This window comes from Delphinus delphis, chromosome 9, assembly GCF_949987515.2.
Source record: "Delphinus delphis chromosome 9, mDelDel1.2, whole genome shotgun sequence".
Lineage (NCBI taxonomy): Eukaryota > Metazoa > Chordata > Mammalia > Artiodactyla > Delphinidae > Delphinus > Delphinus delphis.
The window spans coordinates 98050566-98122654 of NC_082691.1; positions in this window are offsets into that span (position 1 = coordinate 98050566).

Sequence of the window (72089 nt, forward strand, 5' to 3'; positions counted from 1 at the left end):
AAACATACTATTATGCTAATTTCATGTAGCATTATTATATGTTAATCTTGGTAGAATACATAATAAGTAGTATGGCCCTTGACATATACATACTACTATGTATAAAATTGATAACTAATAAGAACCTACTGTAGAGCACAAGGAACTCTACTCAGTACTCTGTAATGACCTATATGGGAAAAGGATCTAAAGAAGAGTGGATATATGTATATACTGATTCACTTTGCTGTACAGCAAAAACTAACACAACATTGTAAGTCAACTACACTCCAATAAAAATTAATTTAAACAAAGTAGTATAGCCCTAATTAAACTATTAAATATTCATTCACAGAATTGCTAAAATCCTAGCCATGAGCACCATCCCCTCTGCTCTCAGTGTGCTGCATCTTTGGGCTCTGAATCCTGGCTCTGCCCAGAAAGAGCCTGCAGCCTTCTCAAGTCATGATTTTTTGCTTTCCCTCAAATCACGTCCTGCTGGGCATGGGTGTATTCTCTCTAGTGTTGTCATGCTCACCAGGAGAAACCCCAGCTCACATTAATTCCAGTTCCTGCGTACTCTATTCCTTATCACAGGCAACTAAGCCAGGCTGAAGAAAAACACCCACCTTGCATGACTAGTTTCCTCTGAGTTTCATGACCACTATTATTATTTTATTTATTTTTGCCGTACGCGGGCCTCTCACTGCTGTGGCCTCTCACATTGCGGAGCACAGGCTCCAGACGCGCAGGCTCAGCGGCCATGGCTCACGGGCCCAGCCGCTCCGCGGCATGTGGGATCTTCCCGGACCAGGGCACGAACCCGTGTCCCCTGCATCGGCAGGCGGACTCTCAACCACTGCGCCACCAGGGAAGCCCATGACCACTATTTTTAAAACATTTTTATTGCGCTTCCCTGGTGGCACAGCCAATGCAGGGGACATGGGTTTGAGCCCTGGTCCAGGAAGATCCCACATGCCGTGGAGCAACTAAGCCCGTGTGCCACAACTACTGACTGAGCCTGTGCTCTAGAGCCTGCGAACCACAACTACTGAGCCTGCGTGCCACAACCACTGAAGCCCACGCACCTAGAGCCCATGCTCCACAACAAGAGAAGCCACCGCACTGAGAAGCCCATGCACCGCAACAAAGAGTAGCCCCTGTTCGCCTCAACTAGAGAAAGCCCGTGTGCAGCAACAAAGACCCAACGCAGCAAAAAATAAAATAAAAAAATTGAAAAAACAAAAAACATTTTTTATTGAAGTATATTTGATTTACAATACTGTGTTAGTTTCAGGTGTATAGCATAGTGATTCTTTTTTCTTTTTTCTTTTTTTTTTGCAGAGTATTTTCCATTATAGGTTATTACAAGATACTGGGTATAATTCCCTATGCTGTACAATAAATCCTTTTTGCTTGTCTATCTTATCTACAGTAATTTGGATCTGTTAATCCTATACTCCTAATTTGTCCCTCCACTCCTCCTTCTCCCCTTTGGTAACCATAAGTTTGTTTTCTCTGTCTAGGAGTCTGTTTTTATTTTGTATATAGATTTATTTGTATTAGTTTTTAGACTCCACATATAAGTGATATCCTTATAGTATTTGTCTTTCTCTGTCGGACTTATTTCACTAAGCACACTATTCTCTAGGTCCATCCATGTTGATGCAAATGGCAATATTTCTTTTTTTTATGGCTGAATAATTTCCACTGTGTGTGTGTATACATGTAAACAAACACTCCACATCTTCTTAAGCCAATCCTCTGTTGATGGGCACTTGGGTTACTTCCATATCTTGGTTATTGTAAATAATGCTTTTATGAACATCGGGTGCATGTTTCTTTCCGAATTAGAGTTTTCATTTTTCTGGTTATATACCCAGGAGATGGATTGCTGGATATTTGTAAACATTGTGAACAACAAAGAGTTAATATCCAAAATATGCAAACAGTTCATACAACTCACTATCAAAAAAACCAAACAACCCAAACGAAAAATGGGAAGAAGACCTAAGTAGACATTTTCCCAAAGAAGACATAGACATCACTAACAGGCGCATGAAAAGGTGTTCAACATCGCTAATTATTAGAAAAATGCAAATCAATACCACAATGAGGTATCACACCTCACACCATTCAGAATGGCTATCATCAGAAAGTCTACAAATAGAGGACCTTCAAGATGGCAGAGTAGTAAGACATGGAGATCACCTAACTCCCCCCAAATACATCAAAAATACATCTACAAGTGGAACAACTCCTACAGAACACCTACTGAATGCTGGCAGAAGACCTCAGACTTCCCAAAAGCCATGTGTGGCTGACAGGGTCTTTGTGCTCCAGCAGGGTGTCAAGCCTGAGCCTCTTGCAGGGAGAGCCGAGTTCAGGACATCAGACCACCAGAGACCTCCTAGCCCCACGTAATATCAAATGGCGAAAGCTCTCCCAGAGATCTCCATCTCAATGCTAAGACCCAGCTCCACTCAATGGCCAGCAAGCTATAGTGCTGGACACCACATACCAAACAACTAGCAACACAGGAACACAACCCTACCCATTAGCAGAGAGGCTGCCTAAAATCATAATAAGTTCACAGACACCCCAAAACACACCACTGGACGTGGTCCTGCCCACAATAACACCGTCACCAGTCTCAGCCATCAGGAAGCCTACACAACCCACTGTACCAACCTTACCCACTGGGGGCAGACACCAAAAACAGCAGGAACTACGAATCTGCAGCCTTCAAAAAGGAGACCACAAACACAGTAAGTTAAGAAAAATGAGAAGACAGAGAAATAAGCATCAGATGAAGGAGCAAGGTAAAAACTCACCAGACCAAAGAAATGAAGAGGAAATAGGCAGTCTACCTGAAAAAGAATTCAGAGTAATGATAGTAAAGATGATCCAAAATCTTGGAAATAGAATTGATAAAATAAAAGAAATGCTTAACAAGGACCCAGAAGAACTAAAGAGCAAACAAACAATGATGAACAACACAATAAATGAAATTAAAAATCTCTAGAAGGGATCAATAGCAGAATAACTGAGGCAAAAGAAAGGATAAGTGACCTGGAAGATAAAATAGTGGAAATAACTGCAGAGCAGAATAAAGAGAAAAGAATGAAAAGAATTGAGGACAGTCTCAGAGACATCTGGGACAACATTAACTGCACCAATATTTGAATTACAGGGGTCCCAGAAGAAGAAGAGAAAAAGAAAGGGACTGAGAAAATATTTGAAGAGATTATAGTTGAAAACTTCCCTAATATGGGAAAAGAAATAGTCATTCAAGTCCAGGAAGCTGAGAGAGTCCCATATAGCATAAATCCAAGGAGAAAAACGCCAAGACACATATTAATCAAACTATGAAAAATTAAATAGAAATAAAAAACATTAAAAGCAGCAAGGGAAAAGTAAGAAATAACATACAAGGGAATCCACATAAGGTTAACAGCTGATTTCTCAGCAGAAACTCTGCAAGCCAGAAGGGAGTGGCAGGACATATTTAAAGTGATGAAAGGGAAAAACCTACAACCAAGAATACTCTAGCCAACAAGGATCTCATTCAGATTTGATGGAGAAATTAAAACCTTTACAGACAAGCAGAAGCTAAGAGAATTCAGCACCACAAAACCAGCTCTACAACAAATGCTAAAGGAACTTCTTAAGTCAGGAAACACAAGAGAAGGAAAAGACCTCCAATAATAAACCCAAAACAATTAAGAAAATGGTAGTAGGAACATACATATCCATAATTACCTTAAACATGAATGGATTAAATGCTCCATGCAAAAGACATAGACTAGCTGAATGGATTCAAAAACAAGACACGTATATATGCTGTCTACAGGAGACCCACTTCAGACCTAGGGACACATACAGACTGAAAGTGAAGGGATTGAAAAAGATATTCCATGCAAATGGAAATCAAAAGAAAGCTGGAGTAGCCATTCTCATATCAGACAAAATAAACTTTAAAATAAAGACTATTACAAGAGACAAAGAAGGACACTACATAATGATCAAGGGATCAATCCAAGAAGAAGATATAACAATTTTAAATATTTATGCACCCAACATAGGAGCACCTCAATACCTAAGGCAAATGCTAACAGCCATAAAAGGGGAAATCGACAGTAGCACAATCATAGTAGTGGACTTTAACACCCCACCTTCACCAATGGGCAGATCATCAAAAATAAAAATAAATATGGAAACACAAGCTTTCAATGATACATTAAACACGATGGACTTAATTGATATTTATAGGACATTCCATCCAAAAGCAACAGAATACACTTTCTTCTCAAGTGCCGATGGAACATTCTCCAGGATAGACCATACCTTGGGTCACAAATCAAGCCTTGGTAAATTTAAGAAAATTGAAATCGTATCAAGTATCTTTTCTATTCATAACACTATGAGACTAGATATCAATTACAGGAAAAAGTCTGTAAAAAGTACAAACACATGGAGGCTACACAATACACTACTAAATAACCAAGAGGTCACTGAAGAAATCAAAGAGGAAGTCAAAAACTACCTAGAACAAATGACAATGCAAACACAATGACCCATAACCTAGGGGATGCACCAAAAGCAGTTCTAAGAGGGAAGTTTATAGCAATACAGTCCTACCTCAAGAAACAAGAAACATCTCAAATAAACAACCTAACCTTACACCTAAAGCAATTAGAGAAAATAGAACAAAAACCCCCCAGAGTTAGCAGAAGAAAAGAAATCATAAAGATCAGATCAGAAATAAATAAAAAGAAATGAAGGAGGTGATAGCAAAGATCAGTAAAACTAAAAGCGGATTCTTTAAGAAGATAAACAAAATTGATAAACCATTAGCCAGACTTATCAAGAAAAAATGAGAGAAGACTCGAAATCAACAGAATTAGAAATGAAAAAGGAGAATTAACAACTGACACTACAGATATACAAAGGATCATGAGAGATTAGTACATGCAACTATATGCCAATAAAATGGACAACCTGGAGGAAATGAACAAATTCTGAGAAAAGCACAACCTTCCGAGACTGAACCAGGAAGAAATAGAAAATATAAACAGACCAGTCACAAGCACTGAAATTGAAACTGTGATTAAAAATCTTCCAGCAAACAAAAGCCCAGGACCAGATGGCTTCACAGGCGAATTCTATCAAACATTTAGAATAGAACTAACACCTATTTTTCTCAAACTCTTCCAAAATATAGCCGAGGGAGGAACACTCCCAAACTCATTCTATGAGGCCACCATCACCCTGATACCAAAACCAGACAAAGATGTCACAAAGAAAGAAAACTACAGGCCAATATCACTGATGAACATAGATGCAAAAATCCTCAACAAAATACTAGCAAACAGAATCCTACAGCTCATTTAAAGGATTATAGACCACGATCAAGTGGGGTTTATCTCAGTAGATGCAGAAAATGCTTTCGACAAAATTCAACACCCATTTAGGATAAAAACCCTCAAGGAAGTAGGCATAGAGGGAACTTACTTCAACATAATAAAGGCCATATATGACAAACCGACTTCCAACATCGTTCTCAATGGTGAAAAGCTGAAACCATTTCCACTAACATCAGGAACAAGCCAAGGTTGCCAACTCTCACCACTATTATTCAACATAGTTTTGGAAGTTTTAGCCACAGCAATCAGAGAAGAAAAAGAAATAAAATGGATCCAAATTGGAAAAGAAGAAGTAAAACTGTCACTTTTTGCAGATAACAAGATACTGTACATAGAGAATCCTAAAGATGCCACCAGAAAACTACTAGAGCTAATCAATGAATTTGATAAAGTAGCAGGATACAGAATTAAAACATAAAAATCTCTTGCATTCCTATACACTAATAATGAGAAATCTGAAAGAGAAATTAAGGAAACACTCCCAGTTACCATTGCAACAATAAGAATAAAATACCTAGGAATAAACCTACCTAAGAAGACAAAAGACCTACATGCAGAAAACTATAAGACACTGATGAAAGAAATTAAAGATGATACAAACAGGTGGAGAGACATACCATGTTCTTGGATTGGAAGAATCAACATTTTGAAAATGACTCTACTACCCAAAGCAATCTACAGATTCAGTGCAATCCCTATCAAACTACTGATGACATTTTTCACAGAACTAGAACAAAAAATTTCACAATTTGTATGGAAACACGAAAGACCCCAAATAGCCAAAGCAATCTTGAGAAAGAAAAAGGAGCTAGAGCTGGAGCTGGAGGAATCAGGCTCCCTGACTTCAGACTATACTACAATGCTACAGTAATCAAGACAGTATGGTACTGCCACAAAAACAGAAATAGATTAATGGAACAGGATAGAAAGCCCAGAGATAAATCCATGCACATACGGTCACCTTATTTTTGATAAAGGAGGCAAGAATATACAAGGGAGAAAAGACAGCCTCTTCAATAAGTGGTTCTGGGAAAACTGGACAGCTACATGTAAAAGAATGAAATTAGAAAACTCCCTAACCCCATACACAAAAATAAACTCAAAATGGATTAAAGACCTAAATGTAAGGCCGGATACTATAAAACTCTTAGAGGAAAACGTAGTCAGAACACTCTATGACATAAATCACAGCAAGATCCTTTTTGACCCACCTCCTAGAGAAATGGAAATAAAAACAAAAATAAACAAATGGGAACTAATGAAAGTTAAAATCTTTTGCACAGCAAAGGAAACCATAAACAAGACGAAAAGACAACCCTCAGAATAGGAGAAAATATTTGCAAACAAAGCAACTGACAAAGGATTAATTTCCAAAATATACAAAGAGCTCATGCAGCTCTATATCAAAAAACAAACAACACGATCCAAAAATGGGCAGAAAACCTAAACAGACATTTCTCCAAAGAAGATATACAGATTGCAAACAAACACATGAGAGGATTCTCAACATCACTAATCATAAGAGAAATGCAAATCAAAGCTACAATGAGATATCATCTCACACCAGTCAGAATGGCCGTCATCAAAAAATCTACAAATAATAAATGCTGGAGAGGATGTGGAGAAAAGGGAACCCTCTTGCACTGTTGCTGGGAATGTACATTGATACAGCCACTATGGAGAACAGTATGGGGGTTCCTTAAAAAACTAAAAATAGAACTACCATACAACCCAGCCATCCCACTACTGGGCATATACACTGAGAAATCCATAACTCAAAAAGAGTCATGTAATACAATGTTCATTGCCGCCCTATTTACAATAGCCAGGACATGGAACCAACCTAAATGTCTATCGACAGATGAATGGATAAAGAAGATGTGGCACATATATACAATGGAATATTACTCAGTCATAAAAAGAAACGAAATTGAGTTATTTGTAGTGAGGTGGATGGACCTAGAGACTGTCATACAGAGTGAAGTAAGTCAGAAAGAGAAGAACAAATATCATATGCTAACACATATATATGGAATTAAAAAGAAAATAACTTGGTTTTGAAGAACCTAGGGGCAGGACAGGAATAAAGACATAAAGACATAGAGAATGGACTTGAGGACATGGGGAGGGGGAAGGGTAAGCTGGGACGAAGTGAGAGAGTGGCATGGACATATATACACTACCAAATGTGAAATAGATTGCTAATGGGAAGCAGCTGCATAACACAGGGAGATCAGCTTGGTGCTTTGTGTCCCCCTAGAGGGGCTGGATAGGGAAGGTCAGAGGGAGAGGCAAGAGGGAGGGGATATGGGGATATATGTACACATATAGCTGATTCACTTTTTTATATAGCAGAAACTAACACACCATTGTAAAACAATTATACTCCAAAAAGATGTTAAAAAAAAGTCTACAAATAATAAATGCTGGAAAGGATGTGGAGAAAACAGAACCCTAGTACACCAGTTTAGACTGAGATAGATAGGTAGATGGATGGATAGATAGATAGATAGATAGATAGATAGATAATTCGTTTGATTTATATTGGTGGGAATGTACATTGGTGTAGCCAATATGGAAAACAGTATTGAGGTTCCTTCAAAAACTAAAAATAGAATTATCATATGATCCAGCAATAGCACTCCTGAACACTAATTTTAAATGCGCCTATGGCACTGGGCACTATCCCCACTCATCCACTCAAGACATCAATACAGCAATTGCCTCTTTCCTGTTTCTCCAGTTATGCCTTTCTACTCTGTCACTTCCACTGACATGCTAACATGCTGTTCTTTTTGCTTTTAAATACTCAAGCAAACCTTGACCTGACAGATTGCTCAACTTCCTACCTATTTCTCTGCACCCCATCAGGGCACAACTCCTGGAGAAGAGTTAATTACACTCACTGTCCACACTTTCTCTCAGCCAATTATATTTTGAACACTCCAGTTTAGGTGTGGTCCCCACCAATCTATCAAAAATGGGTCTTGTCAAGGTTTCCAATGATTTTCGCATTGCTAACTTCAATAGTTCGTTCACATTCCTCATTTGTTAATCGTATCAGCAATATTTGACACAGTTGCCACTCTCTTTCCTGGAATACTTTCACTTGACTCCCGGAACCCTTTTCTTATCCATTTCCTCACCATCTCTGTGGTTGGAACTTCTGCAGAGTGCCCCAGAATCCCTTCCTCAGAGTTTTTTCCTCTATCTAAATCATCCTTTAGATGGTCATGCTGAGGACCATGGCTATAAATATCATCTATACTCTGAGGACTAAATGTATATCTTTACCCAGCACTCTTCCCTGAACTCCACTCTTTCAAATCCAAACTACGTCTTCTCCACTTCAGTGATTAAATTTTCAAATGGAATGTGCTGAAAATGGAAATTCTCCAATCCCCCCAAACTTCCTCCTTGGCAGTTCCCCATCTCAGTCAGTGACAACTCCAACCTTCTAACTTTGATCAGAAATATTGGGGCCAGGGAATTCCCTGGCGGTCCAGTGGTTAAGACTCCATACTTCCACTGCAGGGGGCATGGATTCAATCCCTGGTCAGGGCACTAAGATCCCACATGCCGCAAGGCATGGCCAAAATATAAATATGTGTGTATATATATATATATATATATATATGTGTGTATATACCCTATACACATACATGTATGTCAGAGTCATCCATGGTTCTTTACTTTCTCTAACAGGTCACATGTAACCTATCAGCAAATCCTGTCTTCTGTCCCTTCAAAGTGTATCCAGAGTCTAATTACTTTTTTTTAAATTTTTTTATTTTGTATTGGAGTAGAGTTTATTTATTTTTAATATTTATTTATTTACCTATTTCTGGCTGCGTTAGGTCTTCATTGCTGTGTGTGGGCTTTCTCTGGTTGCGGTGAGCGGGGGCTGCTCTTCGTTGCGGGGCACAGGCTCTAGGCACGCGGGCTTAGGTAGTTGCGGTACGCGGGCCTCTCATTGTGGTGGTTTTTCTTGTTGCGGAGCACGGGCTCTAGGCGCATGGGCTTCAGTCGTTGTGGCGCGTGGGCTCTAGAGCACAGGCTCAGTCGTTGTGGCTCGTTGGCTCTAGAGTGCAGGCTCAGTAGTTGTGGCGCACGGACTTAGTTGCTCTGCGGCATGTGAGATCTTCCCGGACCAGGGCTCGAACCCATTGTCTCCTGCATTGGCAGGCAGATTCTTAACCACTGCGCCACCAGGGAAGCCCCAGAGTCTAATTACTTTTTACCACTCTTGCACTACCACCCCTGGCCAGACAGCCACCGTCTTTCATTTAAATTATTGCAAGTTGCTAACTGTTCTCTCTGCTTCTGCTCTTGCCCCCATCTACTCATCTATGCTCAATGTATTAGCTAGAATGATTCTTCAATAATAAGTCATCCTGTGTGTCTCCTCTGCTCAAAATCATCCAGTTGTTTAGTATCTCACTCAGGATAAAACCCACGAGTCTTAGGGTGGGTCTGAGTGTCTCCCCTATTTCCACTCTGATCTCACGGTTAACTACTCTCCCTCTTGGGAAAGCATGTTCTACCTCAAACTTGCTCTTTCTTCTGCCTAGAACTATCCCACCTGCCTTCTTCCCTCTCTTCTTTCAAATCTCTGTTCAAATATTCCCTGAAATCAGGCCATTCCCCTGATCATCCTATAAATATAAAAATGTGGACTCCCCTTGTTTTGCTACCGTAAGAGCCTTATTCCCTTTATTTACATTATTTCAGTGTTTTCCTTAGAACTCACAACACTGGCTTATTATCAATTTATTGGTTCTATGTGAGCCCCCCCCACAAAAAACTTAAATTGCGATAGATAGATACTAGTTTTATTTACTGCTGAATCACTAGCGCTTTACAATAATGTGTGAAATCTGACACTAACTAATTTTGTGGATGAATTAATTAAGCAAGTCATTACTTACTGCTTTTGTACTCTATGCTATTGATGATATTCTGTAAAACTATGTGCAAAACGATGATTTATATAGACTTACATTTTTTCCATTAATTTCCATTATGCTTTCAGAAACATGTTTTCCTGGGGAGTAAAATGACCTTAAACACACTTAAGGGGTCTAACGTTTATCTCTCAGAGCATTTTCTCTTTGTAAGCCTGCAACCCAGCCACATTCATTTCTCCTACACAACTTCCATTAAGGAGGTATTAAAATATCCAGGTGACTCTCTAAGTATTTATTAACAACACTCCACATAGTCAATTTTGAGATGGAAGGAAATGCTTGCTAATTCTAGGGCACTCCTGAAGTCCTGGCCATGTGCAGTAACAGAAAGGTGGATATTTTCTTTTTATTAGAACGTAATGTACTGTATATTTGTGATTTGCATTTTGACATTATTGCCACTTAAAAATATGCTTAAATAATCGTATTACTTGTACATATTAGTACCCAAATTAGAAAAAAATTATATAACTGATTTCCAAGTATTTTTATTTCCAAGTTTTTTTTTCTTTCCACTTTTTGCCCGTGCAATCAGAATTTTAAAAGATGAGGTGACAAAAGTTACCAGTCCTAAAATATTTGCTTACAGTATCTTTTCATATTGTACTTTGTGTGTATGTATATAAATAAATGTATATGTGTGTATTATGCAGTTTTTCTTACTTCTATTGTTGCATTGCTACATTGCATCATAAATGATATGTATATTACATACCATATATATTTATATCTTTGCCACATACTGTGAGCCTCAAAATTAAGTATGGGACTTATTTTCTTATTCATTTCTGCATTTCCAAAACCTAGTTCTGTGTCTGACATGTAGTAGCTGGTCAATAAATGTTGCAATTGATCTTTAGTGCTATGTATTGCACTAAGCCAGCTTTTTACAAACTGTTAGCGGAATTATACTAATTCTGCAATATCTGAATGGTATTCTAGGGTTTCACATATGGAACACTCTGAATATTAAACCCTTCTTGAAGTGCTGTACTGATGATTAGCGTAATTAATCTCTCTAAGAAATTAAAATGACAAAAACGTGTAATTCTTTTTAACATTGTTTAAGATATTACCAAACTAATTTTCCCAGTGTTTTCTTTTTTATATCTCTCCCCTTGATTTCTCAAATACCCCAATTTTAGAATTAGACTGCCTTAAGGTAAATACAAAGTGACTATTGTACTATTTGTCTTAAGCCTAGGTTGAGAATGACATGAATCCACTTTACATGCCAAGTTCAACTCAGGATACAGATACAACTCTTTCCTGAGAGCTTGCAATATCACACGGCAGATAGATTGTATATATGAAAAAAATAGAGTTTTGCTTAAATGTATAAAGAACTTATATGATGCAAGCAATGTCAATGGTTATCTTGTCAGCTAAATACTCAAGGGGAACTTGAAAATGAAATGGTCCTTAAATTGCTATTTTAATAATAATCTCAGTGGAAAAATGTAATTATTAATCACTCTTTGTGATTAATCCTATGGTTGTAAATAGGACGACTCAATATTAGAAAGATGTCGGATCTTTCTGTATTAATTCATACTTAGGTTAATCTGAAATAAAGAAAAATAAATCAATAGTGTTTTTGAATTAGAGACTTATTTTAGAGTTTATATGAGAATCAAGTCTGCAAGAATAATTAGGGGAATTCTGTTAAAGAGAAGCAGTGAAGGAGGGCTAGCTTTATAAGCTATTAAAACATATGATAAAGTCTGAGTAATTAAAACAGTAGGGAATGGATACAAAGAAACAGGACAGCAATATACCCAAATACATGTGGAAAAATTGTGTACATAGAAAACGGTGTGAATGCAATTAGCAAAGTAGAAAAAATTAAGTTGTCTCTGTCTCACCCCTTACACAGACAAAATTCCAAAGAGATCAAAGGTTGAAATGTACTAACGTGGTAGTCAGTGGAGTAGTGACTGTAATTTTATAGACAGAGGGAAAATGGATTATGAAGTCATTCAAAGCAAAAATCAACAGAAACTTGTAGGTGAAGACAAATAAATGTTTTATTTGGAGGAGGATGGAGAACATGGTATCATAACTGGTTTGAGTTGGGATGAAATAATGCGTTTGAGGCAATAGAAACCTGGGGATGTCCCATGTACAACATGGAAATTGTGTTTGAGGCTAGGAAATGTTTATATTCATTTGCACAGAGAAGTCTTAGATATTATGTGGTTATTTAGAGAAAAGAGCTAAGATGCAAAGAATGAACTTTTGGTCATATCCACTGAAAAGACGTGAAAGAATGAAAGAGTAGTGAGATGCTAGCTCGGACATAACGGGAGATGAGGTCGTTTCAAGAATGTACAGGTGTCCAGCAGCACCAAATGTTGCAAAGAGGTCACCATATGTGCAGAGTGGGACAAGAGGTGCAAAGGTGGCAAAATAAGGAACGCAAGGAGATGGTGCTTCTATTTTTCACCCACAGTTTTTCTGTTTTTCACACTCTTTCAATCATCTGCAATTTCCTTTTCAAAAAAAATGTTTACCTGATATTTAAAAGGAGATTATAGGGATCTCTTATTGTATTTTGCTAAGTCACCATTTCCAAAATGCTTCTCTTATCAATGATAAATATTACATAATTATATCACCCTATACTCTAGCTAAAATAGAAATTTCACCGATGAGGAAATACATAGATAGAACAGTTTATTTCAGGAGGTGAAGAAATGTTATACAGGGATCTATTAAGGATCAGTTCTGGCAGGAGTATTATTCAGTATGATCTAAATAATATGAAAGAGAGAGTGTAGAGTGAAATTTTCAACTCTGAAATGCCAAAGATTGTACAATATTATGAAGGAGGTAAAGTAATATCAAAATTCACCCGGGTGATCCCACCTCGGTGGGCTTTTAGAACGCCATGCCCTAGTTCCTTAGTCTTTCCCAGATGACAAGATCATCTTGCTTCAATTTCCAAATGCATTAAAAGTATGAGAAAATATAACCAGATGGTATAACTTAGATCTTAATAAAACATGTCTATGAAAGCATGGGGCTCTGCACTTACAGAAATGTGCAAGGAAATTTAATTTAGTAAAATATGTAAATTAAAAAACGCTGCTATACCTTCCCTCCAATACATAGTCCTTCTTTATGTTATTACTTGTGATGGTTTTATCTCCTTTCTAATGTGAAAGCTTCATGGAGGCAGGGGCCGTGTCTTATTTCTATATTTGTATTCATCTTTCTATATTGTTAGGGGCTGTACTGTTTTATGTATTATTGTATTTATTGCATACTCCAGTGCCATCAACTGGGCTGGGTTTTATTATTATTACTATTTTTATTTTATTTACATTTTACCAGTGAGGAAGAGAACTAAGTAACTTGCTCTAGATCAGACATAACTCTTTGACTTCAAAGGGCAAATTTTTAGCCACCTTGTAGTGTTGCCCCAGTACCTGAGCTGTATTAGTGCCCTTTATATAGATATGGTTTATGCAGAAAAAAGGAGTTTAAGATGGTAAAGGGTCCCAGAGCCAAGTCATGGCAAAAATAAACCACAGATGTTCAATGTGGAGCCAAGAAGAACAGATATTGAGCAATATTTTGAAGGCTGTGATATCATAGGTGGATGATGGTAATTATGCTTAAATGTTATTTTTGCTATTTTTATTTGAATCCTAAAAGAGAACTTAAAACCAGGTATGGTAGACGTAACACATTTTAATTCAATAGAGAGCATTGTTGAATAACTGGCATAGTGAAACACCTGATGTGATCAGTCCTTACTGCTGGTGATCAGGCAGAGGGCAGGTGATTAGTTGTCCTGGATGCTGTTGAAAAAAGTCTTTAAGTGGTGAGCTGGATTCTTCCAAGGGTTATAAATACATAGAATTTGGTTTAATGCTCAACATATATCATATTGAACCTAAGGATTTACACTGACTTGAGAAAAGTCAAATATGTAGAACAGGAATGTCAACTCTTCTTATTCCCTAGGATCAATCTAGATGTAAACCTCTGATTTACTTAGAGCCTTGGTATTTATATATACATTTCTGGAGGCAGATTTGATTGCAGTTGTAAACTTGCTAAAATGCTAAATGCTTTTGATGGCATCCAACCATTTACTATTTTGGCATAATTATTATTAATATAATTAGTATTATTCTACCTATAAATATGAACGAGTGTGCTATTTAAAATAGCATTATACTACAAATCTTCTTCCTCTCCAACTTTATATCATATTTTATGTGTGCTTTCTTATTATAGATAATAGTTACGTAAAAGTTACATAATCTTGTGGAAAGTGAGAAGATGGTCATTTGACCCTAGATGTCATGAATAAACTGGGTCATGGAAACTATGTGTACGTAACTTTTAATGGAATTTTGCATAATACACGAAGATATTTTCATGTAAATTATTTTAGTAGTCATCAGACTTTACGATTTAGAAGGAATTAGGTGACACAAAGATAATTTTTGATAGGGAGCCAAGAGAGACTCTTAAGTTGTACAATATCAAATTCTATAAAGAGGCACACTTAAATATCTATTATTTGTTATTGAGAAGATTGAAAAATATTGGTCATATTACCATATTTTATTGATTCAGTCAATTAAGCCTAGATACTTATATCTAGATATATGTCTCTAGATACAATGAGATCAGATAGACAGATGGATAGATAGATATATGGATGTATAGATAGATAGATAAAACATTTACTTTCATGTTTTATCCCTATCGCGTGATTATCTGGAACCTAGTCTGCTTTGACCTCAGATGTTTAATTCAAGAAGCAGAAATAGAATCTTACTTTGCTTTAGGAATTGCAAAACAAAACCAGTAGGTGCCTGAGATTGAGTACTTGAAATCATCATCATTTTAAGGCAGTGTCTTGTCTGTCTTAGACCTCGTTCCTTCCATTTTCTGGCAGCTGACACTCATTTACTCTCAATGAGTGAATAAGTAGTCGGCGAGTGCCCGTGATGTCAAGGAGCTGTCATCATCTCCGTGGAGTTCGTCCAGTTAGGCAGGGCAGAAATTAAATGCGATCGTGCTGACAACCCTATCTGCTCTTTTGGGCACCATGAGCTATACAGCAAAGCAAGTTTGTACCAAGGCTAAGGTCAGCCTTCTTATACTCTTATGAAGAATTCACAGTTAAATGCATAGTACTATTCACGTTCTTCCTTTAAGAAAGGAGATGAAGGTATATTTTTTCCTACTAATTCAAAACGTTTCTAAGATTACTGTTAGTATTAGTTGGTCAGAAAGCCCTACAGGGAAAAAAAAAATAGTATAGAAACATGGATAATCTGTCATGTTTTGAGCTAATCTCAAATATACATTAGGTAAGATTTTAATTGCAGAAGTATTTCCCAAGGTTCAGTCTTCAATATGATTCTGGATTTATCTCAATCAAATATTAATTGTGTCCCATGAATCCGATGATTGCCTCTGTCCTTGAACTCCCAGCACCACCCGAGCTCCTTTTCTTAGTGTTACTTTCACCTGCGTTGATGGGCCCTTAGCAGGCATTACCCAAATTCAGCAAGTCTAAAAGCAGATGAATCCCGTCTTCTCCAATCACCTATTGCATTGGTATTTTGTCACGAGTTTCTTACCAAACATAATACTTTGCTTTTTATACGTCCAAAATCTTACCAGTTAACAGATTCTGTTCTTTTGTCCTTTATATATATACTTTGCCTTCAGTTCCATTATTTGCTTTAATAATATTTCTTATTTTCTTCATTTTATAACAGTGACACGTTCATTTAAAGAAAATAGAAAATGCAAAAACATTTAAAGAACATAGAAATCCCTTGAGATATCATCCAGATTTAAGCGTTATTAATATTTTGAGTTACGCTTCACGTTCTCCATCTTTTACTGTTAAACTAAAAAAAAAAAATCATCTGCATCATCCAGTATTTCTCAGTCATTTCAGCACTATTTGCTCCTTCCTGCCCCACACTGTCAGTACCACTTAAATGCCCCATACAGTTTGTTGGAGGTATTGAGGCAAATATATTGTTCCCTTTGCCAGACTTAAAACTCTTTAAGGCCAAAGCACATGCTTATATGTTTCTTTGTAGAAAATAGATCACGTACAGTATATAATGTTAATTCACTATTTGTGGAACGAACGCACTTAGTGATACAGATGCATTTGAGTTAACTGTGAATGAGCGAGTTTATTTCGCTTCTCTAGGAAAATATGTGCGAGGAAGCTGGTCAAGAGAAAATAAAATTTTTCATTGAGATAATAATGGCAATACAGATTACTGCTTCAGTGAAGCACACTCTTTTGTATAAAATAAAGCACGTTGTTGGGTACATAACTGCATAGAGTCGTGAGGTGATGTATTTATCCTCTTATCCCTCTCTCACAGAATATGCTATTCAAAATGATTGATGTAAGTATAACACATTGTCTTTTTGTGCCATGAAAATTTTCACCACTTACTTTCATTTGTCCCCCAAGGATTCCCACTAACCAATCAGGTCTTTTAAAGGCCTTCAGTGTAAATTATTGCTTTCTTCCATTTCATTTAAATGTGTTCCATTCCTACCTCTTCTTTTTCTTAAAAGTAAGTCTTCCATTGTTTTTTCTATTTATGATTTTGGATTTTAAATTTTTACTGTCGCAACAACCAGTAATATTTATACTTTAAAACTTTCTCCTAAAATGGTTAGATTGCATCCAGGTTTTTGCACAGATAATTAAAATTATTTCTTCTTCGGAGATTTTTTTAAAGTAAAAAAATTAAGAGATTGGAAAGGCCTGGAACATGGGCAGCACCCATGTAGTTTTGGAAGACTTGGCAGGGCAGAAAAAAAATGTAAGTGTAAGAGGTATGGTAACTTTGTGGGTACCTAAATACAAAAACTGCCTTTGTCTGCTTCCTTGTGTGTATTCATGTGTACAAGTTTGGAGTGAGGTGAGGTAATGCTAAAAGCGTAGCATGAATCAAAAGATTCGATTATAGGGCTTCCCTGGTGGCGCAGTGGTTGAGAGTCCGCCTGCCGATGCAGGGGACACGGGTTCGTGCCCCAGTCCGGGAAGATCCCACATGCCGCGGAGCGGCTGCGCCCATGAGCCATGGCCACTGAGCCTGCGCGTCCGGAGCCTGTGCTCCGCAACGGGAGAGGCCACAACAGTGAGAGGCCCGCGTACCGAAAAAAAAAAAAAAAAAAAAAGATTCGATTATAACATATTCTAGGTAGATATTGTCAGTTTCAGAAAAAAAGACAAACAATCCCAGGAAATTTAGTATTAGTAAAAGTAGTTAACCTGATTGTGATCTCCTGTTATTATCTCACAAGGCATCAATATTTTAAATCCCATTCTTGAGACCTGATTACCTTCCTCTTAATTAGTATCTCCTTCCAAAATAATCTTGATTTATACTTGGACAACTCTAGACCCTAAAAGGTTTTAGTTGTTTTCAATACATGGTTAGTTGTTTTCAACAGATAGCCTGGTCTCTGAACGTATTAAGTCAAGTAGTTCTTCTAGATTTAGAAATGGTGCTAGTCATTTGTGAGCACATTAGCACGTAAACCTATTTTGAATTAGAATATGTTCTGAAAATGTTCTATCCCCAGAGTAATTATATTCTTGTCTTGATCCTCGGGTGCCCCAGTGCTGTTTACACATTAGTCAGTCTCCTATATGTTTAAGAAGAAAGTATATTAATGAAAATAAGAAAGTCCCAACCTGTGGGATTTGAGTCAGGAATTTAAAACAAGCTAAAAAAGCATAAAAAATGGTAGCCACATTGCCCATAAATTTTTTAATGATTTTAAGGAGCATTCAGATGATACTTGTGAATCTATAAGCAAAGCCATTTATGTATTTTGCTTTAAAAGTTAGTAAACCACTAGAGTATTAATTGGAAAATATTTTATTTTATTCTGTCTGTAGAAATGTGGTGAAGGGAGAAAACTATCTAGTATTTCTTAAAATTTGCTGCCCATTCATAGGTAAAAATAATTGAGACCTAACAGCAGAAATACTTGAGGCGAAAAAAAGCAGATTCGTGGTTACTGAAATAGGAATCTTATGGTGCTACAATTTTACAGTCTTTCTATAATGGACATTTCTTTATATATTTAAGATAGACTCTTTAAAAGTAGAATGTTCTCTTTTGTTTTCTATATCTCCCTTCAATGAGAAGAACCATTGTTAAAACTGCAAAGGAAATACATAAATTGTACCTTTTGGTAAAAGTCTAGGAGAGTTTTACATAGAAGTAATGCTTCTCATATGCATTGTGCCTTCAGTACACCCCTGGAACATCAGGGCACCTGCATTGTCCTCAGGCCAAACAGAAAGGTTTTTTTTTTTTTTTTTTTTGCAAAATTACCTTTCAGACCTTTCAATCTGAGGAGGATTTGTTTAAACTTCCCTGTTCCCTGCTCATATGTACATAAAGTACAGAAAAGATTATTCTTATTCATAGGTGAGTCAATGGAACATGTATATATTTAACACATTCTTGAATAAAAATAAGAGGTTTTAACTGCTGTGTCAGAGAGCAGCCCCAAGCTGCAGAGGATCTTGAGCTCTGCAGAGGAGATGAGCTCTGCAGAGGAGATGCTTCAAACACAAATATCAGAATTGGGCCACCTCCTAAATAAGCAAGTTTATAGATGCATCTCTTGAGTATCCAGCCTTCTTATGTTATTTTCTAGGAGTCTTATTTTGAAATTTCTTGTTTGCAATGTGTTCTAGACTGTGGTACCTAATGTCTCTAATATTGAGCTGATGTATCTTTAAATTGACAATATATAGTTAATATATCTTTAAATGGACAATAATAGACTCATAGTGTTGTGAAGATTAAATTAAATTTTGAATTTTTTAAAAAAGAGTCTAGAACAGTCCTAGTAGATAGGATCATCATTTAATAAAAATAGCTATTACTATTATTAAATATGTGATTTATGTTCTTTATGTTATAAAATAACAGTCTCGCTCTCGTATGCAAACATGCACTTTCTCATTGCATACCGTGTTAACAGCAAAATTAGTTTTCAGGTCAGAAAGCCAATAAGAAATGAAAGGGAGATGATTTCAGATATTCTCTTCCTTTAGATAAATAACATTTCAAGAAACCTAAAAAAAAAAAGAAAAGGGAAATGCTCAACTTACCTTTGTATTAAAAAAATTTTTTTTAAAAGATACTACCAATGGTTTTAGAGTATAAAAGAACAAAAAAGAAATATTCTCAGGAAATCTGGCTACAGTTTATCTTGGATCCCATTCTTTTTGCCAGAGATTGTTTATTTTTTAAGGCAATAAGCAAAAGAGTCAGAACTCCAAGAAACAGAGAGTAATAAGAAGTTTTTAAGAAATATATATTTCAAACGATATTTTTGGGCTTCCCTGGTGGCGCAGTAGTTGAGAGTCCGCCTGCCGATGCAGGGGACATGGGTTCGTGCCCGGGTCCGGGAAGATCCCACATGCCGCAAAGCGGCTGGGCCCGTGAGCCGTGGCCGCTGAGCCTGCGCGTCCAGAGCCTGTGCTCCGCAACGGGAGATGCCACAACAGTGAGAGGCCCACATACCGAAAAAAAAAAAAAAAAAAAAGATATTTTTATTTTCTAAAAACCATTGTTATTTTCAACACGAGACTGATTGTTATGATGGGAACTGCTTGTGTTTGGCCTTTCCTTAATCTGAATGAAGAACTTATTGTCTCATAAAACTCATAGATTGTTTATTTTGTAATGTCCCTTCTTCAGTTCATTTCCAAAAATGCTAAATGATATTGTTCAATGTTGCTTAAAGTTAAACGAGATTAGCACCCATCACTTATATCTGGGGACAATTTTTCTTCTACTTACATACCTGGGTGTCTTTCTTTTTTTGCTACAAGCTCTTTTGCTCCTGCATCTATTTAGTAGTTATCCATGTTTTTTTTTTGCCTTTCCACTCACTACCAAGGAGAATCAATATGATAATTTATGAAGACACTTGTAGGCAGGATAATTGGCTTCAATATATTTTCCTCTCTATTTATTTCCTCAAAGAGCTCAATGAGAAGTGTCAGACCTTTGCAGACACATTATCTTGGTTGTATCTACAAGTTATTAAAGTTTCCACTGTCCCGATGAAACTCATTTGTCTGTAATTCCTATAGCTATCACTGGAAGCCTTTTCAGCAACAGATACTATCATGGTGGTCACACAAAGGCTCTGACACAAAAGGCCTCTGACAAACATTCCATAAGGATGATGCTTACATTTTGGTCAAGTAGTTCCCTAATTTCCTTCTTTCATTATTTCAGAACTTTAAGAAAATTGTTATCAGGTCTCCATGATATGCCCATGTTTGTTTTGTTCATTTGGTTTATGCTGTGACTTTTGCCTACTGTAAAATCCAACAGTCCAATAGAAATATAATGCAAGTCACATGTGTGATTTTAAATTTTCCAGTAGTCATATTTTAAAACAAGTTTAAAAAAAGAGAAAATTAATTTTAAGAATACATTTTATTTAATCCAGTAAATCCAAAATATTATAATTCCAACACGTAATCAATATAAAATTATTAATGGGATATTTGACTTTTTTTAATGAATTCTTCCAATTTTAGGGTATATTTTACACTTGCATCTCAGTTTGAACTAGCTGCATTTCAAGTGCTTGGTAGTAACGCTGGCTTGTGACTACCATACCGGTCGGTGCAGAGTTAATTCTACACTAAACAACATAGATTCGATGACCTTTATGACTCCTTTCAATTCACTTTTTACATTTTTCTATTGAATGACTTTTAGATCTCTAACCTCTGTGTTCCAAGAAACAAGTAGAAGGAAGATATCTTCCTAAAGGCATTGATAGTAAAGGAGAAGGTAATTCATTTTTTTCTCATCATCATCTCTCTGCTTTTGGGAAGTGTTCCCTATGTACACCCTTTGTCCTGTTATCATCAAGGAACACCACTTATTTCTCGGTTGTTATTCTCCCCTTGATACACTTAAATGCATTTTGAACTTTTATTTCAATATCCTGTAAATCCCATTTAATTTTAAAGTAATACATTAGTATAATTTGTTTTTACTACAGTTAACCTTTCATTTCCTGCTAATACTTGAGTTCCTCTTATAAATATATTTAAATGGTCATGATGTAATAAAGGTAAATTGACTAATAACTGTTAGGTTATGAACGATTGTCCATAGATAGACTTTATTTACATAAGCTATGTTTACATGCTCCCTAAGTAAGGAGTTAAGGAAATGCATATAAATGTCAGCAAAGTATGAATTTTACTGGTAACCTAAGCTCATAGACAAAAGTTGGTTAGAAAATTTCAGTAAAAAATTTTTCCATCACATAGGCTTAAATATAACCAGCAAAGCCAGAGACACTAAGAAAAAAGAGAAATCAGGGACTATGAATGGTTACTCAGGTGTGAAGAGGTGGTGCAGTGATGGAGAAAGGGCCACAGTCATGTCTACTGGGGATTTACCTTGTAACATTACAACCATCCAGCTGAATGCAAAACCCACAGGGAAACTGGTAAGGTAGACTTGTTGAACGTTGTGCCTACAGTGTTTTCTCTGCATGCCTTTAAAAAAGACGATAAAGTCAGTATGGCCCATAATAATGTGTAGTCTTCCTGAAGAAGAAAACTAGGCTCCATGGCAATTCACTGCAACAATTTTGCTTATAAAATACCACACATTTGGGTGACCTAGAAAAACTGAAGTTTTGGAAGAAAGCATTACAGAAACTAGTGAACTGTGGCCATTATCATACCAAAAAGAAAACAAAATGATTGCTTTTTAATTTTCTATCTACCACTCTATACATCCAACTATGGTGCTGCCTACATCCATGTTTCACAGATTATGAGAACACATAAAAACAAGATTAGACCTTTATTTCAGAAAAAGTACGGGATAATGTTACCGTTTTAATTCCTTGTGTTATAAAATCCTAATCATGCTGATTTGAGGTGAACATGGGGGATGGAAGTAGTCAACAACAGTTGAACACCTACTAAGTAACAAAACTGTGTTCTTCTGGCTGCCTTACTCAGTCTCTGTTAGTGTTCACCACAGCTGTGTGCTTTTAATTATCTTTTCCCAAAAGTGGAGGACACTGAGGGAGGTACGGCAGAAAGAGAAAAACATACCGTATGCTAACACATATATATGGAATCTAGGGGGAAAAAAAGGTTCTGAAGAAGCTAGGGGCAGGACAGGAATAAAGACGCAGACATAGAGAATGGACTTGAGGACACGGGGAGGGGAAGGGTAAGCTGGGACGAAGTGAGAGAGTGGCATGGACATTATACACTACCAAATGTAAAATGGATAGCTAGTGGGAAGCAGCCGCATAGCACAGGGAGATCAGCTCGGTGCTTTGTGACCACCTAGAGGGGTGGGATAGGGAAGGTGGGAGGCAGGGAGACACAAGAGGGAGGAGATATGGGGATGTATGTATACGTATAGCTGATCCACTTTGTTATACAGCAGAAACTAACACACCATTGTAAAGGAATTATACTCCAATAAAGATGTTAAAAAATAAATAAATAAAATAAGTTTTAAAAAAGAAATTAAATTGCACAGGACTCCACAATTATTACCAGGAAATCAACTGAAAAACTAGGTCCATACAACTGCAAAGCTCAATTCTTTGCACATTGCTTCCAGGCCAGGATAAAGCTAGAAATTTCACTTCTGGGTTTTGCCACTTACGCTCCTAAATAGGCCCGTGGCACATTGTACCTTCTTATGAATCACTAGATTCACCAGTGTACATATTAGAGCCAGACGGAGGGGCTAAGGGATTGCCCCAATGAAACAGTAAATATATAATAGAAACCAGATATTGAAGTCTACTTTGTATCAGAATGAAAGTCCTATTTAAATATTAAACAAGTATACAAAAATATAGCCGGGAAGTAATTTTTGCAGGTGTTGTTGGTGCCGCCCTCCTATCTCATCAGCGCACACCATTCTCGGACGTTCCAACTGGAAACACCTGGGACTCTTTCTGAAGGCTTTTCTGCCCAAGGCATCCGGCTCAACAGAAGGGTGCACAGAAGTGCCAGGGGTTAATATCACCAGGGAGCAGTCCTGATGGATGACTGACAGCATTGGTGGATTAATATCCTAGTTCCTTTGTTCCTTGGTTGGGGTAAAGAGCCATAGACTGCGCCATCTCCCAGAGTCGTCCAGTGGGATCGGGCTGCAAAGTTCTCCAGGTGCCCACAGAGAACATGCTTTACTGACTTCCTCTATCCTGTGCCTCATTCCCCCTCTCATACTGGTGCTTCTCGGGATCACTTCCCCATCAAAAATATTGGCATTCCCATATTTGTTCAAGATCTTCTTACGAAAAGAAAGAGGGAATCAAACCTAGGAAACATAATTGAGAAAATAAAGTTGCGAGGAAGGCAGAAAGTAAGATTATTTTGAAAAGGTTTGGTGAAAATGTGGACAATGAACAACAGAGTGATTTCAAATATGAAAGAGAGAGAGAGAGGGAGAATAAAGGGAATTATTTTGTTTGTTTGTTTTTGCGGTACGCGGGCCTCTCACTGTTGTGGCCTCTCCCGTTGCGGACGCGCAGGCTCAGCGGCCGTGGCTCACGGGCCCAGCCGCTCCGCGGCATGTGGGATCTTCCCAGACCGGGGCACGAACCCGTGTCCCCTGCATCGGCAGGCGGACTCCCAACCAGTGCGCCACCAGGGAAGCCCGAAAGGGAATTATTTTTATGTGTATTGGTCTGGGTGGAAGAATTTCAACAAATAAGTGAAGCTTCCAGTGAAGATGATGGTTGTTCAGTATAAGGATGGACTTGCTAATCAAGATCACTTACCAGGGTAAAGCCACCTGTCCATGACTTAACCCCTGCATTGCTGAAGTTGTTCAGATTGTATGGCATTTCTCAGAGAGTGTGTGACATGAGTTTGGATTATGTTATTCTATAGTCCCCCCCAATTCCATGAATGTACATATCAAAGAAGAAAAATTAAGCTGATGGAGGGAGGCATTTCTTGACAATCAGCTAACATCTTCAGACCTACTTAATACTTTGTAATATGATTTAATTTTGAAACATCTAGTTTTTCAGGGAGTTTAGCATCTCTTATAGTATGCTTGTGCCAGTTTTCCAACAGTCCTTTTCCAATGTCCAAAGAAGGTCGGCTTATTTGAAATTCAAGAGACATTACAGAGTACCTACTCTATATCAGGGACTATTCCACCTCACTGAGAAATGAGGGTCTCTACAGAGTTATCACTTGTACTGAAACAGGCAATGATGAAATAAGGTGTAGTTTATTCTATGGACTAAAACCTAAAATTGTGTAATGGGCTTAGTTATTGTGAATACTTCTTTCTAGTTGACTATCATTAACATATTGGGTGTAACAGAAAAAGGGCTGGGTCCAGGAAACCTCTTCTTGTTCCACATTTAGCTGGAACTAGCTGTCTAGCCTTAGAAAGTCATTTAACTTTGATGAACTATGTTCCTTTGTCTATAAAATAGGGAGGTTGAATGATACCCCAGCATTCTACACCCTGGAGTCCACGAACAGACTTTCAAGTTGTGCTTCAGTTGTATTGAAACTGAATGCAAAAATTGGTGGACCTGCACATTTTTTTCTGAAACAAAGAACACAGTTATTAGTCAGATTCTCAAAGGATGCTGTCATTCAGAACATTTTAAGGATTGCTGGATTGTAATGGCTTGAAGATCTTACTTTTGTCTGATATTCTTTGCTTCATTATTCTTTGAGTCATTACCTCTCTGTAGAGATTTTGTATAGCCATTTTTATGAAACCAACTTGTCCCTTAAATAAATATAAAAGTTACATATAAACTTGAAATAATGGTTTATCAGCCATGAAGTTTTTCACATATAAAGGGATAGTTTAGGTTCTTGGACAATTAAAAATTGATCTGTTGTCCAATGTTAGGACAAACTAAAACTGTGATGTATAGTTGGACAGAAATACAGCAAGAAACAGGGCATTTAAAAAATCCTAGTAGTAGTGACTAAAGTAAAACAAAAAGTATTTTTCTTTTAGGAGGCTCGTGAAAGTCAAGTATAAAAAATAAAATCTGAGGTCCTTCAGAATGTAAAGAGGTTAATAAATGCACCACATACAAAAATGACTAAAAGAAAATGAGTTTCTTAAAGAAATAAGGCAATGTTTTTCTGAGTTGACTATTACCTTAATTCGTACTATCAGTATGTCTTAATAATATTTATTTGATTTTTGTTGTGGGGTTGTTATTTGGTTTGCTTTTATTTCTTGCTCTCTTTTCTGCCAGATTAAGAAAAAGAAATAAAAATATAGGAAACAAGTAAAAAAAAAAAAACCCTTGAGAAAGTAGTTTGTTGAATTGGATGGTCATCACTCCTTGAACCTTCAGATTCACTGCTCAGCATGCAGCAGATATGCTGCCTCATTGAAAGAAGGTTCAATTATTATTATTATTATTTTTTAGGTTCAATTATTTTATGGGCTATAGTTCAGAAGAAAAATCACCTGTTTCATAGGCACGTGTTGAGAAAAGCTTGAAAGAGAGTAATATAGTATGGAGGTTCAATATCTTTAACCCTTGTAATTTTTACACAGTTATTTTTGATTTACAAATCATGTTATTTCTCTCAAAATAGTCATCCATTAAGATAAAGCTTGTGATTTTTACATTTTAGGATTTTCTTTCCAAAGATTAGCTAAATTAACCAGAGATCACAATATGTATTATTTTAGGATAATGCTTTCAAATTATTTAAAACCTATCTGTACCACACAAAGATGATGTCTAAGAAAAGAACATGACCATAATTTTTAGGAAGGATGTTCCCATGAGTATGAATAAATATATTTTCCAAAATCCAAAGCATAATTAACCCATATCTATAATTCAGTCCTGAGGCAGCAAAGCAACTCTGAGCATGTAAGCATAGGCATACTTGTTTTACCTGATAAGAGCAGAATGCTAGTTTTTCTTATTTTTGTTAAACGCTTGACTTGAATCTCAACTCATCTTGTTGAAAAAAATGTATATATGTTTATACAAAATAATTGAAGCCAAGTGAAAGTAAGGATAACTGTGTCAAACATGATATAGACAGAAAAATACAAATGAAGTTCCTAAAATTAAAAAAAAAATTATATTATAAAAGTCCTTTTTAAAACTCATAAAAGTGTAAAGAAAGCATCATGAAAGTTATTGAAATGTAGCTAATTTTAACATTAAGTAGTCAGAGATTAGTGTGTAATATTTAAATTATCTTTGCCTAATTTCTTACTATCTTCAACGCCATTTGTTAAATATAAGGTATACCAAATCCTAATGATGGATTAAACCCAAATTCAAAATATTGTATGAAGAAAAATATTCTCTCTTTATTATCTCTATACATTTTGTGCAGCACTTCAAGAAGTAGGGGAAAACTTATTTTACTTAACAAGAGTTAAGAAGATGCAGTTATAGTTTTGTTAACGTTAACTCCCTATATGAATGTGGCCAATCTCTATAGCCTAGTTGACCTTCATTATTCCTATAAAGGAAGTCTGTTCATTCATTCATAGTATGGAATCCGATCATATATCATCTCTGAAAATAGCGAAATTAAGTTAGCATAATATAAGTTGATAAGGATTTGTGACTATGATTTGACTATACATGACTGCATTTTTCCTGCATCCGACATAGCGTGTTAATGACACCTGTTGGATCTTGTCATACCTACAGCCTCATTGTGACTGTGGGGGCTCATGGTTGACAGTGCTGTGTGGTACTTGATCCAAAAAGGTTCTTGCCAGAGATGTAGAGCAGTGCGGTGCGTTGATAATTACTAGCTAACTCCTTCACCTTTCTTCCCATAAATGTTAATCATAGCCTTGAAATTGCAAGGCATTTCTTGAGCATTTCTGTTTTTCTTGTGAGAAATAGAGACTGAAGAAGGTAAATCAATATTACCAAGGGGACTACGGGTCGAGAATTCTACCCCACGACTCCAGTCCTGAAATGCAGAGGCTGGGTGATGTTTGTAAATATCCTATGCTAACTCTTATAGCCTTTTCTAACTCCTTAAAGTTGAGTCCCATAGATTCCACGTGTATTATGCCACACTTATCTTGAAATACACTGGAAATATTATACTTACCCTAGCAGAGAAGAATTTTGTGATGATTGAATCAGATTCCGTATGAGAGAGCATTTTGAAAAGGACAGCACTGTATATTGTTATTAACATCACCTATGTATACTCACCTCTCTCCAGGTTCTTTCTTGTCTTTAGGAGCTCATTTCATGCCTGGGATTTAATTGACTACTTTTTAAAAAATTTGAAAACCAAGTAATTTTAAATATCAAGTGGTGAGAGGGGAGGAAATAAAGTGACCTTTTACATTATTCTGGAATTGTTAAGATCTGTGATATTTTATCATCTCCATTAACTTTGTCATCTCGTACTCTGCATACTTTAGAGATTTCCTCACTTAGTCACAGTGTACTGGAACAGATCCTGACCTTGACTCAGTTTCCTACCAGTGGCAAATGCCAAGCTAGAGTGAAATTTAAGAAGGCACAATGATGCCTTCTTAAAGGCAAAGGCCTTCTTAAAGGCAAAGAACCCCCCTTTGTTATGTGTCAGTGTAAAGTTTTGCAACCCCCCTTTTTAAAATTAAACTTCTTATTTTAGAATAGATTTAGATTTACAGAAAAGTTGTGAAGAAAGTAGAGTCCCCATTTCCCATATAACCAATGGCCAGTTTCCTCTAAACATCTTACCTCAGTGTGTTAACACTTGCCACAATTAAACAACCAATATTCATATATTATTAAGTTCAATCTTTATTCCAGTCTCCTTAGGTATTACCTAATTCATTCTCTGTTACAGGATCCCATCCAGTTTACCAATTACATTTAGTCATTATGTCTCCTGGGGATTCTCTTGTCTATGACGGTTTCTCAGAGTTAACTTGCTTTTGATGACCTTGACAGTTTTGAGGAGTTCTGGTTGGGAAATTTATAGAATGTCCATCAGATGGTCTGATGTTCTCCTGATTAGACTGGTATTATTGATTTTGGAGAGGAAGATCGTACAAGTAAAGTGCTCTTCTCATCGCATGATATCTAGGGTATGTACTATCAAGATGCTTCATTACTGTCAAGGTTAATCTTGATTACCTAGCTTAGGTCAGGTTGTTTGGTTTCTCTACTGTAAAGTAAACCCTTTGTGGAAGGAAGTCACTGTGTACAGCCCACATTTAAGGATTGGGGATTTATGTCCTACCTCTTTGAAGGCACATTATCAACATAAATTACTTGGAATTATTCTTCATGGGGAATGTATCTATTCTCCCTATTTATGTAATTAATCCTTGATTTATATCTGTTTGGACACATGAATATTGATTTTATACTTTGGTTATAATCTAATTCTGCTTTATATATTTGTTGCTAAAATTGTTCCAGCTTTGGCCACTGGAGGGCACTTTCAGTTGTCCTGTGTCCCTTTGACATACCCTCATCATTGAAGTTTTGTTTTTTTGTTTGTTTTTTTTTTTTGCGGTACGCGGGCCTCTCACTGCTGTGGCCTCTCCTGTTGCGGAGCACAGGCTCCGGACGCGCAGGCTCAGCGGGCATGGCTCATAGAATTAGGCAGGATTGTAGCTTACATTTTTCATGTATGCTGGACTCCATTAAGTTTTTATTATTTGTTTTTATTATTTATACACACCCCTAAACTAATCCTTTCAGAAAAGAATAAGAGATATAGATATAATGAGTTGACTTGCAAACCAATGCTTTCTATTTTTTTTAATTTGACACCATTAATTAAGATTTTGGATATCCTACAACAAAAGTATTTCCTTATAAACAGACTGCAATATAATTTTGCTTTAATATGAAAGTGGGCATGTTTAGAAAATTGCCCACTTACATATTACTGTTAACGTGTTTCTTGTTAATAGCTATCACCTTTCGATATGGCAGTTCATTTGTTTTGCGCTTTGTGTTCGTGTACAGGTGTGCATGCTACTGCTTCAGTTAAAGTGTCACAAATTTGAAGATCTGAAATTGGAATTTGAACAAAAATACAATGCATATCTTTCAGAGGAAATGAGAAATGATTCATCCATTTCCTATCTAGGGTTTGGAAGATAAATAACTTCTCATCATTTAATATGTAGCTCTTAAGGTACATATTGTGAGTATGGCATTGTACCTAATAAGAAACAGTTCTTTTTCAGCTTGAAGTTCCCAGTAGCATTCCAGCTTTTGTGGGTACACTGAGAATAAATTATTCCTTTGTAGGAGAATTCATTACCAGTAGCTGATAGCTCATGGCTGAATTGCTTACGGGAATTACTGAAACCATGTTTTTCTGATATAAAAGAAAAACAAAAACAAAAATGATTTTTTAAAAACCAAATCTTTTGCTGGCATGTTAACAACTAAATCATTGTTTGGAATATTTACTTCCTCGTATGTCTTTGCCGGTCTTCCCTTTCTATTGCATTTTGAAATTAAAAAAAAAAAAAAAAGTCTTTCGGGCTTTGTCAAGTATGTTGGCTTAGAGTTACTAATTTTAAAAAAAATTGAAATATAGTTGATTTTCAATGTTGTGTTAGTTTCAGGTGTACAGCAAAGTGATTCAGACATACACATACACACACACACACACACACACACACACACACACACACACACACACATATTCTTTTTTAGATTCTTTTCCATTACAGGTTAGTACAAGATTTTGAGTATAGTTCTCTGCCCTATACAGTTGGTCCTTGTTGGCTCTCTATTTTATATATCGTAGAGTGTGTATGTTAATCCCAAACTCCTAATTTATCCCTCCCCTTTTTCCCCTTTGGTAACCATGTTTGTTTTCTATGTCTGTGAGTCTATATCTGTTTTATAAATAAATTCATTTGTATCATTTTTTTAGATTCCGCATATAAGCAACAGCGTATGATGTTTGTTTTTCTCTGTCCGACTTACGTCACTTAGTATGATAATCTCTAGGTCCATCCATGTTGCTGCAAATGACATTATTTCATTCTTTTTTATGGCTGATATTCCATTGTATATATATATACCACATCTTCTTTATCCATTCATCTGTTGATGGACACCTAGGTTGCTTCCATGTCTTGGCTATTGTAAATAGTGCTGCTATGAATATTGGGGTACATGTATCTTTTTGAATTACAGTTTTCTCTGGATATATGGCAGGATCATATGGTAACTCTATTTTTAGTTTTTTAAGGAACCTTCATACTGTTCTCCACAGTGGCCGCACCAATTTATATTCCCACCAACAGTATAGGAGGGTTCCTTTTTCTCCACACCCTCTCCAGCATTTATTATTTGCAGACTTTTGATGATGGCCATTCTGACTGGTGAGATGGTACCTCAATGTAGTTTTGATTTGCATTTCTCTAATATTTAGCGGTGTTGAGCAGCTTTTCATGTGTCTGTTGGGCATCTGTATGTCTTCTTGGAGAAATGTCTGTTTAGGTCTTCTGACCATTTTTGGATTGGGTTGTTTGTTTTTTTAATATTGAGCTGCATGAGCTGTTTATATATTTTGGAGATTAATCCTTTATCTGTTGATTCGTTTGCAAATATTTTCTCCCATTCTGAGGGGTGTCTTTTCGTCTTGTTTATCATTTCCTTTGCTGTGCAAAACTTTTAAGTTTCATTAGGTCCCATTTGCTTATTTTTATTCCCATTACTCTAGGAGGGTATCAAAAAAGATCTTGCTGTGATTTATGTCAAAGAGTGTTCTTCCTATGTATTCCTCTAAGAGTTTTATAGTGTCCGGTCTTACATTTAGATCTCTAATCCATTTTGAGTTTATTTTTGTGTATGGTGTTTGGGAGTGTTCTAATTTCATTCTTTTACATGTAGCTTTCCAGTTTTCCCAGCACCACTTAATGAAGAGACTGTCTTTTCTCCATTATATGTTCTTGCCTCATTTGTCATAGATTAGTTGACCATAGGTGCATGGGTTTATCTCTGGGCTTTCTATCCTGTTCCATTGATCTATATTTCTGTTTTTGTGCCAGTACCATATTGTCTTGATTACTGTAGCTTTGTAGTATCGTCTGAAGTCAGGGAGTCTGATTCCTCCAGCTCCGCTTTTTTCCCTCAAGACTGCTTTGGCTATTCGGGGTCTTTTGTGTCTCCATACAAAATTTAAGATTTTTTGTTCTAGTTCTGTAAAAAATGCCATTGGTAATTTGATAGGGATTGCATTGAATTTGTCGATTGCTTTGGGTAGCGTAGTCATTTTCACAATATTGATTCTTCCAATCCAATAAATGGTCTACCTCTCCATCTGTTGGTGTGAGCTTTAATTTCTTACATCAGTGTCTTATAGTTTTCTGCATACAGGTCTTTTATCTCCATAGGTAGGTTTATTCCTAGGTATTTTATTCCTTTTGTTGCAGTGGTAAATGGGAATGTTTCCTTAATTTCTCTATCAGATTTTTCATCATTAGTGTATAGGAATGCAAGAGATTTCTGCGCATTAATTTTGTATCCTGCAACATTACCAAATTTATTGATTAGCTCTAATAGTTTTCTGGTGGCATCTTTAGGATTTTCTGTGTATAGTATCATGTCATCTGCAAACAGTGACAGTTTTACTTCTTCTTTTCCAGTTTGTATTACTTTTATTTTTTTCTTCTCTGATTGCCATTGCTAAGACTTCCAAAAGTTTGTTGAATAATAGTGGTGAGAGTGGACATCCTTGTCTTTTTCCTGATCTTAGAGGAAATGCTTTCAGTTTTTCACCATCTAGATGATGTTTGCTGTGGGTTTGTTGTATATGGCCTTTATTATGTTGAGGTACGTTCCCTCTGTGCCCATTTTCTGTAGAGTTTTTAATCATAAATGGGTATTGAATTTTGTCAAAATCTTTTTCTACATCAATTGACATGATCGTATGGTTTTTCTTCTTCAATTTGTTAATATGGTGTATCACATTGATTGATTTGCATATATTGAAGAATCCTTGCATCCCTGGGATAAATCCCACTTGATCATGGTGTATGATCCTTTTAATGTGTTGTTGGATTCTGTTTGCTAGTATTTTGATGAGGATTTTTGCATCTATATTCATCAATGATATTGGTCTGTAATTTTCTTTCTTTGTGGTATCTTTGTCTGGTTTTGGTATCAGGGTGATGGTGGCCTCATAGAATGAGTTTGGGAGTGTTCCTTCCTCTGCAAGTTTTTGGAAGAGTTTGAGAAGGATGGGTGTTAGCTCTTCTCTAAATGTTTGATAGAATTCACCTGTGAAGCCTTCTGGTCCTGGACTTTTGTTTGTTGGAAGATTTTGAATCACAGTTTCAATTTCATTACTTGTGATTGGTCTGTTCATATTTTCTATTCCTTCCTGGTTCAGTCTTGGAAGGTTATACCTTTCTAAGCATTTGTCCATTTCTTCTAGGTTGTCCATTTTATTGACATACAGTTACTTGTAGTAGGCTCTTAGGATGCTTTGTATTTCTGCGGTGTCCATTGTAACTTCTCCTTTTTCTTTTCTAATTTTATTAATTTGAGTCCTCTCCCTCTTTTTCTTGCTGAGTCTGGCTAATGGTTTATCAATTTTGTTTATCTTTTCAAAGAACCAGCTTTTAGTTTTATTGATCTTTGCTATTGTTTTCTTTGTTTCTATTTCATTTATTTCTGCTCTGATCTTTATGATTTCTTTCCTTCTGCTAACTTTGGGTTTTGTTTGTTCTTCTTTCTCTAGTTCCTTTAGGTGTAAGGTTAAATTGTTTATTTGAGATTTTTCCTGTTTCTTGAGGTAGGCTTGTATAGCTATAAACTTCCCTCTTACAACTGCTTTTCCTGCATCCCATAGGTTTTGGATCGTTGTGTTTTCATTATCATTTGTCTCTAGGTTTTTTTGATTTCTTCAATGATCTCTTGGTTATTTAGTAACATATTGTTTATCCTCCATGTGTTTGTGTTTTTTACGTTTTTTTCCCTGTAAGTGATTTCTAATCTCATAGCATTGTGGTCAGAAAAGTTGCTTGATATGATTTTAAATTTACTGAGGCTTGATTTGTGACCCAAGATGTGATCTGTCTTGGAGAATGTTCCTTGCACACTTGAGAAGAAAGTGTAATCTGCTATTTTTGGATGCAACGTCCTATAAATATCAATTAAATCTATCTGGTCTGTTGTGTCATTTAAAGCTTGTGTTTCCTTATTAATTTTCTGTTTGGATGATCTGTCCATTGGTGTAAGTGAGGTGTTAAAGTTCCCCACTATTATTGGGTTACTGTCGATTTTCTGTTTTATAGCTGTTAGCGGTTGCCTTATGTACTGAGGTGCTCCTATGTTGGGTGCATATATATTTATAATTGTTATATCTTCTTCTTGGATTGATCTCTTGATCATAATGTAGTGTCCTTCCTTGTCTCTTGTAACATTCTTTATTTTAAAGTCTATTTTATCTGATGTGAGTATTGCTACTCCAGCTTTCTTTTGATTTCCATTTGCATGGAATATCTTTTTCCATCCCCTAACTTTCAGTCTGTATGTGTCCCTATGTCTGAAATGGCTCTCTTGTAGACAGCATATATATGGCTCTTGTTTTTGTATCCATTCAGCAAGCCTGCGTCTTTTGGTTGGAGCGTTTAATCCTTCCATGTTTAAGGTAATTATCAATATGTATGTTCCTATGACTATTTTCTTAATTATTTTGGGTTTGTTTTTGTAGATCCTTTTCTTCTCTTGTGTTTCCCACTTAGAGAAGTTCCTTTAGCATTTGTTGTAGAGCTGATTTGGTGGTGCTGAATTCTCTTAGCTTTTGCATGTCTGTAAAGCTTTTGATTTCTCCATCGAATCTGAATGAGATCCTTGCCGGGTAGAGTAATCTTGGTTGTAGGTTCTTCCCTTTCATCACTTTAATTATATCATGCCACTCCCTTCTGGCTTGTAGAGTTTCTGCTGAGAAATCAGCTGTTAACCTTATGGGAGTTCCCTTGTATGTTATTTGTCGTTTTTCCCTTGCTGCTTTCAATAACTTTTCTTTGTCTTTAATTTTTGCCAATTTGATTACTATGTGTCTTGGCGTGTTTCTCCTTGGGTTTATCCTGTATGGGACTCTGCACTTCCTGGACTTGGGTGGGTATTTCCTTTCCCATGTTAGGGAAGTTTTCAACTATAATCTCTTCAGATATTTTCTCGGGTCCTTTCTCTCTCTCTTCTTGTGCGACCCCTATAATGCGAATGTTGTTGCGTTTAATGTTGTCCCAGAGGTCTCTTAGGCTGTCTTCATTTCTTTTCATTCTTTTTTCTTTATTCTGTTCTGCAGCAGTGAATTCCGCCATCCTGTCTTCCATGCCACTTATCCGTTCTTCTGCCTCAGTCATTCTGCTATTGATTCCTTCTAGTTTATTTTTCATTTCACTTATTGTACTGTTTATCTCTGTTTGTTTTTTCTTTAATTCTTCTAGGTCTTTGTTAAATATTTCTTGCATCTTCTCGGTCTTTGCCTACATTCTTTTTCTGAGGCCCTGGATCATCTTCACTATCATTATTCTGAATTCTTTTTCTGGAAGGTTGCCTATCTCCACTTTATTTAGTTGTTTTTCTGGGGTTTTATCTTGTTCCTTCATCTGGTACATAGCCTTCTGCCTTTTCGTCTTGTCTATCTTTCTGTGCATGTGGATTTTGTTCCACAGGCTGCAGGATTCTAGTTTTTCTTTCTTCTGCTGTCTGCCCTCTGGTGGATTGCAGACCCATTCTTTGAGGTCATCTCTAACTCCACAAGTCCATGCTTCTTTTGCAATTCCCCACTCATTTTCATTCATTTCCTAAGTTGACAGTTTGATATTTTTATGCATTATGTATGAAAATGCATATCCCTTCGTGTTAACTTAGGAGTTGATCAAACAAGAGATGATTTATTATGCTAAAGAAAGCAATTTTGTACCATAACTAGGGAAAAATACTTCATTGGTCTGGATTAAAAGAATGAGTAAAGACTCAAAACCAAAGTTGAGAGAAATACTGATTATAATGATTACCTCTTCATATCATTCTCCTATCATGTCTGATTCTTTAAAACTTCAAAGAGAACTGACTTCACTAATATTGGGAGGAAATTTTGAATTTTAAGTCAAGGAACTTAAACACTATATATAGTGACCCTTAATAGTGTGTATTTTTTGACCTGTTATTTTTGGACATCGTTAATGTCTCAGATCATGGTTTCACTTACAGTTATTATAGTCTTCTCACCAATTTCATTCTGTACGTCCAAAAGGTTTAACAAATCTAGAATATAAGGACTTCCCTGGAGGTCTGGTTGTTAGGAAGGCCTCCAGGCTTCCAATGCTGGGGGCACGTGTTCAATCCCTGGTTGGGGAGCTGAGATCCTGCATGTCATGTGGCGTGGTGAAAAAGAAAAATATAATAAAAATTTAAAAAATTAGAAATCTAGAATATAAGTGCATTTTAAAATTTAGAAGACTGTTTTCAGCTCTGTGGAAGCACCAGAAGGAGCAAAAGTTTACTATTTCCTTTTATGCAACTTAATTGGTTTTAAATTTCAGCTTTAATTCTTCAGTTTTGTTGTTCTGTTTGGTTTTGGAAAGCACTGCATTAAGTATAAATTAATTTATATGTGTTTGTGAGTGAGAGTTGGTTACATATATATGTGTGATTGATTATGCAATAATATTTGTGTCCAGTTTTTTCCAAAGAGATATTTGATAGTGCTGTGTAGATGTTCTGCGGCACCCATGCTTGCACACAGGGGATGCCTTTTTCTATTTCTTTTAAGGAAGAAGTAATTCTTTAGACTGAAATGGGCTTCCAGTCACTCCCGTGATCACAGCATGCAGACAGTATTTGTCCCTGAAGGGAAGATTAGTTGCTTATAGGCCTAAAGTATAGCGTCAGAGAACTCTACAGCCAGAGTACCCATTGTCTCATTCAAACCTTGGAGCACGCTGGAAGGAGAAAAACTTTCCCATCAAATTAATGTCAGTGTTTAGACACTTTACTTGAAGCAAGAACATGAGTAGAAAGGGAACTAGTAATAAGAGCTCTGAAGCAAAAACAGTGATCCTGCATAGACCAGAGCAAAGTGATCAGACCTAGGGCACTAATAAGCAACTCCAGAATGGTCTTTTGGCCACAGTGTTTGAGGGCTTTCTTTTATGAATGGAACTGGAGACTCATAACAACCTACTCTATTCTATATAATTATAATTCTATACAGTATACTATAGAGAAATAAGCATGTACACTGAGCCTCAAACTTTTACATACCTATGAGATAACCTACAATTCCAGTCTACCAAAGTAATCCTTATTTTGTTTTAATGATTTTGATATCTTTAATGTCATGATTCATGCTCCTGGCTGACAGCTATCTTCATACTCACATGATTCAAAAATGTACTTACTGAAAAGTAATATGATGCATGTCACACACTGCAAGCTGCATGCAGTTTCTTCTGGTTGACAATAGCTACTTTCCCAAGTCTCCTCCCTTGAATTACCCCATCTCTCCTGGTTAGTCCAAACTGGGAAATTCACACAATCTAGAAATCTAGGGGTAAGGCAGGCATGCTAGATTTAGTGTCTTTGCCGTACTATTTGTCAAATAGTCTTAGTACCACTCCTGCTAAAACTCATAGAAAGTTAACATGTATGTCTTCTTTAAATGTGATTTCTTAAAATGCATTTATCAAAAATAGTTATATTTTAAAATGTGTATTTTAAAATGTATAATAGAGCAGTTGAACGGTTTCCCTAGGCTTATCATTTTGATACTATTTGTGTGTGCTAGTATTTAAAATATTTTAAATAATGGAATATTTTACACCAAAGAATGTATCATGTCATATGATTTCCTGCAAGGGAATATTTCCCCCTTGATTATCTAAAATTTCTGTTGACCCTGGATGACCTTTGATCATCATCAAAGATGTTTTTGGAGGTTCCTACTAGTTATTGGAACTGTAAAATAGGCAGTATAAAAATAATTTTTGGAAAACTACTTATTACTAGAAAAATACCAAAGGTTTACTATACACTGCTCATAAGTAGTAGTGGCCAAAGCAAATCAAAGAGTATTTCATGCAAAAACTGACATCAGTAGTTAACATAAGAAATGCTGTGATAATGAATTCATTAGGGAGAAGTAAACTTTGTATTGTATTAAGTTTCTTCATATTTTATGAAGATTTAGATATTGGATAGCTAAGAAATTTTATTTAATAAAATAACTTCATCCATGTAATGCATAGAATATTATGTTCCCTAATATGAAGATTTAGACTGCATTGAAAAGAAAGCAAGGATTTGAAATGGTCAATGCAAGTCAATCACACTGGAAGAGTTTGAAGAAGGTTAATTAATTTCTAATAATTAATATTATCAGAATAATTAATATTATCAGAATATTAATTTCTAATAATTAATATTATCAGAAAGTGATTCCATCAGAATGATAGCTCTTTGGGACCCATTTCTATCGTGGACACTTATTTTGGAAATGCCTTTGCACTGAGCTGAAATCTACCTCTTTGCTCTTCCGCTAAGTGCTTTCAGTTCTGCTCCAAGGTAAGTCTGCACCCTCTCCTACCTGGGAGCCTTTTGAGGACTTGATGGATACTGAATGCTTTCTTTAAGATGCATTTACCAGCCACGTTAAATGATGCCATTTTTTTTTCAGTTGTTCTTCATAAGAGAAAGCTTCTAGTCATCTCAAAATTCTTGTTATCCATCTCTAGTTTACAATCTCTTTTTTAAAGCGACAATTCTAAAAGGAACAAATTTTATATTTAGTCATGTGGCACACTATCGAATTGTCTTGAGACTGTGGTTTATTAAGATCCAGGCAATACATAAATTATTTCATGGTGAACTGCATACTGGCTGGTAGCTGTCTTTCATTCACATACGTAACTCACTTGACTAATTTACAGGTGTGAATAAGTCAGTGAATACTCTCTTGTTCCACCAACTACGAAGTTTCAATATTTTACAATTAGTCTATTGTTTAAAGTCTGTCCAGAAGATTTCAGAAAATACTTTAAAAATCTCATTTTAAAATTATTTGTTTATAAATACACTATTATCTATCCAAACAATCGGTATGATATGCTTATTCAGTGTCAGGGACACTTCTAGGAGAAGCAGTGCTCTGCCAATAAGACAGACGTGGCTTTGGTTTTCACAGAGGTGACCATGGACGTGTTACTGCATCTCCGTGTGCTTCATTTTCTTCAAATGAAGAATGAGGACGTTTGATTATTTGAATAGAAAAGAATGACTAAATCAGGAAACCTAAGTGGATTCTTAGAGGTCATGTTTTTCTTTCATAAATTCTCATACCTATTCCCAAAACTATTCCAGAGATTTTAAGGTTTGAAATTTAAAAACTAAACTGCAATTTTCATTTTGTGTGAGTACAGTTTTTTTTATTTTACATTTAAGAAAATATGATGTTAAAAATATATGAGCAACATAGTACAGCAAATGCAATTTTCAAAACCAAATATAAAACGTCTCAAGTATATTTACACCCAATGATAGCAAGCTTGGGAAAAATGAGAATTTAAAGTTCTATATAGACTTAAGAAACCTTCATCCCATATTCTGCGAAATCTGATTTTAATATAAAAATTATTGAGATATGATGTACTGTGAATATCCAATGATTGTTTTTGAGTTAATTATTTGAAAATCAACAACAAATTCTGGACAAAAATGAAAAAAAATAAGACCTTAAATAATGTAGAATAATATTTATAATTCAGATATTCTTTAAAAATCTTTGCCTAGTTATCTGAAATTTACAAAGACTGTCAGTAGCTGTTGGCCTATTTTTAGATAGGATATATTATCTTTTAGTGTAATTAAGAATGTAAATTACAATCACATAGTCATGAAGAATTTAAGATTATAATCTATGACATAGATATTGAAAGACGTATTAGAATTTAACAAGACTCTGGATTTATAGTGGATGGTTTATTATTAACATGACTTAGCAACTTGGGTTAGCTGATTTGTAAATGATATGGTCACTTAAGTGGCTATACACGTAAGAAAATACCAGGGGCAAAAAAAAATGTTTTTAAATATTGGAAGAAGTCATTGAATTAAGAAAATGAAAGCTCTCCCCCTGGCAACATCGTGGAAAAGATACTCTGAAACAAAAGGGAACTGTCTTTTCTTCCATTGTCTCCTTTTCAATAAACTGTTTGCCTCCGGTTTTACCATATGAACACTTTTCTCTTCTCAGTGGGAGACACCCAATCCCGGGAATATTTGTGTATGTACACCCTGTAGGTTAAACTTTTCAGACTAGATAAATTTCTAAACTCAAGGTCTACCAAATGTATCCACAACTCTAACTAAAGTGAGAAATTTTGAGGGCAAATACCTTTGGCCCTAGAGCCATTGCATATTGGATGGAACGAGGGTAAAAAATAACAAGGTTAATGCATTTCTATTTGCTACAATTTCTCTATCTGAGAAGGGATAGTGTTCTTCTGTAGCATTTCTGCCAAATCATACATTAATCTACAGTAAATGATGTTAAGGAGATAGCTTTGTTCAGTGAATGGGTAAGATATCATATGACTTTGATGTTAATATGAAGTTAATCACAAGCTCCATTATAGGTTGTCATATAATTCCATAATAAATTATGTATATAAATGCTGTTATTATCTGAACAGCATGAATATTTTGGTTTCAGTAACCTTGGTTAAAAATAGATACGCGGGTGTTGTATTAGAAAGTCATATTTAACATGTACAGCATTAGTAGGTGTCATTTTTTTAAATTGAAGTGTAGTTGGTTTACAATTTTGTGTTAGTTTCAGGTGTACAGCACAGTGATTCAGCTATATATATATAGATAGATAGATATGTTCTGAAAAAGAATATATTCTTTTTAAGAATCTTTTCCCTTATAGATTATTACAAGACATTGCATATAGTTCCCTCTGCTATATAGTAGGTCCTTGTTGGTTATCTATTTTATATATAGTAGTTTGTGTATATTAATCCCAACCTCCTAATTTATCCCTTCCCCCGTCCTCTTTGGTAACCATAAGTTTGTTTTCTCTGTCTGTGAGTCTATTTCTGTTCAGTATATAAGTTCATTTGTGTCATTTTGTTTTTAGATTCCACATATAAGTGATATCATATGATATTTGTCTTTCTCTATCTGACTTACTTCACTTTTAGTATGATAAACTGTAGGTCCATCCATATTGCCACAAATGGCATTATTTCATTCTTTTTTATGGCTGAGTAATATTCCATTGTGTATATATACCACATCTTCTTTATCCATTCATCCATCAGTGGACACTTAGGTTGCTTCCATGTCTTGGCTATTGTACATTGGGGTACATGTATCTTTTTGAATTAGATTTTTTTGTCCTTTCCGGATATATGCCAAGGAGTGGGATTGCTGGATCATGTGGCAACTCTAATTTTCGTTTTTTAAGGAACCTTCATACTGTTTTCCATAGTGGCTGCACCAGTTTACATCCCCACCAACAGCATAGGAGGGTTCCTTTTTCTCCATACCCTCTCCTGCATTTATTATTTGTAGACTTTTTGATGATGGCCATTCTGACCGTTGTGAGGTGGTAAGCAGGTATCATTTTTGAGTCCCCTCTAAAAGAAATGACAGCCTTTTCGCCCTTTGCCTTCTGGCAGGGTGGCTACAGTGTGACTGGGCCAGTATTGAGAGCTCCTGTGGGCCAGTGTTGGGGCACTTTTAGTTCTCCTTGAAGGAGGGTAAGATGCCTTTCTTCAAGGCACCAACTCCAGCTTTCTACCACCTAACTCTACCCTTTTTACTTCAGTTCTGTAGCTCACGTTGGTACGTAATTGCCAAATTAAGCACAAAGACTTTCAGTGAGGTCACCTGCTCACTACAAGATTATGGTATTGCAGTTCTTTTGTAACCAAAACATTTGATTGTCAGTGCGTCTTATTCTCACATCGTTCTGGAAATCAGAGTTCCTTTAATCCTTAGTTAGAAAAGTTATAACAATCAATACAGAAGTAGTGTACTGGTGGAAAAAAAATTATTAGAGCGTTATTGAAAATAGGTCCCTCCCATCCATTTTTCTTAAAAACGGAGGAAATAGTATTTTCTGATTTTTCTCTGCTGTTCCAAGTGGGAGGCAACGCATAATTTATATGTAATTCACATACCAATAGAGAGGTTTTTCATACTGATTGCTTTTACTTTAATAGTGCTCTATAAACAAAGAAATTAACTGATGTTACCACTTACCAGATGATCTTTCTTTAGAGATGTGACATTTAATCTGATTATTCATGAATATTTTAATGAGAGATTTATCACATGCCAGTCATTAGACTCTGAATATTAAAATGCACCCAGTCGTGTAATGTGATGACAAGCTTCCATTCCTAAGTTGTGAGGAAAGAAGAGCAAGTGAGATGGGTGTTATTGTTGGATTGTATTTCTTTTTGTTAAATCTCATGTAACATATCTGCAGTAAGGGAAAGGAGAATTTCTTAAATCCAAAACACAGGGATAGCAATCAGCTTTTTCCTCCCTCACTCCAATTAAATCAGTGGTACTTGAATTTGATGAAATAAGGCATGTTATTGATTAGTAGAGAACTAGTTCATTTCTAATATGCAGGCAACTCCAAGTTGATAAATGGTTTTGGGATTACCAAAGCTTATTTATAAATCTACCGTTTGGAACTTGAGTCACGTATTTTCCTTAAGAAATGATTTAACAAAGCATGATCAGATCTTAGGCCAGCTTATAGAAGCTGATTTAACCTCACTTAATTTGGGCTGTCTGAGGGCAAAGTATGTCTCCAGTGATGAGCACAATGCCTCAGACATAGCAGGCACTCAGTACGTGGATGAATGAAAGAAGAAACAAATAAACAAAAAATATTTGAATGTGTTATACCATTAGAGTAGAAAAATCTATGATTTAAACTCTGTTTCAATATGAAAACTTAATTCAATTTTCCATGCTGGTTCTAAGACACAGGGGCACTCTTCCCACTCCTCTGTTTCTTAGCAACTAGCAGCCGAGGCACTTGTTTCCCATACATCTGGTCAACTCCCCAGGGTACCATGGGAGTTAGGGGAGAGGATGAGAGTCCTAAAGTGTCAGGGGGACCTCGACGGCTAGTTGAGCTCCGTAGGTGAGGTGTAGAGCTAATACATTGTAGAGAAAGAACAAAAGATCAGATTGGCGACAGTTCGGGACGCTCTGCAATAAAACGTCCCTGAAAGTGTAAATCAAAGAAGAAAATTGTATTTTTCAGAATTCTTCCTAAAGAGACTACTAGATTTATTAAAAAGGATTCTTGGTTAAACTGCCTGGGAGAGACAGTAAGAAGATCTTGCTTCTGCTCATAACAAAGCTTTATGTCCAAGAGTTGTTGATTAATTGTGTGTTTGTTTAGCCAAGTGGATTAGGCAAGAAGCAAGGATGCTATCTTTCAAAATCCTCCTTTTCTGCCTTTGCACTCAGCCAGGTTCTGGGCTTCTCTAAAAAGTGTTTAAATATTTGCAGTGTCAGTTTGAGGGGATATCAAATTAATCTACCAAGAAGACTCAGATGCCCAGTCGCCAAGCCTGGGTCTGGAAGTACAGGAGCGACAAGGAGCTTTGATTCCAGTAGCAAATAAATGGAGCCATCCTACGTATCGCTTGTTCACGTTTAGGAAACCACCTTATAACGTATAAGCAGAATTTTATAATACTGTTTCCTTCAACCATCTTGAAAAAATAGACGGGTGCATTTTCTCTGCTATTAAAATGTGGGCTCTGTGGCACAGCTATAGAAATAGAAAGCAGACCAGTGTTTTTCAGGACCTGGAGGTTGGGTTGACCGCAAAGATGCCCAGAGGAGTTTTGGGGAATGTTGGGACTGTTCTATATATTGAATGTGCTGGGGATTGCCCAACTTTTGCATTTGTCAAAACTTGTAGAACTTTATACTAAAGAGGGTGAATTTTATGAAATGTAAATTATACTTTCATTTTAAAAATGAATTTTAAGAAAGATTTTGTATTACGATTCTAAAGATTCCCACATATATATGAATATACTAGAATATTACTGGAAACAAGCCTGAGTTTCTGCTAAAACATTGCCACAATTGGCTATTATTTCCAATATCTTTTCCAGTTTTTGCCTCTTATGGGTCTATGTTTAAACAACTAAATAAATCTGAAATCACTTGGCAACGTCATACTAGGAAGGGTCATTATTCCACAATGTATGCTCAGATAATAATTATTATTTTCTCATAATTGTCTAGTATTCAACTGAAGTCAAACACTAAAAATCATACTCATTTCCTTTCAGTCTCCCTGATTATTTGTAGAGAGCATTTTGTTTCTAGGTCAGGTTGTCTCAGCACACACAGCTAACTCTAGTTGAGCCAAACCAGATTTCTTTCAAAAGCTCTGGCATTGAGAGTCTGCTCTGGCATTTCATTTGTTTGTATAGAAAATGTTAGGACTCTTTTTGCCAAGTCTAAGCCGTGATTTCAAAATCCTCTCATAACCTTACTTTTCAACTGTATTCCAAACTTAAAACTGAAATTGACCCTACAGTCATAGCCAGAGGCATAGACAGAGAGAAGTACACTCTCATAGTGTTATTGGACACACATATAAATTGCACATCTCTGAAAATTTTAATATGGAATTCACAATTTGGGCAGTAATGTAGCAACAAATTTAATTACATAAAAACCTAAGAAGAAATTGTGGTTTATTCCTGAAAACCTAATATTGAAATTTTGCTGAGTAGCTCACTTTAAATGATCAAAGGAATGCTTCATAAAGTCAAGTAGCAGCGTCGTAAGTCATATGACCAGAAGATTCCCTGATACATTAATCAGGACACCTTGTTATATAGTGAAATTACAGAAACATAAAAACGTTCTGTTTTTTGTTTTGTTTTGCGGTACGCGGGCCTCTCACTGTTGTGGCCTCTCCCATGTCCCCTGCATCGGCAGGCGGACTCTCAACCACTGCGCCACCAGGGAAGCCCAAACGTTCTGTTTTTTTATTTCACATTTTTTCAAGTCGTATTACACTTGAAAGCTGCTTGGAAATCTTACATTAAACAAAGGGAGTTTTGAGTTTGCGCTTTACCCATTGATTGACAATTTATTTCCTAAAATATTCTTTGTAGCCACAGTTTGAACCTCATTGGGTCACGTGCTTTGCCTTTCTTTCTTCTTGTAATTTCACTAGCATTTTTTTCTTTTCTTTTTTAATAGGAAGCTCGATGCCCAATTAATTTACCCCAACAAATAACGGCTTTATATTACGTCTTACCAGTAGTCTCTCAGAGGTAGCTCAGGTGTATTTATTACTCTTGCCCAATATTCTTTGAATTATATAATCACAATTAGAAAATGCTCGTAGACTTGATCCTTCTTAATCTCTATTTGCTCAGAGCCCGGACAGTTTTTGAAGTAGAACAGACACTTGTACGTAATGTCTGAGTGCAAACTTTTGAAAAGCAGGGGATACCTGCTTTTCAAACCTACGTAGAGGTTTGAAAACCTCTACCCCAACCTACGTAGAGAAAGAAGTGATTCCTGCATCCCACAGGTGTGTCACTCAGACTGGTTTAGAAAAGCAATTGAATGTGAAATTGCAAAATACTAAGATATCCGAAAGTATCGCTCTAGTAGTTTAATTATTCAAGTCAGTATTAAACATGTTTATCCTATTCCTGATTTTTTTTAAAAGAGCAAAACCCAATATCAATATTTAAATTATTTGAGTTGTAGAAGTTTGCATTCTTCTATAGAATCATCAGTATCTATAGTCCATAATTATTGTCCATAACCCATGTGGTCACACAGGGAGCCTATAATGACCTTACATTAAGTCATATGCACACCTGTCCTAGTAGCTCATGCTGTGTAGACAGGTTATGTGGCAGTCCACATCAGTCTAGTGATAAGGCCAACCTTTTTTTTTTTTTTTTGGCTTGCATCGAACATTCTTATATTCTTGTCTCTGAGCTCATGTCAAGGTTAAAAGAAGCTGAACTAAAGGGGAGTTTATGACTATTCCCAAATGGTAGCATATCCAAAAGGATGAACTGACAAGGGCTTAAATTATTAAGCATTGCAAGCGATCCCTGTCTCGCTGCAGCACTAAGTTCCTTGAGGCTCTGACAAATGACCTCTAGCTTGTTGGACACGGTAGGTGAGGATGTGCAGGTAGCCCTGATATACATATTCTATTTGGGCTGTGGCAACTATCACTGGAAATCTCACTTGGCAGTCCATCAAAAAAATATGCAGATCTTCGTGGATCTGACAATGACATTTCTTAAGTGCTGTATCTCAGTGCTGTAGTTCTGATTCCATCTGGTAGTTGAGACATTGCTATGAATATTACATAATTGAAGCTAAAGGGTCAGTATTCCAATGTTTTATTTTATATATGTATATATATTTAAAAATCGTGTCATTTTAGTGCTCAAATTATGTTCCTTCTCACTTTGTCGTGTAACCCTTTCCAGTGAAGAAATTAGGAGTACAGATAAACTTTTAATATAAGTGTATTAATCACTTATCTAATATCTTTAATGAAGAGCTTGAGGTCCAGGGATGTACAACAGTTGACAATGTCCTCCATCTGGTTAGTGGCAGAGTAAGCATTGTAGTCAAGGTCTCCCTAAATTCGGTATTCTCTGTACTGTCGTTTAAAATTTTGAACGTAATCTGGGTTTGATTGCAGTTAAAGTGGAAATAGCCACAGTTTACAGAAACATATAGAAACTATGCTCAAACATGTGAGTTAAAAGTGGCTTGTAGAAACATTAGGGCATGGAAGTTTGAGTTTGTATCTTTACGTGGCCTCAACATCAACAGGGACCACCCAGCCCTTCAGGTCTAGAGTTGCCTGAGACCCCAGATCCATGCTCTAGGGAAGCTCTAAGCCTCCCCAAGCTCTGTTCATATTCCCCAGGTCTTCCCTTCACTATGGTTAACCTCTGCTTTCCTGCTCCTGGGTCCTCTCCCTTTGTCTGTGCTTTGCAATCTTGACTCACTTGTGAACCTTGGTTGTCTCAAGTTCCTTGCTTTCTTCCTTGGTTCCCAAACATCACATTATATTTCCTCTTGTATGTAAAGCTTTTTCTCAGTTTGGAGATACAGACTCATCCAGGATCTGGGTAGTAAAACATTATTTACTCTTCCTAGATAATTCTAAGGTGAGAGATGGAGAAGTGAGCATGTTTTTTTCTATCGGAAATAAACTAGTGCTGTTCTCATCGCCAATATTTAAAGAGAAAAAACTGTATTACTGTAAAAAGCAGAAAACGACATCATTCTCAACAATAAAAATACCTGATAACCACTCACCTTCAATGAGCACTTACTATGTGCCTCATTCTGTGTGTTCCAGCAGCTTTATAAGCATTATCTTATTTCAGGTAAACCCCACAAGAATCACCTAAGAGAGATCCTGATACTATCCCCATTTGGGGGGTGAAGGAAACTGAACTTCAGAAGTTAAAATAAAATTGCCTTGGGGGTAAAATGGCTTTTCATTACCCCTCACCACCCTTTATCCTGATGCATTTATGAGCACTTCGTCAATGTTATGATCTCCACATTAGCCCTGTGATCTCCCATTTCCCAATCCCCCCCTCAGGGGAGAAGAGTTAATCTGAGTAATCACTAGTAATAAAGACAGTAGTTAGTGATCTCTGAGCACTATGTGCCAGGCGTCATGGTCAATACTTACAGGCATTATATCATGTAGTACTCAGAACATACCAAAGATGGGGATCATACTATCATCAAAATTTTAGTCAAAGGGGAAACTGAAGCTTATAAAATTTAAGTCTTTGCCCATGGCTACACCATAGCTAAAAAGTGATGGAGTCAGGAGAGGAAGGAAGGGAATCTGACTCCAGAATTTGTTCTAGTAACTACTTGGAGGTAGCCAGCATCACCCTAGTCTTAGTAGTTTATGAAGTTTCACCATTGAGGATGTGTTTTTTTCTCTTTTTCTTTTTGGTCGTTGTTGTTGTTTTAATGTGAGTTCAGAGTACAGGTATCCCCTGCTTTTCAAAAGTTTGCCTTACACTTTGCTTTTCTGAAAGATCTACCTAAGTACCTGTTTTTGCTAACTGAAAGAAATCGATAGGATTGCCGCTTTTATGAAAAAAGGCGAAAAGCAAAAGTTGTGTGCATTTGTTTTGCATCAAGCCATTACAGAGGCGGTGCACACACCAGGTAGCAAGAGTGACGGCACCAGGCTCCTTCCGGGTATCCACATTCAGCATCTCAGTATCAGCCGCCACAGCTTTGAACTGTGTCCGTGAGCATCTGTTCTTCACCTCCGTTTATTTTGTGCAGCCATTAGCAAGATGTATCCTCAGGTAATCGCATCTTCCTTTCATTTTGGCTTACGAAAGGTGTCATAGGAATCTTCTACTTTCAGATAGTGGGGGAAACCTAAATAAGAGAGTCTTGCCGGGGCTTCTGAACTCACCTGGCAGGATACCTGCCTGGTCACTCCTCCCACCTGTTCTGTCCAGATGAAAACAAGATAACTGTAAAAGTCCCTGCTTTTTACGAAGCATCTTAGCAAAACCTAAACCCCTTGTCATAGTTATGGCTTTGTTTTGTTATTTCCTTCTTTGGACTGTTTCTATCTGGAGTTCAAGGAAATTAGACCAAACACTGACGTGAATCCCAAAGGAAAGATATACTTCTTCTCTAAAGCTCTGCAATGTCAGGAAATCATTTAGAGAGTGAGTGTCATTGGGGGATGATTATAATTTGCACTGTCGTTGGATATTGTGAATATTATAGATCAGTTACGAATGAACTCCTTAGGGCCAGAAAGACATCTTTGGTGAATAAATCTGATACCTTAGTGAAGATGTGCCAATTCTTCTCTTCCTCCTCTCCCCCCTCTTTCTCCTTTTCTTTCCTTCTTTCTTGTTTTTTTTGCATTGCGTAGAGTATGTTCTCTAAGTGGAGTGATAAACTGTGCATGAGGGGATAAACTTAGCAAATTAGTCTAATAGCACTATAGTATCTATTTGAGGACTTCTATTTGACTAAAGGAGGATTTTGCCATGCAACTTCTTTTTCAGCTGAGGTTATCCAGACTGTCCACAGTAATCGCTTCCTGTAAAGGGGCCAATAGCCCTGTGGTTGCACAGATCTGCTCTTCTTTGGTAGATTTTTCTCTTCCTTGATATAAAGCATCTTAGCTGGGTGAATTTTAAACTCCAGTGTCTGAAGGATAAAGTGATGTTGATTCTCTGCAAAGGAAAATAATAGATAGGCTTAGAGAAAGAAAAAGGGAAATAAATCTCTCTGCTAGAGGTCATGTGGAAAGAATCATAAGCAAGTGTAAGGAAGACAGCTTCTAGTGAATAGGGCTTATCTATTAATGCTTGAGTTAGAAGGAAAAATTGCCTAAAATGTATAAAAGCCTAACTGGGAATAAAGTGAAGACAGCCCTCCCATAGTTTGGAATTTGAGAGGAAGGAAAACAAGCCTCTCCCAGAACAAGTTCAAGTGCCTGGGTGATTCTATACTGATGATTTATAAGAGAACACATTTTATCTTAGTTATTATGCAAGTTCTTTTCAATAAGGAATAGGAGCGCAATTAATTTTGTTTCGGTCTTGCTTCCTCTTGGATTCCTTGCTTTTCATTTATTCTCTGTTTCTACAACTATTTCTTTCAGTGTTGATCTATTTCCGCCCTTCAGGTTGTGGTTCTGAAAGGCAGGTGCTAGTGTGACAGTGGCCCATTGCCACTGACAGTCTAATAGCTAATATTCTCTTTGATCTGTACTCGAGTTCTGTGAAGGTGTTTGGGAGGAGAGAGCAAAAAGCAATGTTTTTCCTAACAATTTTAACATCTCAAAAAGAAACAATTTCAATTGTTCGTGAAATTTGTCTTTTACAAAGACACTGCAGATTCAGAACAGTTAAATATATGCCTAACCAAGAGTAAGCACACTAAAATCTAGTTTTTTGTGGTTTTAGTTTTATTGTTTGTAAACTTGGTATAGCCACTGTGATGATAAAATTATTCTTAAAGCTCCAAGAGAGACTTGATTTTTTAAAAATCACCCCTAGTTTGTAAATGAAAACTTTCAAGAAAAGGGACCATGGAACAAAATAGGAATATGGTGGATATGAAATATGTATAAAAATATGAAGAGAACTTTTAGGTCAGTGCAACTATATTGACTGGTTTTTAAAGAGAAAAAGGAAAGCAAGCCTTTAAATTATTTCTTCCTAAATAAATTATTTAGGAAGTAGAAATAAAAAAATTCAATTAGTAACATTGGCAAGGACTTCTGAAAACAGTGCTTAGAGTACCCAGGAATTGTATACTCTGATATAAGCTCCCAAGAGCAAGAATGCCATCTGTCTTTTTCACTGCTCTATCTCCACGTTCACCCTGACGCACAGTTCATTGAATGAGTGAGTGAATGAGTATAACACAATGAGTATAACACAAGAGAAGATCATAGACATGGTTGCCATTCAGAGATTCACCATTAATGTTAAGCAGGATAGGGATCTAACATAGGATCGTTGGGGCGGGAATGGGGGGACCTAAAATCAAAGCAATAGTAGAGAGCACACAACGACCTTGATGACCATCCCTTATCCGATGCCAAGCTTAGGGGGTCTGCATTCCCCACGGCCAAAGTTCCTGTAGAGGAGTGTCTTCACTCTGATGATGCTGTACGTATTTACAGGAAATGAGGGCAGAGAATATGAGACAGTGAAACAGTGAAAGCTCCTCGACTGAGGAGATGAGGGGTGAGGGGATGGAAGTGGGGGGTATTCAGGAACACAGTAACTGCATCGCTTTTTTCAATAGCTTGACTGAGATATACTTATTCACATATCATACATTTGACCCATTTAAAGTCTATAATTCAAGGGCTTTTAGTATTTTACAGAGTTATGCACCCTTGAGCTAAGTCAGACCTCTGGAGTCAGCTCGCAGATGCTCTACCCTATGTGTGTGTGTGTGTGTGTGTGTGTGTGTGTGTTTGTGTGTGTGTGTGTATGATCATCTGTGCATGTGTACACATACATGTGAGTATGTGTGTACATGGTAGGAGAGCAGGGGGAGGGGCACCAAGTCCCCAGGCCATCCTGATCTGTCTCTCTTCAGAAGTGTTGGTCATTGCCTTATCAAATCGGCAAGTTTTCCCTGTGAATTCTCTGAACTGTATTTTATCTGAAGATACTGCCTGAAATTTTATAGGCTACATGGAAAAGTCACATATGTCGCTGTTTCAGGTGACAAATGAATTACAGTATTAAAACCATCAGGGAAAAGGCTTCCAACGCTAAGTTCACATTAATGATGTACAGTCTCTTATTCATAACTTATACACACCTTGCCAAGGTTAGCTAAGCCTCAGCCGTTCTTATAAAAGTGAAAACATAACTATTTAAAAGCCTGGCAAAATAAGGTGTAGAGAAATCCTCATTTCAGAAAATAACATAAGTAGTTTGCTTCTACGTTCCAGAAGGGAGCTCAAACATGTTGATCATTTGCTTTTGTGTTTATACACTAGAGAAGTGTGCAACATATGTGTGTGTGTGGGCACACACACACATGCATATTTATCTATATATATTTACAGTAGAAAATTTACTCAGTTTAATTATATATAGCAAATTCTTTACAGGCTTCAGAAATAAATAACATAACTAGTATAAACATATTTAGTAGGGACTTCCCTGGTGGCACAGTGGTTAAGAATCTGCCTGCCAATCCACGGGACACGGGTTTGAGCCCTGGTCCAGAGCAACAAAGCCCATGCGCCACAACTGCTGAGCCCGCATGCCACAACTACTGAAGCCCACGCACCTAGAGCCCGAGCTCCGCAACAAGAGAAGCCACCGCAATGAGAAGCCCATGCACCACAACGAAGAGTAGCCCCTGCTCACTGCAACTAGAGAAAGCCCGCGTGCAGCAACGAACACCCAATGCAAACAAAAATAAATAAAATAAAATAAATAAATTTTAAAAGGGCACTTAAAAAATATATATAGTATTTATAATATATACTATATAAATATTTGTTACATAAAATATGTCAAATATATAAAAATCATATATAAATATATGATTTCATATATAGTTTAATTATATATATAATAGTCATATAGATCTAAATAGTGATATAATATGTAATATATATTTTTAAATTTTAATTGAGGACACTAATTCATTTCTAAATAGTTTTCTGAAAGTTCTCCTATTTGTAAACATAGCCTTCAAATTTTCTGGAATAAATGGTTTCCTTTTAAAGTCCTATTACTGAACAGACTTGTGTCTCATCAGCATCTAATGGTACGGTCTTTTTTCTTTTTATTTAATTTAATTTATTTATTTTTATATAGCAGGTTCTTATTAGTTATGTATTTTTTACATATCAGTGTATATATGTCAATCCCAATCTCCCAATTCATCGCTTCCGCCCCCCCCCCTGCCAATTTTCCCCCTTGGTGTCCTTAGGTTTATGCTCTACATCTGTGTCTCTATTTCTGCCTTGCAAACCAGTTCCTGTGTACCATTTTTCTAGATTCCACATATATGCGTTAATATACAATATTTTTTTTCTCTTTCTGACTTACTTCACTCTATAGGACAGTCTCTATGTCCATCCACGTCTCTACAAACGACCCAGTTTTGTTCCTTTTTATGGCTGAGTAATATTCCACTGTATATATTTACCACATCTTCTTTATCCATTCATCTGTCAGTGGGCATTTAGGTTGCTTCCATGACCCAGCTATTGTAAATACTGCTGCAGTAACCATTGGGGTGCATGTGACTTTTTGAATTATGGTTTTCTCTGGGTATATGCCCAGTAGTGGGATTGCTGGGTCATATGGTAGTTCTATTTTCAGTTTTTTAAGGAACCTCTGTACTGTTCTCCATAGTGGCTGTATCAGTTGACATTCCCACCAACAGTGCAAGAGGGTTCCCTTTTCTCCACACCCTCTGCAGCATTTGTTGTTTTTGTATTTTCTGATGATGCCAATTCTAACTGGTGTGAGGTGATACCTCACTGTAGTTTTGATTTGCATTTCTCTAATAATTAACTATGTTGAGCATATTTTCATGTGCTTTTTGGCATCTGTATGTCTTCTTTGGAGAAATGTCTATTTAGGTCTTCTGCCCATTTTTTGATTGGGTTGTTTGTCTTTTTTAATATTGAGCTGCATGAGCTGTTTGTATATTTTGGAGATTAATCCTTTGTCCATTGCTTCATTTGCAAATATTTTCTCCCATTCTGAGGGTTGTCTCTTCGTCTTTTTTATAGTTTCCTTGCTTTGCAAAAGCTTTTAGGTTTCATTAGGTCCCATTTGTTTATTTTTGTTTTTATTTTCATTACTCTAGGAGGTGGGTCAAAGGGATCTTGCTGTGATTTATGTCATAGAGTGTTCTTCCCATGTTTTCCTCTAAGAGTGTGATAGTGTCTGCCCTTACATTTAGGTCTCAAATCCATTTTGAGTTTGTTTTGTTTTGTTTTGTTTTGTTTTGGTGGTATGCAGGCCTCTCACTGTTGTGGCCTCTCCCGTTGTGGAACACAGGCTCCGGACGCACAGGCTCAGTGGCCATGGCTCACGGGCCCAGCCGCTCCGCAGTATGTGGGATCTTCCCGGACCGGGGCACGAACCCGCATCCCCTGCATCGGCAGGCAGACTCTCAACCACTGCGCCACCAGGGAAGCCCCTTGAGTTTATTTTTGTGTATGGTGTTAGGGAGTGTTCTAATTTCCTTCTTTTACATGTAGCTGTCCAGTTTTCCCAGCACCACTTATTGAAGGGACTGTCTTTTCTCCATTGTATGTTCTTCCCTCATTTGTCATAGATTAATTGACCATAGGTGCATGGGTTTATCTCTGGGCTTTCTACCTGACCATGACAGCCACAGGCAGGAAGAGTTCATCTTCTGTGATTCGCAGCCACTGAACCTGAAAGAAGGGGTGAAAACACAGGTCTGCTGGGGACACTGGGTTGGTGGCCAGGGAAGAAGAACAAGAACGAGATCGACAGAACCCAGCCAGTTTGCCACAGGACAAATCGGAAAGCGAGTCCTGGGGGTCACTGGAGAGAAATGATGTGTGATTATTCTTCAGCGAAGGAGGATCTGAGGCTGGGTACCAGTTCAGCCGCCGCAGGAGCCGAGGGACTCCATGACATATGTCCATATCTTATCAGAGGCCTGGCCAAGGGCAGAGTCTGCCGTGTCAATGACAGAAGGGAGTACAGAGGCAGGTGAATCCCAGCACCTGTTGCTAGCACTAGAGCAGGCGAATCCTGAGTTCCTGTGATGTCTCAGCCTGGAATCCAGTTTCCCTCCCTTAAAGGACTTTATTCTGGACCATATCTGCGGTCTCAGCCTTGCCTCAGTTCCTGGAAAGAAATGCCAGAAAACCTTAGCATAGTGTCCGTCTTTTTTAAAAGAAGAAGGGAGAAAAGTAACTTACTTTGGCCCTCCATATACATTAAAAGAAAACTACTAGTATCTTTGTAAGAGTCTTAGCTGAGGGATTAGATTAAAAAATGGTTAGTAATTAAGAACACAATGCATAAACACGTTACTCTTGTCTGTTTCTTTGTTACTATACCACTAAAAAAAATAATAAAACATAAATGGCTTAATCTTGTTGACAAAAAGGTATAAAATCCCACCTTGTTCCCTGATGAGCAATGAAAGAGAAACTGGCGGGAAGCAATGAGCACTAGAAGAAGAGGATTTCCCATAGTGACTGGAAGAGGAGAAAATAAGGATGAATCTGGGAAAGCACTTGGCTTGGGGAACCCAGGGCTTGAACTCCAGGTAGCCTTTCTTGATCCCAACAGAAGTATTCACTTTCTCCTGTAAACTTTCATCTCTTTACCTATTCTTTTTTTTTTTTTTTTTTTTTTTGCGGTACGCGGGCCTCTCACTGTTGTGGCCTCTCCCGTTGCGGAGCACAGGCTCCAGTCGCGCAGGCCCAGCGGCCATGGCTCACGGGCCCAGCCGCTCCGCGGCATGTGGGATCCTCCCGGACCGGGGCACGAACCCGCGTCCCCTGCATCGGCAGGCGGACTCTCAACCACTGCGCCACCAGGGAAGCCCCTACCTATTCTTTTTACTCAAGTTTTCTGTGAATGTTTTACTACTCTCCTAACCTATATTTATCTTGAGAGGGATTCCCATGTAAGAAAAATGTTTTATATTCATATGCCAGAGGTAGATATCAGTGTGACATAAGAGGCGCTCAATAAATACTAAATGAATTCATAAACATCTAAGTTAGAGCTTAGCCCCCATTGCTTCTCATCACTCAAACCACCACTTATCCTACCAAAGCTTGGATCTTGGCCATAGACATTTCACACGTCACCTAAGAGCTGAGAACTCTGACATCTTACATCGGAAGTCCATCTGTCTGATATCACAGGTTGGATAAATTTTTCTCAAAATATTTTTATACTTCTCCACTTCAGCAGTATCGCGCAGACTAGTGGAGAAACTTCAATACAGTGTTTTGTATCTTCTAAAGGAGAGATTTTCAGTTCTGTATAAGTTTTCGAGTGATCTGTTGGAATAAACTCTATGGCTGTACCTTTCTGTGTCCCAAGGATATGCGGGGGCGGGGGGAGGTGAAAGAATATTTTTCCCCATGAGAAAGGATGGAACCCTTTATAAATTTATAACGAAATGTCTTTTTCTCTGTATAATTATAATAAAGATAAAATAATGAAAGCAATAGTAGGGGGACATTGGGACTTTCCTGGTGTTCCAGTGGTTAAGACTCCACACTTTCACTGCAGGGGCCATGGGTTTGATCCCTGGTCGGGGAACTAAGATTCTGCATTCAGTGCAGAGTGGCCAAAAAATTTAATCAATTAAAAAATAAAAATAAAAAAGAAACCATTTCAAACGTATAAAAAATAGTAGGGGGACATAAAAAATAAGGGAATTCTTTACCTAGAAAGAGAAAAAGTCAGATTTTTTGTCTGTCAGTGAAATTTTTGTCATGCAATGCTTTTTAAATTTTTTTACAAGGAAACTAATATTTTCTAAAATAAACTTCTCTCATGAAGATTTTGAGTCTAAATGACATAATGGATTCATGATGAAAGTTCTTTTGTCCTTGAAGGAATTCTCAGATATTTTAGAAGCAATGGAAAATTAATTTTAAAGTGCTTTTTCCAATGTGTAATGCATCTTTATAATTTAGAGTGAAAAACAAAATCACATTCTGGATCTTTAAGAGCTGACTTAGCAAAAAGCTAATTTACTTTGAGGCCCTTTGATGTATTTAATTTAATTTATTGGAAGCAAATTAATGTGAAATGATAAAATAATTATTAAAATGGAAATAGAAGAAAAGAATGAATCAAATCAACAGAGGGGAGAAAGTGGCTGATTACTGTAGTTCACAGGATAATTCCCAATTTAATCATATTAACTCTAATCGTTAACAGACAGATGATAGGAAATATAGCTTTGCTTTGTGGCAGAGAGAGGGAGAGAAAAAGGAAGAAAAGGCCAGAATGTCAGTAAGATGAATCAAAGAGTAAACTGACAATGGAAACCAAAATGAACCTCTTAAGGAGATACTGCCCCTTTGTATTCTCAAATGAAAACTTGGTAAATGAATTAGAAAACTAATTGTAGTTTGTAAAACATTCATATTCAAGTCGATTCATATATTTATTTGTTGAGTGACCATTATTTTCAACACTTTATGCTACTCATCTGTTTTCCAGCTGATAAGTTTAGCTGAATAATTAGAACATTGGCAAAACCAGTTCTATTGATCAATGGCAGTCTCCAATAAAATGGTAATGAAAATCTCTGCAGTACACCGTGATACATTTATTTATACTGACTGTGATGAATGTGTAAAGTCACAGAACTAAAATAATCTGACTACTTTACCAAAGGATTAATTTCATGTAGCTACACATTGCCATAGTTTCAAACTTCGGTGAAATGAATGCAGGAATTCTTCACTACTGTTTTTAAAATTTTGTGATTTTTAAAAAATATTATCCCAAAATAAACTTGAAGAAAGTGAATATTGTACAAATTTTTTTAGTATGAATAACCATTCTTGTTAAATAAGCTCACGTAAAACTTTTCCCCAAATTTACATTTTCTCAATGGGAAAAGTGTCCTTTATATAATTCTGCTGATTTCTCTCTCTCTTTCATGATGTCATTTAGTCTAGACTGCCATAATTTTTCTTCTGGACTATTATAGTCATCGTCCAACAGAATTTTCCTCTTCCTAGTTCTTGTCTTCCCATTTTTTCCCCAAACTACAGTCTGGGAGAACCTAAAAAGAAATACAGTTGACCCTTGAAAATTATGGGGGGATCAGGGGCACTGACCCTCTGCACAATCGAAAATCCATGTATAACTTATAGTCAGCCCTCTGTACCCCTGGTTCGACATCTGCAAATTCAACCAACCACAGATCGTGTAGTACTGTAGTATTTACTATTGAAAAAATCCACGTATAAGTGGACAAGTGCAATTCAAACCCCTGTTGTTCAAGGATCAACTGAATACAAAACTGATCATTTTACACCCAACTATGTGTTAGAAAGAGTAGAGGGTGAGATGTACATTTCAGTTGAAGGGAAAATGAAACAGTAGTGATAATAAGCATAAATGTGTAATCGTGGCTTTTGGCAGGAGGGTACGTTAGTTACTCTGAAAAGAAAGCTTCTCACGTTAGAAAACAACTAAATCCTCTGTAACATAGATTATCGTATTATTTTAGATAACATATTTCTGGGATCACAGGAATTTAGGAAAACTTCCAAGGCTTCTTACCCTATTTTGTGATTTCCATGGCACAAAGTGGAAGTAACTCTAAAAGGGAACATTTTCTGAAGGATAGAGAGAAGAGAGTCAGAATGGAGAATCGATTCTTTCGAACCATGTTTTTCTCCGGATATATGCCCAGGAGCAGGATTGCTGGATCATACAGTAGCTCTATTTTTAGTTTTTTAAGGAACCTCCATACTGACCTAAGATTATCAGTTCTCTGATTATCTCACTGTGGGCTACCTCTTTTCCCATCATTATTTGTGATGTAGGTATATTACCAGGCTGCTGTCAGAATTAATGTGTAAATTCCTCTGAGGTTTTTGAATAAAAGATTCTTGACAAGTATTATTGGCAAATGAGATTTCAAGACATTTGACTTTACGAGAAGTTTTACTGTCATGACCCCTTTAAAAATCTTTTTACTTCTGGAGATGGGTTTTCAGTTTGGGTAATTGTGAAAGACTGACTTATTCTTAAGGGAAGAGAAATAGAAGGATATTATAGACTTCTTTCATAATAAGTCGAGACATGTAAAATAACTTTGAACTTAAAGAAGAAAAATGAGTATTTGAACATAGGGATATTTTCAGACTAAATAGATCATGGCATGGGTCGAAGGGTGGAATTACAATGAAGTGATAGAACTGTATTATTTTAGTCTATTTCTATTGGGCATTGCAATTTTGTAGACAAAAGGAAAAAGAAAGCAATTATATATAAGTAGCTATGAAGATTTAACTGTGGTGAAAAATGATGGATAGCCTGCCTGTACTCTCACTTTCTTGCTACCATCCAGAGAATGGAAAATGAGAACTCCTTTCCGGAAGCCATCTGGTGGAAAAAGCCTTTCCACTTTAGTTGGCAGGATGTCCAAATTCACAGGACAGTGTTTTGATTGCAACAAAAACTGCAGACTGCTTTCAGATGAAAAGAAGATTAAGATTTAGAAGGCTTGGGAGTTCCCTGGTAGGGGAGTGGTTAAGAATCCGCCTGCCAATGTGGGGGACACAGGTTCGAGCCCTGATCTGGGAAGATGCCACCTGCCACGGTGCAATTAAGCCCATGCGCCACAACTACAGAGCTGCTCTCTAGAGCTCACGAGCCACAACTACTGAGCCCGTGGGCCACAACTACTGAAGCCTGCGCGCCTAGAGCCTGTGCTCCGCAACAAGAGAAGCCACCGCAATGAGAAGCCTGCACACTGCAACGAAGAGTAGCCCCCGCTCGCCCCAACTAGAGAAAACCCGTGTGCACCAATGAAGACCCAACGCAGCCAAAAAAAAAAAAAAAAGATTGGAAGGCTTGCTAGTTTATGTACTTCTCTTCCTCACTGAGTAATCTTTTTATATTTTTGGTCCATGCTAGACTTTCCTTAACTTCTCGAGTCACTGGGACAGCTCGCATTCTTCCTGGATGCTAGTTTGGTTCTTAGAACCTTCCCTTTTAATCATAGTGGCTTAACCTCAGTTTCCACTATCAATATTTATTGAGTAGTGCTTCCCTGGTGGCGCAGTGATTGAGGGTCTGCCTGCCGATGCAGGGGACACGGGTTCATGCCCCGGTCCGGGAAGATCCCACATGCCGCAGAGCAGCTGGGCCCGTGAGCCGTGGCCGCTGAGCCTGCGCGTCCAGAGCCTGTGCTCCACAACGGGAGAGGCCACAACAGTGAGAGGCCCACGTACCGCAAAAAAAAAAAAATTTATTGAGCACTTGCAGTGTGTCAGATATTTTGTTAGGCACCTAAAAATTTAACAGTGAACAAGACACTCATGGCCACTGCCTCCATAGAGCTTCCCACACAAGCTTTTGGGTAAATATTAGAGTAATCCTTTATGTTTTAACAGAAATGGAGCATTTGTATTGACACTTATCAACATTTGTAAACTACTTTTTGAAAAGAATACAAAACCTCAAAGTGTCTTTTGGAAAAGAAATACTACGTTTTAAAATTAGCCCAAATTATTCAGTAGTTGAATGCCAATGCAATGGAAAATGACTAGGAAAAGATTGTAATTGAAAACAATTTAGAAGGGTTTCCTTGAGTACCCTTAGATCCTAATCACTTGGCAAAATTACCTTAGGAATTATTGGAAATTATCTTGAACGTTTATTTATAGAGAGCGACGGGTAGGGCATTATTGAGCACTTAGTCTTTAATACATTTTTTTGGAGAGGCTGAAAGGAAACCTCTCATTTAAAGAGAAAGCAATAGAAGAGAATTAACCAGAGTAAGGGATTTGCCAAGGTCACATAGCTGGTTAGTGGAAGAAATAGAAATCACATCTCTCACCACTTGATCTAGTACAAACTTCATTACTCTGCTCTTCTGAGTTTTTTTTTCCACGGACTGCCTGGTTAGAAATTAGAGTCTCAGAACAGTTGCTTGTATATTTTTAAAAGGTAAATCCCTTCACACATTCCGTAGGAACCAGGCTCCGTTTGTAAAGTGAAGGCTCAGGGGAAACTTTCTCACCCATTTGGCCTTTAATGTTCCTCGCGCATGCATGGGGGCAGAGAACTAATAACAATAATGGACGTGCTGTCCTTGCACATAAACATTTGGCTGCTCACAGCATGAGATGTCTTGTCAGCACCGGGGGTAAAATAATGGTGTAAAGATTTACTGTCGGGGAGCTGGACCGTCTCAGCAAGATGGCAGCTCAAAGCAGATAGATGGCCTGGCATGCTTGGGTCACCTGTGTTTACACTGATGAATGTGTGTGTGGTATCCCTAGTCTGCATCATTATATTGAGTTGTGTGGGTTTTGTAGCAGGCAGAACTCTCTCTAGAATGTATCTTTCTGTTTCTATTGAGGGACAAGTAGCCTAATATCTTGACTTCCCAGAAGTATATATGATTCATGTGAAAGCAATTTGCAGCTAGATAAAATGACGTGAATATTAAGGATTAAGAATAATATTATTTGTAGTACGAACATACCGAATTAGTCCAAAACAAGTATTTAGAGTTGCATAATTTGTTGTTGAAGCATTGACTGAATTTAGTTTCATATATCGATTTGGTTACATATTTTAATATTTATGTTGTGGCTTTTTAATTTACCGTTTTCTTGAATGAAATAATTTGTGGTATGACAGTTTAAGAAATAAGGTGGTGTATAGTGGAAACAATTCCTTTTAGACTCTTGTTTATATTCCAAGAGTTTCAACAGCTAGCCATTTTTCTTGAATTCTAAGACAAGTTTTAGGCATTTGTTATGAAATCATGTGATGACTAGGAACTTTGATGAAAATCCAAATTGCATTTATGAATATTTTCCTTGGAAAATTAAGTGGATTTCTCTTATAAAAATTAAATGCACTTTTACACAATAGACAAATTTATGGAAAATCTATAATTATACATGTCAATATAGCATGTTATTAACTTATATACTTAATGATTATAAACTTATGTGACAGGTATTTACCAAGCATACTCAAGTCATAGCCCACAATATGTGATGTGAATACAGTTTTCTCTAAATGTGTACATTTTTAAAGGATATACTTATTTCAATATCGCTTTCATTGCCTAAAATCATACCTTGTTTTGCACTGTCTGCAGATACATTCCTTTGAAAATCTTCCTTAGTGAAAAGGTTTTTCCATTCCAACGTGTATTTGATTTTTGGAAGCAGATAAATACCAGTTAAAATCAAAGCTTGTAAATATAGCAAATAATTGATCAATCTGGATATTATTTCCTTAAAATAAACACAAATGAGGACTCTAATGTAATACAACAGGTGTTTCTGACAAACATAGGCATGGAAAATATATTACTAGTTGATTTTCTGTTTTATCTGTTAAGGCCTTTTAAAGATATTTATGGAAACTATCTCTTATGTAATCATGGCTAAGTATGAAATAGAGTCTTCATAAGACCAGCATTCTGTGATCTCCCCTTGAATAAATGAAACAAAATTTAATATTATTATGGTATAATTGTACAGATTCCTTTCCTTTCCCTGTCTCTTCTCTGAGTATCTCTCTAGAAATAAGGGAAAAGATATGCAGTGCATTTTGTTTGGGCGGTTTCCACGGAAGCTTAGCAAGGTCATGCTTTTGTATCATCTATTATCAGATATAATTTCTCAAAAGCAGATGGCAAACAGGCAGTATTAGAAAATGTGTAATTTACTATCTGGCAGTAAAGACAAACCACTGAATAAAACTGTACCCTCTTTAAACACCAAAACAACCTTCAATCATTCTGACTGGTTCTGCATGTTTCACCCTTTATGGTCTTTTGGCTGAAGACCAAAGTTCATCTATCATTGCCGTTTTCTTGCTGTCTGCTAAGATCATTGCACACACACTTGTTCTGCATTCCAAACAGTTTTACCTGGCAAAGGAACTAAGCAAAGCTGTTTTCCATCTTCATTGTTATTCATTTTATCTTGCAAATACTGGACCATTAAAATTACAAGTAACAACAAAAAAAGTAATCAGATGTATTAAAAACAAAAACTTGAAACGGTGTATCTGACCCTCTGAAACTGCTCCATGTTGGAAATTGCCACTGATCCGTGTCAAATTCAGCAAACAAAACTGAAGCAATCTACTTTCACATTTTACTAAATGGCCACTTTTAAGCATCCGGGAGAGACTGCATGTTTTCCAGGCTGGTTGACTCTGTTGGTTTCCTGAGCAGTTAGGGGCACGGTGGCTTAATGGGTGCACCAGCGTAGGCAACAAAAGACAAAAGCTGGTGTTTTTAAGGCAGTCGGGTAGATTTTGTCAAGACCTTACCTATCAAACCTCTAATCTGGATTGGTGATTAAAATGTGTCACCTTTGGCAAAATATTCTCAGAATATTTTCTTTGATGTCTGGCTTTAAAAGAGCAGACTACAAACACCTTAATCAATGAATATTTACTACTAGACAGATTGCCTGAGAGGCTATATCATTGACCAGAGCCTTTGTGACAATTAACATAGAAAATAAACGTATTATGTTTCATCATATCAATCTCCTATTCAAAATGCTTCAATATGTTCCCATGCCCTATAGACTAGAGTAAACATTTTTTGGGTATTGAAGCTCCAGTACAATCTTGCCTCCATCTTCTTCCATATCTTATTACAGCCTTGGCTCAGACAGTATCACTTTGTGCAAACAGATTGAGCTACTCACCAGAATATGCCAAGGACCTCATTGCTTGTGTGTGCGTGTACACGTCTATACGTATATACTTGATCAACAACCAAGATGATCTCTACGGTCCTCATATTAATTCCCTATTTATCCCTGAATTGGGCTTGACTTCTAACACAAAACTTTCCTTAACTGTTCCACTAAGAAGTAGTATGTGTGTCTCCTGAGCTTTTATCCTCTTTATAACTCATTCCACATTCCATCCTATCTTTATGACATTGCTTTAAGGTCGTCTTGTACTGGTATTTAAAGTTCTTCTGGGTTTTGCACTTTATTCCTCAGCCCTGGTTTACAGATCTCCAGGCTGGTCCTTAATATTCTGTAAATACAGTATTCTTTTTCCGATTTATTTAGATATAAGTAAAATATAACATTGTGTAAATTTTAGGTGTACAACATAGTGATTTTATATATGTATATACTGTACTGGGAAATGTTCACCACAATAAGGTTAGTTAGCACATCCATCACTTCACATAGTTACATTGTGTGTATGTGTTTTAAAACCTACTCTCTCAGCAACTTTCAAATTTACAATATAATATTGTTAACTATAGTCACCATGTTGTACATTACGTCCCCAGGACTTATTCATCTGTTATTTGGAAATTCATACCTTTTGGCCATCTTCATCCATCCCCCCACTCCCCACACCTGGCAACCACCAGTCTGTTCTCTGTTTCTGTGAGTTTGTGTTTTTTAGATTCCATATATAAGGTAATGATTTTGTGGATATGACACCCTAGGCACAGCAACAAAAGAAAAAATTAAAAAGTGGACTACACCAAATTAAAAGTTTCTACACAGCAAAAGAAATGATCAACAAAATGAAAGGCAAACTACAGAATGGGAGAAAATATGTGCAAACCACATATCTGATAAGGTGCTAATATCCAAAATATATAAGGATATATATATATATACAACTCAGTAGCAAAAAAAAAAAAAAAAACCCAAATAATTCAAATAAAAATGGGCAAAGGACCTGAATAGATATTTTTCTGAAAAAAAAATTCAGATAGCCAACAGGTACATGAAAACATCAACCTATCATCTGGGAAATGCAAATCAAAACCAGAATCCAGTATTTTGCTGCAAGGCCTCCCGCATGCACTTCCATGAACCATATGTCCATCCTATCAATAATTTTCATTGTTAAGAAGAGTTCATTTTTTAAAAGTAATGGTTTGCCAAAAACAAGAATCCTTTGAGAATACAGAGTATCTAGGAGATTCAATTTTATTAAACATCAACAACAGTGAAACAAATGATATAACTATAATTTTTTTCTTTTTGACAAAATGAATTTATTGTTTAGAAATCAACAGTGCCAAATCTTAAAAATAAATTTTAGCCTCTCAAATGTAAATTCAAGCATTTATACATTTGAAAAATAATTGTCACATTTAAAATCAACTTTGAATTGTGAAACTCTTGACTAGTGAGAGATTGAGATCATCACTTAGCGTAGAGGAATAATGAAGTGGAGAGAAGTAAAGAGCCCTCTAGTTCTATCTAACTCCTGGTTAGGAATAGGCTAGATTCACCAGCTTTGCACAGTGTGGGCTCTGTATTGGGATGGTCCTACTGAACATGTTATCCGTATCTTGAATGAGGGCATAGAACAGCAGCTTGTTAAACTTACAAATGATAAAGATAAAAGGATGGATAACTGAAATAGAATCACAGACATTGAAAACAAACTTATGGTTAACAAAGGGAAAAGGGGGGTGGGGTGCAGGGAAGGAGGGATAATTTAGGATTTTGGAATTAACAGATACACACTACTATATATAAAGTAGATAAACAACAAGGACCTACTGTATAGCACAGGGAACTATATTCAATATCTTGTCATAACCTATAGTGGAAAAGAATCTGAAAAATATAGATATATAACTCAATCATTTTCCTGTACACCTGAAACTAACACAACATGTAAATCAACTATACTTCAGTATAATAAAGGAATGAATGGCTGAAATTATCTTGAGTTTGGGATTCCAAGCTAATTTATGATGTTGGCTTTTGAACAGAATTTGAATGAGTTTTTTACATTATGTGATTTCTTTGAAAAGCAAATACAATCAAAGTTTGCATTAATGAACAGAGTACTCAGATAATGAAACAAGTATCTGTTCTTCTCATTTTAAAGTCTTATTATTAGACCAGAACCAGAATGGTTTGTTTATTTCCATATTTTCAGAGCCAGTGAAATAAAAGACAATGATATGAGGAAGAACCTCCGATAGATGAGATATTTAGAAGTGATGCTTTATGAGGAGCAATGAGGAAACTGGGTGTGTGCAGTCTGAAGAAGAGGAAGATAAGGGAAGACATGATTCCAAATGACAAAAAAATTGCAACCTAAAATTTATGATCAAATGCTAGGTGTCATCCTCATGCCTGATGGAGTGGTGAGATAAGGTGTGAACACAGAAATCTGTACCACAGTGGAGAATGTGGTGTTATAATGGTTCTTAGTCAGTGTACAGTCAGGAAAACAAATACCTCTAAATACCACAGGTGGAGAGAGATGGAATATAGGGAAAAGGGGGAAAAAGGTGGTATTTTTCAGATATCAGGGAGCTGTACCTGGATCCTAGGACCCCACACTCACTGCTGTCTTGAGCAGGGGCTACCTTCCCTATGGCTGTAGGAGAGGCCACTGCTGCTATTGCTGCAGGGTACTCTGCTGGTATTCCAGGTGGCTGCTGCCAGAAACTCAATGCCTTGTTTCTTCTCTGGCCTTCAATCTAACCTCCAAACCTGACCAAATCCAACTGGCAATGGAGTCTTGGAAATGTTAGTTTTCTGATTCTCAGTGATCCAGGAAAAGTGCACAGGGGAGATGATGGAGGGGTAGGTTGAGACTGGTTACCAGCTGGCACAAATAGGGCTAAAAGTTGCTATAGAAACAGAGACCCAGGCAGGTTATGTATAGACAACTGCTAAAATGCTCACAGAAGGATTGATACCTACAAATGTAAGGCAGAGAAAAGATGTTCTTTGTTGCCCTGAGTACACAATAGAAGTTATTCAGAGGTGAAGTTTAGGTACTTATAAAAGTCATTTCTCCCTAACTAGAGTGCACGTTGGAATGATCACTCTGTCATTAAGTGACGTGTTCAAGCAAAACTGTGATGATAGTTTTTTTTTTTTTCCTGGATGCTCTAGAAGGGAGTCTTGTAGTAGGCGGTAGATTGGATTGAATGGCATCAAGAGGTCCTTACATTTTTACAATTTTATGACTTCTAAACCACTCATCTAAAAATAACAAAATATGGAAAAGAGATGAATTAACATCCAAAACATTAAAAGAAACTAACAAAAGGAATTGAATATATTTGACAAGTTTCAATAACCTGGAAAAAAGAGTACGAAACCAACATCAAGCCTTTCTTGTCAGCCCTTTTCAGGATTCTGAACTTTTCTTATAAATATCCATCAATGTTCCAAATAAGCCTTTGGGGTTCTGTGCAAGATTTGGGTGGGAAAATATTACGCAGACATTGGCACAACATCGAAGGGTGACAGCCAACTTGCCAACCTCAAATGTCAGGGCCAGGAATAGCATCTGTGTGTGAGCAGATTATCCCATTGGCAAACTCCACTCACTGGCAGGGGTGCAATTACACTGTTATTGACTGAAAATCCTTCTCTTTCACCTGAACATAACTCTAGTGGTGTAAGGTAGTGATGAAGAATGATGTATTTCCTTTACATGTAAGAGAAATAAACTTGAAAAGTAATGGACACACGCAAAAAGGAAAGGAGACAGTACAGATTCATTTATTATGTGAATAAGAAAATACACTAATAAAGAATCTCATGATATCTCATCATTTGATGATATCTAAGTAGCAAGCAGATGGAACCCAGCTCAGCTACTGTAGAATCCCTTATAAAGTATCCCAGCCAAGTGGTTCCCTGTAGGCTGGAGTAGAATCAATGATGGGAAGTCAGGACCACCATAGGCAACCCACTGGGAGATAGGATAGCAGAGCAAAGAGAGACCTGGGTTCAAATTTTTGCTATTCTGGTCATTAGCTGTATGAACTTAAGTATTTTATATCATCTGTAAATGTCTGCTTCAAAGGGTTGTAATAAGATTAAAAGAGATAATGTGTATAACACTATCTCAAATGTATGAACGCGGTTATTATTATTCTTTGGCAGCTTCTAATGGTAATAGGCATTTTCTTTATATTAAACAAATTTCAGTTTCCCTGTAACTTGAGCCCACTCATCCTCATTATGGCTTGGGAGCTTCATGGCATAAAGGTATTTTATCCTCTACTGACAGTCTTTGAAATATTTGAAGGTGGGAATCGTAAATTCCCTCATCATTTCTTTCATAGGCTAAAGGTCCTCATCCCTCCATCTTTTTCTCATATTTCACGGCTCCAGTCACTTCACCATCCTCATGAGGAGCGACGTTCTGAATATGAAGTGAGGCTGGGAATGTGAAAGGATTGTGATTAAGTGGTTGAAACACAGAGATAAGGATGGGAAATGGAGGATAAAAAGTGTTGGAATAGGTCCAGTGTTGATTTTTGGACTGAAAGATTCAGCAGCTGATCTGGCCCGATATTCACACAGTTCTGAGGCTGGCATTTTCGCAGAGGCACTGAGCTGTCACTCCACACGTTGCTTCTGACTTGGATTGACTCACAGGTTGAATAAGGGCTTCCTGTGCGGCGAGTCGTGGGTTTCCAGAAAGGTTTCTCCCCAATAACAGTCTCCTTCTGATTTCTGTCTGAAAATCCTGTGTTTTTAATTCTTCAGCATTTTGTTTCAAATGTCTACAGACAACCTTGGGGCAAGCCATACCTAAGCTAATGTAATTATAATTTAATCGTAATATATAATATGTACGTCAGGTCCATTAAATCATACTTTAATGCATTAAAATCCACCCTGTTCAGATATATGACTATGAATTTTGGCAAAGATAAATAGTCCTGAAGCCAGTGCCAAAATCAGATTTTGGTTCCACTGCCCCCAAAAGGTGCCTCATGTTTCTTTGTAATCAGTGCCTCCCTCAGTCCCCAAAACTTGGTGACCCCACTGTTTTTCTTTTCTGTCTCTACAGTATTTACCCTTGCCTGGAATGTCATATAAAAGTAAATACATTTTGTAACAATTTAATTCTTGCTTCTTTCACTTATCATAAAGCTCTTAGGATTCCTAGTTGCATAGCGTACATCAGTAGTTCATTCTTGGTCACTGTAGCACAATTTGTTTAGTCATTTACTGGGTGGCAGGCATTGGAGTTTTTTCTTGGTTTTGTAGATTTTAAACGAAGCTCCTATAAGCTTCCACGTACAGGTTATTGTGTGGATAGATGTCTTCATTTCTGTTGGGTGACAACCTAGATAGGGTAATTGTATGGCAAGTGTATTTCTTGTGTATTTAACTTTACAAGAGGCTGCCAAGCTGAGGCTGTGCCATTTTGTATTTCCACCAGGAAAAATATGAGAGTTCCAATTGTTTTCCGTCCTCCTCAGCCTTTGCTATTGTCTGTTTATATATATACCAATTCATTTTAATAGGTATGTAGTTGTTTCTCACTGTGGTTTTAATTGGCAATTTCCTCACGGATAATGATGTTGACCATTTTTTCAGGTGCTTGTTTGACATCTTTTATCTCTTTTTGGTGAAGTGTCTGTTCAAATATTATGTCTACTTTTTTAATCGAGTTGTTTTCCTGTTGCTGAGCTGTGAAAATTCTTTATATATATAAAATATTTATATATAAATTCTTCATATATATATAAATTCTTTACATATAAATTATATATATAAATTCTTTATATATATAAATTCTTTATACATATATAAATTCTTTATATATATAAATTCTTCATATATATATAAATTCTTTTTATATAACTTCTTTATATATATAAATTCTCTTTATATATAAATTCTTCATATATATAAATTCTTTATACATATATAAATTCTTTATATATGTATATGTTCTTTATATTTATATATATATATATATATATATATATATATATATATGGCATACCAGTCCTTAATCATATATATGTTTTGCAAATACTGTTTCTAGTCTGTGTGGAGTTTCTGTTGTTGTTTTGTGCTTTAAAAAAAAATCTCTTTAGTGTTTCTTTCAAAGAGCATTAGTTTTAATTTTTATTTATCAGATTTTTTAATGATGCATACTTTTTATGTCCTATATAAGAAATCTTTGCCTAAACCTATGTCACAAATATTTTCTTCTGTGTTTTCTTTGAGCAGTTTTATAGTTCTATATTTTACATTTAGGACTATGATGTATTTCAAGCTGGGAATCTCTTAAAAAAATTGTATGTGGAGACATGATTGTTACAGAACATTTTGTTGAAAATATCTTTTCTCCTTTGAATTGTTTTCGTGACTTTGTAGAAAATTTGTGAGTCTATATTCAGTTTCTCTATTCTGTGTCACTGATGTATACCTATATCATTTTTACCAATACCACATTGTCTTAATTCTCAGCTTTAAATTAAGTACCTATAGAAATTGATAAGTTGAATCCTTCTTTGCTTCTCTTTCCCAAAGTTGTTTTGTCCATTCTAGAATCTTTGCTCTTCCACATAAAGTTTAGAGTCAGTCTGCCAAATTCTACCAAAAACTAGGCTGGTAATTTTTTTTTTTTTTTTTTTTTTTTTTGCGGTACGCGTGCCTCTCACTGCTGTGGCTTCTCCCGTTGTGGAGCACAGGCTCCGGACGCGCAGGCTCAGCGGCCATGGCTCACCGGCCCAGCCGCTCCCCGGCATGTGGGATCTTCCCAGACCGGGGCACGAACCCATGTGCCCTGCATCGGCAGGCAGACTCCCAACCACTGTGCCACCAGGGAAGCCCTCTGGTATTATTTTTGGGATTGTATTGAATCTATAGTTCATTTTCGGAGAAGAATTGACGTTCTAACAATATTGAGTCTTCTGGTCCATGAACATGTCATATAGTGCCATTTATTTAGGCTTTTAAAATTTATCTCTTAAATGTTTTAATTTTTTAAGCATGCATGTTTTGCATATATTTTGCCAGCTCTATTTTGTTTTTGTTGCTATTTTCAATGATACTCTTATTTCTTAATTCTAATTCCGAATTGTTCATTTAACGTAAAGGAATGCAGTGATTTTTGTATCCTGTATCCTGTGACTTTGCTGAATTCATTTACTAACTATGGTAGCTTCTCTGGAAATTATTTGAGGTTTATTTTACTTAGACCACCATGTCTCCTGCGAGTGTGACAGTTTTATTTTTTTCCTTTCTAATTTGTTTTCGTTCATTCTTTTTTTTTTTTTTTTTTTTGCTTGCTGTATTGCACTGATTAGGACCTCCAAATGAGAGTAGTGAGTTCTTGCTTTGTTCCCAATCTTAGGGGAAAAGCACTGTCTTTGTCTGTCAAGTATAATGTTAGTTGAAGGCTTTCTATAGAGATAGTTTATCAGGTTGAAGAAGTTCCCTTCTATGACTAGTTTGTTGGAAGTTTTTATTATAAGTTGAATTTTGTCAAATAATTTTTCTACATGTAATGAGATGATCATATACTTTTTCTTCTTAGTTTGTTGATACAGCAAATTATATTGATTGATTTTTGAATATTAAATCAAATTTATATTCCTGGAATAAACCCCACTTGTTATGATATATTATTGCTTCCATAAATTGTTGGATACGACTTGCTAATATTTGTAATAATTCTGTGTCATATTCATGCAGTATATTCATCTGTTGTTTTATATAATTTCTTGACAAGTTTTGCTGTAGGGTGATATTGGCTTTGTAAAATGAGTTGGAAAGGTTTTCTTCCTTTTCTTTTTTCAAGAAGATTTGTATGGAAGTGGTATTCTTTCTTTCTGCGGTGTTTGGAAGAATTCACCAGTAAACAACTGGGGCCTAAAATTTACTTTTTGGAAAGGATTTTAACTATGAATTTAATTTCTTTACTAGATATGGGACTCGCCAGGCTATCTACTTCTTCTTGAGTAAATTTTAGTAGTTTATATCTTTGTATGTGTGTTAATTTCAACGAAGTTGCTGAATTTATTGACATACATTTGTTAATAATATTATTTTATCACCCTTTTAATAGCATCAGGATCCTCATGGTATTCCCTTTTACGTTCCTGATGTTGGTAGCTTATGCCCCCTCTTTTTCTCTCTCTCATTTGCTCTGATTTGTCTGACTAGAGGTTTATCATTATCATTGATAAAGAACCAGCTTTTTGCTTTACTTCTTTCCTGTAATTTTAAAATCTTTTTAAAAATTTACTGATTTCTAATTATAGTTTCCCTGTGAGCATCTCTTTGCCCCATGGGTTATTTAGAAATCTGTGTGGTTTTTAAATTTTTTTAATTTTTTGGATTTTTTTAGGTATCTTTTTGTTATTGATTTCTGGTGTCATTTTCTTATTGTTAGAGAGTTTACATTGTATGATTTCATTTATTTTAAATTTGTTGCAGTGTGTTTTATGTCTCAGGATATGATATATCTTGGTGGGTGTTTCATCTGTACTTGTACATTTTCCTGTTATGGGTGTTCTATAAATATCGAGTAAATTGATATGATGATACTATCTTGCAAACATATTTTGAAAGATACAGGAAAAGATAAGAAGTATAAGAGTTAGTAATGCCTGTAGTTAAAAAATTAGGCCAGAAGCTTTAGGGAAACTTTTGTCCCAACCACATTGAGAGCACAGTGTGTTTTTACTTTGTTTTCAAGGTCTTGAAATTGAGTTATTGAGGCCACATAGCAACAAACTGAAGAAGAGGCGATAAGCATATATTTTCAGTGACCCACATTCTCCATTAGTGTATTCTCATCACTTTGACATAGCAGTTTTGCTGTAGTTGTATTGACACAGACCTAAAAAATAACCTATTACATTTCAGACTTTATCACTTGGTCTTCATCCCCATTTACTGTAGACCAGAGATTAAGTAATGTTCAGAGCAGGGGAGAGCTTAAGAGTCCTATTTTTTCAAATCTAATTCAGTTATCATATCAATCACGTGTAACCAGTCACATACCAAAAGCAACTCTATGTTTGCTTAGGATTTTATTTGTGCTTTTAAAGGTATATGAACACCTTCTGTGGAAAATGTGCTTTAAAGTATATCAAATTTTTGGTGATTTTGGTTTTGGACCAACATGTATTGATAGAACTGTCCCAGAGCAGCAGTGTTGTACGGATCACACTTCAGGTGTAAACACTGGGACAGCGGTAAAGGTCACGTTATCTCCTCCCACCTTAGAAATGGGTATTTAAAAGAGTTTAAGAAAAATCAGTGTCCTGCGTTAAAAATTATTTCAGCCTTTTCCTTTAAACTCTAATACCAGAACTACAGCATTTTTTCAAAGCAGCTGTGCAGTTCTATTCTAATGCAAGTGCTTTCTCACATTATTTTTCTTAGACAACTCTCAGGGACAAAAAAGGAATGAACACAGCTTTTTAGGAGTTCTTGTCTTTCAGAATCTCCACAAAACAGTCACATTTTGTAATCTTTAAAGGAGCATATATTCATGTTTTGTTCAAAAATGATTCAGTCTGCCACAGTCCCTCTAAAGGAAGGCACTTTTCCTGGCTCTTCTGATGCTTTAGTATGTGCATTTGTTCAATGTAGTTTTGTCTTTTTTTTAAAAGATTA